The sequence below is a fragment of the Melanostigma gelatinosum genome (genome assembly GCF_949748355.1).
Source record: "Melanostigma gelatinosum genome assembly, chromosome: 13".
Lineage (NCBI taxonomy): Eukaryota > Metazoa > Chordata > Actinopteri > Perciformes > Zoarcidae > Melanostigma > Melanostigma gelatinosum.
This window is the reverse complement of record NC_136646.1, coordinates 1385946-1443000: the sequence shown is the minus strand read 5'-3', so window position 1 is coordinate 1443000 and position 57055 is coordinate 1385946. Positions and strand designations below refer to the sequence as shown.

The following is a 57055-nucleotide window of genomic DNA, read 5'->3' as shown; positions in this document are numbered from 1 at the left end:
GGCAACCGGAGGTCCCAAGGGAACGCCGCTTACCCACCTTAGACTAGAGAACATACTATATACTACATTTTTAGCGGCGCTCCTTCCGTCCGGAAGGGCGGGACAAAAAGTCAGGGTTTTTATCCCTACCCCCAATGCAACGTTGCTCCAAGTGTCCCGGGACCCCTAAGGCTGACTAGGCTGATAAGGATTCATGTCTAAACTAAATATTTGCTTTGGTAACATTGCGGGTCAAGCTGCAGGGTATCAAAGTTATGATGGTAAGCTAGCTAAGCTAACTGCACCTTATGTTGCTTGACAACAGGTTACAGTGTGTCGGCTTAACTTACTAAAGTTGCACAAATGTGAGTTCCCTTGAAATAATGACCCGTTCTTCCTATAGTATATATAGTGTTGTGCGCAACAGTTTTATCCTCAGATTCCATGCATTAGATCAGAAGGTCACCACGGGAATATTCAAAGTAAGAGTTAAAAAATGAGGCCTGTAGCCACCATATAGCTAGTTGTTACAAAACAACTTACAATGAGCTTTGCTAGCTACAAGGGGTGCCACCATAGAAATACATTATACGGTTTTCCGTGGTCTATTGAAGAGTTAGTTGTTATAATGACAACGCACGTCTGTGTGGCTAAGTGTTGTTGCAGCTTGCTTGGAAGAGAGCAGACTTAGCTCCAGAGACAGATGGCTAGCTACTGAGCTAGGTAGCTTATCTTTCTCCTGAGCAGGCAGGGAGTTATTCCATTATTTACATGTATCACAGGCTTTGTCTGACCTTTTGTTTCTTCTGGAAATGTTTGCCCTGTAAAATCATACTAAGCATACTTAAGCACGGTGCAAAAACACTGGCGCTGCACTGTTATGAATTGCCATCATGAGTCATCCAGAGAAACTGATATGAAGAGGCCAGAAAAGCATTATGAGCTCGCAGCTGCTTGTGAGAACTGCTGGTGCGAAAAATAAATCATGGTACACCAAAGAGTGAAATGTAGAAGGGCCAACTTTCAGCACCAGCCAGATGAGTAGCAACTTGGGTGGCTAATTTTCTGTAAATAGGGAAGCATTCAAGCATTGTTAAATTAGCAAGCTGGCTAGCAAACTAGACAACTGGCTAGTTAGCTAGCTTGCTAATTCCACTATGCTTAAATGCTTCACTAGTTACAGAAGATGGTCACAACAGCGGGCTGGTGGCCAGCAGCATCGCTGGGTCTAACAGTCCCTCGCCCTAACTCCCTATACAGAAAGTTTATCTCTTAGCTTTTGCAGCGTTATCTATGGTCGTAATAGTGGTCCAAAATGATGTCAAATTGCATACTTTAAGTCAAAAATCTTCAAATATCCTTGGAGGAGGACAACCAAACCCAAACTATCCTAGTATATTTTATTCAATGTAGAAATTCACGACTCTTTATCCTGCTGCGTAATATGTCCTGTCTGATATGCTGCTCCTAAAACCTGAATAAATAGCTCACACCCTGTTGATTTCAGGCTGAAGGCATCGTTCAGTAAAATATGTTTTAGAGTGATACTATAGGCTACAAATAACAGGAAAGCACTTTAAGTATTAACAATATGGGTAAATATACAAGCACACCACCGTAACCCTATACTGTTTCAGTTGGCGTATTATAGACCTACTATAGAAGATGCATAGCATTTGAATAGTATAATAATAGAACAATCAAATCAAAAACTGACACAGAATGCTATAACATGCTTAAAGATAGAATAAATAAATAATTCAATTCATTTTGTAGAGTCCAAAATCATAAAACATAAATAGGAATAAGGAGCAAGACATTGCTGACACCAGCCCACACACACGCCAACAAGTGAATGAATAATGGGAGTAATGGGACTTATTTTTCTCCGACTTCAAGAACGGCATCTGGCTATATCAATGTGCTTTCCCACGCTGTACAAGAGTGTGTGGATGAAGCATTAAGTTGTGACTCTCTATGCTTTGTGATGTTACTACTCCCCTTGTCTTTTCAGTCATTACTGCAAAACCTCTCCTCAGTGAGTGCCATATATAGTTTACACGGAGATTAGCCTAATATAACGATCGCAATAGTAAGTGTACACATGAAAATGGCCGCCCCTCAAACCATCCTGCTATATTGATTTAAATGAAAATGTCTTTTCTACTCCTATTTTATGTTTATGGATACAACTCTAAACCTGCATTTGTCTGTTATCATCAATATCGTTGTCATTGAACAGTGAGCACTGTTTAAAAGTTAGCTTTAAAAAAGCAGTGCAACAAAACGACCTTATTGATCTTACACCTCTGACATGGCAAAATAAATCAAATATAGACTATTATTATAATTGTTGTTATTGTCAATGATATCAATGATGAGATAATGAATTATGGTAAAATATCATTAAAATTGTATAGAAGAAACTTAAAACAGGCATTTTACATGACAAATATACAGACAATATACATTATGGTTATCGTTGTTTTCATGCAAATTTTTAAAAAACTATAGCAATATAAATAATATCAATATTAATATTAAGTATTTGTGTATTTATTTATACATATATTTATTTTTTATCAAATGTAGCATTTCATTCATGCTTATCTTTGGTCAAAAAGACACATTTAAAGTGTATTTCCAAACTTTAATACTACTTTTGACCAATAGGGGGCAATAGAGAGTGGACAAACAGCGATACACACTTCAAGAACAGCCTACCTCATGGGGACTGCAGTATACTGTGTATACACTAGGGGAGTATTCATACACACACACACACATTTTTGTCTTGAAAATGGTTTCCAGGGGACTTCAGAGAAAACTACATGGGGCGTGTCTAGACACTGTTCTGAAGCTCGTAGGAGGGGTTTGCCGGTGGGGACCTCAGTTTTTGTCCCCATGGGTCTGTGTGCAGTCAGGTCAAAGTCCCCACCGGGATACAAAAACAAACACACACACACACACTTAAACGAGAGGTGAAGGTTGAAATACGGCAGTTTCTACCACACACTACATGGATATAATACAGCTTGAGTTATAATTCTGCTTCAAAATAGGAAAGAGCACAGAACCAGAAAAAAAAAAAGTTGGAAAAATCTATTCACAATTTCACCATTCAAAAATGACCATTCAGCTGTGCCAAATAAACCTCTTTTGATCTTTTATATAAAGGCCGACAAGAATGCAAATCCAAAACACATAAAAACACAGTCTGGACAAAGTTAAGTTTTATCTGCACATGACGAATGTTATTTTTCATTTTCTCTCCCTTTCTCACCTTCATTTTTACAACCCTGGAGCTCATGCACATAAGGGCTGCAATAGCATGTTAGCTTTGTATACAGTATGAACTTCATATTCATCTAATAAATCAATGTTTTGTTGTAGTTCCACAGTTTGCCAGTTATTCAGTAGTTTCAACAAGCATTACTTCACAAGATCCCATTGATGAATTTAGGATTGCATTACAGAGGAAGCCTTTTATTTATGTAGAAACTGCATGTTTTGCTCCATTAACATTCACATATTCTTTACCACACGGAAGCCAGAGGCAGTGAGAGGAGTTCAGGCCCACTACCACATAGGTGAAAGTCTAGAGAGGAGACTGGGCCTGCAGAGGCCGAGTCTCAGAGACCTGAGTGTCAGTGGCCTGGGGGGACTCAAACCCATGAATCAATGAAAGCTTCTTTATCATCATACGTAATGCATCCATGGCAAAACACTCATTCAGCAATACACATGCTCCTATTTCTACAGCATGACTGAAGGACGTAGTGTCACAAAAGCTTGATAATGATTTTTTTAAGGCGGCATAGTAATGCAAACCTACAAGCATTTGTAATTTTAAGCATTTCATGTGTTTGTAAATAAATTACAAGTACAGAACAGACCATGTAAAGTAAAATATTGTTCAAATAAACGTGACAGCCTGGCTTGATTTGTTTCTTATGTACACAGCGGTGACTCTGTGCTTTAGGGCTGATGAGTCTCCACAACATCACCTTTTGATGGACTTTATTTTACGGCAAGTATGGAATAAAAAGAGTGATAGGCTCGTGATATATACTGTATGCCCCTGGTGTGATTTGAAAAATAATTATTATGAAGTGTCACTCGGGCTGCTTGGGAGTGTCCAAAATGCATCAGAGAATATTAGTCTACTCAACGTACCAGAATGTTAGACTTGTAACCTCCCACCTTCAGGTAAGACCCTTGCTTGTAAGATTTAGAGGGAGATTTCAATGCATAAACCTCCAGACAATCAAGTTCTAACACGTGACTGTGAAAGGGGTTTTCCTTAAACCTTAGGAAAGTAGGCTACATAAATGCATAACAGTGCCAAATGTAACAAGCTAATTTTCATGAAACAAAATTTCCCTGTGAGACTACAGAGCCGACAGATATACAAAAGCACTACATTTGAATGAACCTTTAGTCATAGTAATGTTTGGAGTTAGGAGAGGAGAGAGTCTCAGGTTTTACACGAATGCACTCACGAGTGCACGTGAATGCATTTGCACACTGAATTGGGTATAATTGTATATACGTGCAACTGTTTTGAGTGTGCTGGTGCAGCAGGATTTCATGTAGAATTTCAGCATACATTTTGGGACCGACTTGCAGTTTGGTAGTGGGTTTTTATAGAGTACTGGGTATAATGTTACCCGAGTAGATGAATCAAAGTGTTCCAGTCAAATTTACTGCTGTCTTTCTGGCACACAGAGATTTAAATCAAACAAAGAGCACACTTGTAACAGGAAGTGAGTCATTTTCTACAGTCTTGGCACCAGGTAATATGTGATGCACGCCGAGAGAAACAGCTCAATAACAAAACTAGAAGGGCGGGGCAGAGAAAAGAATAGGACCTGAAAACTTCATCAGCAACACCTTCTTAAGTTCCTCAGTGCCAGATGCATCATCCCGCCTCTTCACTCTTTTCCTTCATTCTTTCGTTATTTTCGTCTTTTTTTCTTTCTCCAACCCACATGCATGAAAGGAAATCTCTTCAGTTTGGCATTAGGTCACGGGAACAGAGGGGCAGGATTGGGTTAGCGCTGGGAGGAAGTAAAAACATTTGTAGAAGATTTAAGATGAACCTCAGCGGAGCGAGCGCATGATTGACAGTCATGGAGTAATGCTAGGAGCAACACAGCTAACTCAAAGAATAAGATCAGGAGCTGAGGTTATTTGGAGTTAAGTGTTTTGGGGCGAGTAGTTTCTTTCTCCAGCACTATTCCAGTACGTACGGTTAGAGAAGGGTGGAAAAGGTCGCAAAGGAAAATAAAAACATTGAGCAATATTTTTCTCTCCTTTTTATAATTCTTCAGTCGAATTTGCACCAATGCCAAAATCAGTAGTCCCCTGGCCAATGGTAACGAGGGAATTCCAGGCACAGTGTGCGTGAGTCAGTGCCAGCATTTGCCAAATTCACCCTGCCTGCCTCCCTTTAAATAGTCCAAGGAAATGTCCAAATGACCTTCTTACGACTCAGGCTTTCCTAAGTAGCACGCATCAACGCGTGACAGTGTGTTCAAAAATATACATAGCGACAAAACAGCAGGACTTTGGTGGTAGGGAAGCGTGCTTTTCATCTGTTTGGTTTTATTAGCGTAATGGTAAGGGAGCTGGATTCTGTCTGTGTCTGTGTTCCTCTATGTTGTGTCTTGGTTCTCAAAGCTTTGCCTGGCCTGGGCAGACCTTCAAAGGTTCACTGGACCTAAACGATTTGCCAGAGACGTACATCTGACCAGATCACTTCATCACACTTTAATAATCTATATCACAACACAATACAAATACAAACGGCAACTGCGGTTTCAGTAATACATTCTACATTACTAGAGTGCAGTCAAAGTACATACTGATGTTCCTACTCTGGGCAGTGATGGGCGCACACAAAAGCAGCCCGAGCAAACACCATGAAATAATAGTTTCTATTTTGAGGCACCGGATCTTTGGTCCACTTCAGTTCTGCCTAAATTTGTGCTTGAAACAATAACAATGAAGCGTGTTCAAACAAAAGCCTCATTCATACCAAGTGAAGCCCAGTTGAGCTGTCATTTAGTGAAATTTCAGCAGGATTCTAACTTTATCCTTTTACTGTGTATCTTCATTTTTGCACTGCGGGGGATACGAGGTGGTATGCATCTTGCTCAAAACCACTTTATGGTAATGATTTGTAAATAACCAAGACAATTAAATGAAGGGGAAAGTGATGGACTAGTTGGAGTGCCTCATAATCCTGCTCAGTGTTTAATTAAACAAAGTGTTTTATCAGTGGGCCACATTTGTGAGTGAGGCCCTTTTTTATGTGCAGCTCCAAAAATCTATAAATAGCGGGGGGGGGGGGGGGGGACCTTGGGCAGTTACTGAATCTGAAATCAGATATATCAGCAATTCACCTACATCAGTTCGGTCACCCGGGATATCCAAAAGTCCAAAAGAGGGAGGGAGGAGAGATATAAGGAAGTCAAGCAGAGAGGAGACAGATTCCAGCTCCTGGGGCTTTGAGTGCCGACTGCCAATCTACTTAAGATCAAGAATGCGTTAAAACAGCAGCTTTTCTGTGACAGACAGATGCAGTTCAACCTTCTGTACACCTGTAGATGTATCTTCCTTCTCTGATGTCACAATAATAACCACATTATCATTTTCATCATTCATTGCTTTGTAGTAGAGGATTTCATGGATTCATGTCAAATTCTGGCAGAGACCTCAGCAGCGCTCCTGAAAACATCTTTTCCCATCTGATTAGTGACAAGAGTAGCAGAAGCCCACTCCTTGCACTCCATCCCCTTTCTGCATTATTCCCATTATTTGTGTTCCCCCCTCTTCCTGTCCCCTGTCATATCTTTTCCTCTCATCTCTAGCCTCTCTCTGCCTACTGGTCCCATGTGGGTGTGGCCTGTGTCTTGCTGTGGCTGCAGCAGGAGGACTACCTGATGTGTCGCTGTGCAGAACAGGACCAAGGGGTCTGCCGTAGAAAAGGGGCTCTGTGCTGCATCTGCAGATCGCCTTACACAACCACTTCCTATTTCCGACCCACTCCTCACAGGCAGCCCTGTGTGCCAAGGACGAAAAAAGCGCAAACAGAGGGGTTCAGTCCACCAAGGGGCTGAGCACAGGACCCTCTTCATCCTCTCCCCAATGCTCCTCCTTGCTTCTCCCCTACCAGCTTCAGGATGGCTTTATTTTATAATTCACAAATATTCCCCTTTCTCAGGCATTGAGATCAACTGGATGCTCATTCCCTCTCTTCAATGGTGCTTGACGGACAAGCTGTGTCAGTGCTGCCCCCAGACTGGGAGGAGAAACGTGCTGGTGTTAATTATTTGTAATATGTCCGTCTGTCTGGCAGAGCCACGCCTCTGGCATCTGTCTTGTTACATAAGAAGGGAAAGAGATGAGCAAGGGTAATAGACAAAAGGACATCTTTGAGCTGAGCAAACAAGTTATAAAGATGCTTCATAGGTAAATGAGTCATGTAGTTTCCTGTGTAAAAACTGTTACTGCATGAGAACCCTCACAGTCACAGTTAAAGGTGCAGAGGTGAATGGGTAAACAAAACAAAAAACCCTGTCTGAGGGGGAGGGGAGCAGGTGGGTTTGGGGGTTGGAGTCGTGTTGCTATTCCTGGAATGCACACTTTGTCCCATCTAGACCTGGCAACAGTGGGTAGCACAGGAGCTTGGGGATAGTGGACTAGCCAAGTGTGGAAAAGCCAAGTGTGCGCTGCACCACTACCATGCTGATGAATTATGCACACAGTATAAACAGTTTACGTGGAGTTCATGAGGCCGTGGAGACTCGTATTTATAATTCCTGCGCGGTAGCGATAACACATCGAATCGTATCGCTAATGAGGATCTTCATCGTGCAGCTACGGCGCAAACTCATCATTCTTCACCTGATACGTGTGTAGTACGTAACTTGTTGATTCTGGCTGTATCACCTGACATAGAAACTCCACCCCCCCCACACACCACCCCTCCTACTGTCCCCTAAGCAACAGCCCATGAACAAGCTCATCAATTGTACAGGCCTGTTGGCTCTGCGGTTCCAGAACAAAGGGCAGGCGACAATGTGGCTTGTAACAATGTGGCTTGTAACAATGTGGCTTGTTACAATGTGGCTTGTTACAATGTGGCTTGTTACAATGTGGCTTGTAACAATGTGGCTTGTTACAATGTGGCTTGTTACAATGTGGCTTGTAACAATGTGGCTTGTAACAATGTGGCTTGTAACAATGTGGTTTGTAACAATGTGGCTTGTAACAATGTGGCTTGTTACAATGTGGCTTGTTACAATGTGGCTTGTAACAATGTGGCTTGTTACAATGTGGCTTGTTACAATGTGGCTTGTTACAATGTGGCTTGTAACAATGTGGCTTGTAACAATGTGGCTTGTTACAATGTGGCTTGTTACAATGTGGCTTGTTACAATGTGGCTTGTAACAATGTGGATTGTTACAATGTGGCTTGTGGCTTGTGTCCAGCAGATATTCCGGTCTGACATCATTATTGTTATGTAATTTATTAGGGTTTACATAAAGTGAGACACGATAGTTTCATTGAATGCATGCAGGCCTTTTTCATCGTCTGTCTCATCTGAATAAAAAAATAAAGTGAGTCACATTGACCTTGTTTTCATTATTTCACAGCAACTCCTTCAAAGAGATTTCAAGCGGATGACACTTCACAAAGTGTCTTCGATGAGGACGATCACGCAGTACGAGACTATGATGTGCGAGTAGTTAAAAATAACACATGTGCTTTCAAGTTGCAGCGAAAATAACATCGGCAGTGTCAGTTTGCGAAAAAGAAACAGGACACTGAATCCTGCCAGGAACCCAAGAACAGATTCAAGGCTAAAACAGCTAAAACATGTTGAAGTTTGTTGACTGTTTTCTTGAACAAATTGAAACAGCTGAGAATTCATTCTTTGTCTGACGATGGCAACACTGACAGTAAATAAAACAAAAGAAGTAGAATATCTGCTGTCTGACCCTCTTATTGGCTCGTGGGATGAGAATATGTTTACATCAACAGTATTCATAAAGTGCATAATAACTAAAGTGCATGACCACAGCATTCGGTTACAGTGTATGTGCTCTGGCTGTTGGTTGAGTCTATTCAGATTTTGCCCGGAGACTTTCTATTGACGATGAACAGCAAAATCTGAAGCGTAGTACAGCAAAGGCTTGGCGGCTATAGCTGTTCAATGAGACAGGTGAGTTCTGCTGTAGTGTGTTCTATTAAAGCGAAGCAAACAAACAGAGCTGTGGAGGCAAACTGGTGACAAATACCTTCATCAACATCTGAAAAAGACTCCTCATTGAGAATGTCTTGCCCGGACTGTGTGATTTGAGTACACATACAGTGAAACATGCGCATGTTAATGAAAAACGACATCACATAGCACAGTCACAAGTGTACGGAAATCATGCAGGGTATCGACATTGCTTTTTTGTAATCAAATCGTGAAGTCACAGCAATGGTTTGCACGTATTAATCAATGCAATTTTAGTACTAAATGTGTGAAACATCGTAGAATGAAGCAGTCATTTGAGCATTCTTCACATACCTACATCGTCGGACATGTTGAGGAACTCATTCATGGTCTCTGGGACATTGATTTTGTGTTTTTCTGATGCACTCTGTAAATGTGGAAAAAAGATGGACAACTGAAACATTCAGTTTTGCCAAAATAAATTATTTTTTTTTCAAACATATTACATTTTTCTGGATAAATCCCTGAAACTTTAAACCTGTTCCAGAAGGAAAATATGAGTTACAATGATGTAATCACCCTTGATCTTTAAGTTACTTCACTGTGCATAGAAACAGTTACGACTAATACACTTTGCTGCTGATTGTGCAGAATCCTCTCAGTGACCTCTTTGTCCGTCTCTTCACTCACCCCCCCACTCTCACTCCTGTCACCTCGCCGTCATCCTTCTGCCTCTCCCCCCCCCACCCCCCTTCTCCCAGACACGTGTGTGGGACAGATCGCTGTTAGTGACCTGAGCTATTTGAGGAGAAACTTTAAGCTCCAATCTAAGCCCTCTTTCTCTCTTAATCAGGACAACTTCCCACATGTGACACAGCGTGACTATTTGCAGGTTTCATTCGATCACTGCATTTACAGTTTGTTGCCAGCTCAGTTCACTACAGCTGCTCAATAAGGAGCACTATAATGGTTTTACATGTTTTAGTCCAACAGGGACAAATACTCCAGACCGTTTTCTAAAGCATATTCGAAGGTACTATTTATCACAGATCGTCCAAGTTTTAGTTTGTTTATTTTGCCGTCTAACTCCTGATTGCAATGCTTTTTGGTGGTTGCTGAGATTGATTTTCTAATAGTTTCAAGTTGATTTTAATACAGTTTAGAAATGAATAAAAATCCGTTGCTGTCGGAAAAGTATAGGAAATCAATTAAAAAAGTGAACAACTTTAATATGTTTGAATGAGTAAATGTATGCAAAGTATGAGATGCGTTAATGTAATGAAACACGCATAACTGAGGATGCTGAATCCTCACTTTTAGGATGTTTTTATATTCGGTCTGGCTTTGCCTGGGTTCTAAAAATGTCAGGATCCATGATCCCTGTCTGACCTGACGCCTCCCATGGCCACACCCTGGAGTGTCCTCAGCTGTGCACACTCAAGGGTGTGGCCATGGGAGGCGTCAGGTCAGACAGGGATCCTGGATCCTGACAGTACCCCCCCCTTAAGGTACGGATTCCAGACGTACAACCCGACACAAAAAAGGGCGGCCGGAGGGGGTCCGGAGGAGGGATGGCCCCCCAGCTAGAAGGCTGGCCAGGGTGGGCGGAGGGGGTCCGGAGGAGGGGTGACTGGTTCTGACCGGCCACGGGGCTGCAGAAGAGCCTCGGCCACAGGTGCTCCGGCGGACGGCCGGGTGGGCGGAAAGGCTCCGGACACGGGTGCTCCGGCGGACGGCCGGGCGGGCGGAAGGGCTCTGGAGAATAGGATGCTGGTGCAGCAGTGGCAGGTACTGGAGGTCTCTGCTGCCCCGCGACGGCAGCGGGCACGGGAGGTCTCTGCTGCCCCGCGACGGCAGCGGGAACGGGAGGTTGCTGCTGCTCAGAGACGGCAGCGGGCAGCCGGGACTGGAGGTCGCCACGGTGGCGGCGGCGGCCGGGACTGGAGGTCGCTGCTGCACTGCGACGGCAGCGGCCGGAACTGGAGGTCGCTGCTGCTCTGGGACGGCAGCGGCCGGGACTGGAGGTCGCTGCTGCTCTGGGATGGCAGTGGCCGGGACTGGAGGTCGCCGCAGTACGGAGACGGCGGAGGCCGGGACTGGAGGTCGCCGCGGTACGGAGACGGCGGCGGCCGGGACTGGAGGTCGCTGCTGCCCCGCGACGGCAGCGGGCACGGGAGGTCTCTGCTGCCCCGCGACGGCAGCGGGAACGGGAGGTCGCTGCTGCTCAGAGATGGCAGCGGGCACTGCGGCGGCAGGAACTGGAGCTGGCGCTGCGGCGGCAGGAACTGGAGCGGGCTGCGGCGCTGAGGCGGCAGGAACTGGAGCGGGCTGCGGCGCTGAGGCGGTAGGAACTGGAGCTGGCGCTGAGGCGGCAGGAACTGGAGCTGGCACTGCGGCGGCAGGAACTGGAGCTGGCGCTGCGGCGGCAGGAACTGGAGCGGGCTGCGGCGCTGAGGCGGCAGGAACTGGAGCGGGCTGCGGCGCTGAGGCGGCAGGAACTGGAGCTGGCGCTGAGGCGGCAGGAACTGGAGCTGGCGCTGAGGCGGCAGGAACTGGAGCTGGCGCTGCGGCGGCAGGAACTGGAGCTGGCTGCGGCGCTGAGGCGGCAGGAACTGGAGTGGGCTGCAGCGTAGAGGCGGCAGCGGCAGGAACTGGAGCTGGCGTAGAGGCGGCAGCGGCGGGACTGGGAGCGGCTCTGGCTCTGAGACCGCGAGGTCCGGGGATAGCTGCGGCTCCGAGATGACAGCTGGGACTGGAGGTCGTTGCTGCTCCGGGATGGCAGCGGCGGGACCTGGAGGTCGCTGCTGCTCCGGGACGGCAGCGGCGGGACCTGGAGGTCGCTGCTGCTCCGGGACGGCAGCGGCGGGACCTGGAGGTCGCTGCTGCTCCGGGACGGCAGCGGCCGGGACTGGAGGTCGCTGTTGCTCTGGGACGGCAGCGGCCGGGACTGGAGGTCGCTGCTGCTCTGGGACGGCAGCGGCCAGGACTGGAGGTCGCTGCTGCTCTGGGACGGCAGCTGCGGGAACTGGAGGTCGCTGCTGCTCTGGGACGGCAGCTGCGGGAACTGGAGGTCGCTGCTGCTCTGGGACGGCAGCGGCCGGGACGGGAGGTCGCCGCGGTACGGAGACGGCGGCCGGGACTGGAGGTCGCTGCTGCTCTGGGATGGCAGCGGCCGGGACTGGAGGTCACCGCGGTACGGAGACGGCGGCAGCCGGGACTGGAGGTCGCCACGGTGGCGGCGGCGGCCGGGACTGGAGGTCGCTGCTGCACTGCGACGGCAGCGGCCGGAACTGGAGGTCGCTGCTGCTCTGGGACGGCAGCGGCGGGACCTGGAGGTCGCTGCTGCTCCGGGACGGCAGCGGCCGGGACTGGAGGTCGCTGCTGCTCTGGGACGGCAGCGGCCGGGACTGGAGGTCGCTGCTGCTCTGGGACGGCAGCGGCCAGGACTGGAGGTCGCTGCTGCTCTGGGACGGCAGCTGCGGGAACTGGAGGTCGCTGCTGCTCTGGGACGGCAGCTGCGGGAACTGGAGGTCGCTGCTGCTCTGGGACGGCAGCGGCCGGGACGGGAGGTCGCCGCGGTACGGAGACGGCGGCCGGGACTGGAGGTCGCTGCTGCTCTGGGATGGCAGCGGCCGGGACTGGAGGTCACCGCGGTACGGAGACGGCGGCAGCCGGGACTGGAGGTCGCCACGGTGGCGGCGGCGGCCGGGACTGGAGGTCGCTGCTGCACTGCGACGGCAGCGGCCGGAACTGGAGGTCGCTGCTGCTCTGGGACGGCAGCGGCCGGGACTGGAGGTCGCTGCTGCTCTGGGATGGCAGTGGCCGGGACTGGAGGTCGCCGCAGTACGGAGACGGCGGAGGCCGGGACTGGAGGTCGCCGCGGTACGGAGACGGCGGCGGCTGGGACTGGAGGTCGCTGCTGCACTGCGACGGCAGCGGCCTGGACTGGAGGTCGCTGCTGCTCTGCGACGGCCGGGACTGGAGGTCGCTGCGGTACGGAGACGGCGGCGGCCGGGACTGGGGAAAGCTGTGCCGCAGAGGCGGTAGGAACCGGAGCTGGCTGCGGCGAAGAGGTGGCAGGAACAGGAGCTGGCTGCAATGCCGTCCGAATACGGGGAGCCGGAGTCGGCCGGGCCACCGAGTGTTCCGCTACACTTGCTTGGCTCCCTCTCCGGCTGAGAAGGTGCTTGGCCATATAATCCGAGTCCCCCAGAGGGTCAAAAACTCTCATCAGAGCCGCCACAAAGTCCACATAACCCACAGTATTCGGCCGATCAAAACTTAATGTTCTCGCAGCCCAGTCCAAAGCCCTTCCCCGCAGTAATCCAACCACGTAGGCGACCTTGGACCCGTCCGAGGCAAACGTCTGAGGCCGACGGTCAAACACTCGTCGGCAAAGCAACAGGAAGCCATGGCACTTCCCCAGTGTTCCATCATAGGGAATTGGAGCCGGCACAGGGGATTCCCAGACCGGCGGAGCAAGGACTGGAGGGAATAGTGCAGGTGCTGGAACTGGTGGAGACCTGACTGTCCGTGCTAGTTCCTGCACGAAACAGCCAATTTTCAGCAGTGACACTTCTCACCTCCTCCAGCAGGCTGTTAGGGCCGTACAGTGTAGGAGACTCATTAGTGGGCCCTGAGTCTGGTGTGTCAGGCAGCAGGAGGTGATCAGCTGGAGTGTCCTCAGCTGTGCACACTCAAGGGTGTGGCCATGGGAGGCGTCAGGTCAGACAGGGATCCTGGATCCTGACAGGTTTGTACTTCTCTTCACTGATTTAGCTTCACAGAATAAACACACGTAGCTGCATTACGGTTAAAAGCTTCACAATGAGCTGCTGATGCTCATGTCAGTACTTTTACATGTTTTAAGTAAAGTAACGGCAGAGAAGTGTTACAGCTGACCTACCACAGCAGGAGAGGTGACGAACTTGGCGCAGGCATACATGGCTGGGAGCTGGAGAGAAAAAGAGTTTGAAGTCAGAGTTCTCACGCACAGGCGGACACTTGCAGAGACTGGTTCGAGGCTGTTTCAGGAACGTGCAACTACCGCGCCACAAAAAGCTGTCAGCTGTCGGGAGAGACGAGTTGTATATACATCTTATGTGATGACATTGTTGGTCTGCAATTCTTGATAAGCGTCATCTTAATGAAAAGATGTGAGCAATAAATCCACCTACTTCATAGTTTCACAGTCTGAAAGCACTGGAACTCACTAGCAGGCTTCAGCTCGGTGCCAGTCTGTTCTTCACTGACCTGCAGCTCTGACAGCTTGGGAAGTTACCGTAGGTTCACAGCACACACTGCTACCAATGCATGCAAGTCTTCCACATCACTGGAGGAAATATCTGTGCAAAAGGTCAAGTCCAGCAACAACTGGATCGAGAACAGCAGTCCTGGCCTGTTGGCCTGGTCAGCTTTGTCAGAAAGGATAATCCAAACGCATCGACTACTGCAAAGGATCAGCTCTAGATAACCCGCTATATGTCCACACACACTGCACAACGGACGGCTTCAACGTTCCCCAACTGCGAGACGCCATAGCTGAAAGCTGGAGGACATTGCTCCTGGGGAAGTTGTGCTGCAACATGTGGGCGAACTGTAGCATTTCACAAAAAACGCAATCATGGTTCTATTCTCGCAAGTCCACGGTTAGCTCGCATGAACGAGGCACCTTTTCATACCAGTTAGGTCAACAGTCCTCGTAGAAGAAGGGGGGGGGGGGGGGTTAGCACAGCAGCTAAGCTAAGCTGCTAAGCTAACCAGTCTACAGACTTGAAGGTCAAAAAAGAGCCACAGACGGTCACACTGGGCCTATAACGCAGACACGGTGCACTCCCCCGTTACAATGAACCGTAACCGTGCTGTAGTGCAATGACCAGGGGCGCCATGACACCACGGGTCCCCCACGGGACGACGCGGTGGATTGGTTCAGAGCACGGTAGGCCCAGTGTCAGACATTTTACATCCAAGCGTCTAGTGAGCGGCGCGCTGATGGCGTGTGACCCGCTGCCTGCACCGGCAGTGACATGACAAGAACCGCGGCCGCCGGAACGAGCTGCTCATCACCTGTCGCAGAGACACACTGACGAACTGACTCAGAAGGCATTTAAAGGAACCAATTCAATGAATGGCCGACCTAGCTTGCTAGCTACCGAATGTTAGCAATGACAGCTAGCTTCGCAAGCACTTCCTGAGGACACACACGGTGAAGTTTAAAACGCGAGACGCAAATGCATCAACAACACGCACAACAGTGGGTGTGCATTCAGTGTCGGAGATATGAAAGGAAACATTACCGGTTTGTTTCGGCTTTCGGAGGGTCCGGATTACCAGCTTTCGCACACAGTAGCAGTCAGTGAATGTAGGACAAGACAAACTGTCACCTTGTGCTTTATAAGATCAGCGTCTACATCCTAAACGCCCATTGGTTAACGCCAACCCTCCTTCATTCATAATTGGCTTATCACCATGTGATATCCGTCACTCTAGCCTACTGAATAGAGCAGGGGTTCTTAACCTTTTTGACCTCGGGGCCCAACTTTTCAAGTACAAAGTGTCCCGGGGCCCACTCTGACTATATGCATCAAAAGTGTCAGACAACCTGTCGGTCATACAGAAACAGAGCAGTGGGCCTTTGGAGTCAGTAGAAATTTAAGATTTTTGTCCGCATAAAATAAAAAAGTATGGTTCAGTATAAATAACTACCGGTGGCTGTACCTGTACAGGTAAAGGACAGTATAGGGCTGTAACTACACTATCAGTGAACAACTGCCTCAAATTTTAAGAAGATTGGACAAAGTATGACCATTCTACAGTGTTTCTTCCATGAAGAGATCCAGGCGGAGCTCTAAAAGGACATTTGGAGACCCAAATGGACACATGGTAACCACATGATATTCTGACACACTAAAGGTGTTTCTCCCTTTATATTTTGATATTATATTATTTTCCTTTTATTTTTAGCCTTTGCAAATTGCAAAAACTATGTATATATGGTCGAAGACATGGTGTGTGAGTAGCGGACTTGCTGTGCGTAATGGCTGCGACCGCGCGCACGAACGAGAATGAGAATAGCTCAGTTACGCAAACGTTGGTTGACGGCTGGACGGATGGAAGAGGAGGATAAGGTTTGTACTATAAGTACTAGAGTTTTCTGAAGGCAGTAGCTCCATGGTAACATCCGCTAGCACGTTGTCGGGTCTGTAATGTGTCTTTTTCCGTCGAAATGCTGCAAGATACGACTTGCAGCGGTTATGGCGTGTGTGTGTGGGCTCCTTTTGTGGAGAAACTATAAGAAATGAAAGAGAATCGATGATTTCTTTGCAAAGATGAGGATTTTGGGCATGCTGGGATACCAAACACGGACATGTTTTGTGACGTATTTGCGCAAACAAGCCGTAGGAACGGAAGGGGAGGGGATCGAGGATGCCGGTGTTGAACAGGCAAAACCCTTGTTAAATAAATGAGATGATACAATGTGATGATCACAAAGACATTTATTATCATGTGTATGTAAACCTGCATACACAACAAGAAGCCCAACAGACTTTCCCACGAGCGTTGGATGTTTCGTCGCTTGGTGTCGCTTTATTTTTGAAGGCTCCAGTGCTTCGTTTGATAGCATTAGCCCACATTCCACACACTGAGCCCTCGGCTCTGCCTCGTTGCCTCCGTTCACAAAGCCGTACTTAAGAAAGTCAGGGTTGTACTTGCGCACACATTTAAACTTTTGGGGGGTATGGCACCACTGTCGTCTTCATTTTTTCTTTTTAATAACTTATCCATAACTTTCGCTACAGGCTAGCGGCTAGCTGAGTGTCTTCTTCTGCTTATTGCAGCTTGTTAAACAACTGACTGACGCATTCCCGCCACCAGGTGGTGGGAAGCTGTATTGTAACTGAGCGTCTCATGGACAACAGTAATATCTCTGGTGTCTTCAATTGATAACCTATGCGGTCCCGCGGCCCTCGCGGCCCACAGGTGCAAAACTGAAAGTTTTTCGCGGCCCTCTAGGTGGCGCTAGGTGGCCCTATGGTTAAGAATCACTGGAATAGAGCGCTGTTTAAGTACAATGTTTTTGATTGGTCATGAGGTTTATAAGGGCGGGACTAAAGGAAGAGAGCGCAGCAGAGAGCGCCAGAAGATAAGACGTCACATGGGCTGCTTTAAAGTTTAGTTTCCTGTCAAAGTAACCTACAGGAGCGAATCACAGGATATGATCGCTGCATGTGCAGCCTCTGAAGTGCAAGAAGTAGAAACTGTGTGACAAAACCTGAAAGCATGTACAGTGTAGCCAGCTCACCTATTAAAAGTGTGCTCATGGTGTTCTCTTTGATTCTGACTTATTACATTGATGCTGCGTTGCACCTTCAAGGATAAATCGGATTAGCTCTCATCAGGGTTTAGGTAAACTAAGTTTAAAGTGAATGAATTCAGAGTTAAGTTTAAGGCTCTGTTGCAAAAATCAAAACTCACGTCCATTTAATAAATCTATGTTTAAAACATAATCAAATGGGGTTTAATCAATATGGAGACGCTTGCTTACCCAAATTAATGGGAGCATGTACAGTGAAGCCAGCTTACACTATAAAACATTTTAAGCAGGTAAAACATAAAATTGTTAAATTCCCCTTCTGCCTTGAAAATGTAAAGTAAATGAGGTGAACCTGGACCTGCAGCTGGAGGCCCCTATGCACCAAAGCTGGTAGAAAGACAGCACGAGGCTGCTCCAGTGACCTTGCAGTAATGATTCTTTTCAGTGATGAAATTACAGAAAGTTATCACAGTAACCGGCAGATGGAGGGCGGCCACTGGTGAGCATTCATTCAGGGTTCGACCGCGTTGGATTTGGTGTGTGAACCCTGCGGGGAGATATGCTGACATGCTGATGTTTCTCTTGGAACATCATTTCATGAGTAAAGTGAAAACACAGCGTGTCATTCGAAGGCAAAAGATTCACATCAGAAGAACTCCTAAGTTCTCAAATCGACTGATGCCATGTGACAAACACATGACAAACAAAACGGACGTAGCTGTACACTCCTGTGAACAGCAGCAACAAAAACAAGTCTAATATGACCGACATCTTAACATTAAAAATCCAACCTGAGGAAAACATTGTCCCTCAACTTTGACTGTGTGAGCACCAAGCATGATGGTGTAAACACAGAGCCCACCTCCTCTCGTCCCACCGGAGTCCTGAGCTCTGTCCTGATGTCCACCTGAGTGCAGCTTGATCCGGGATGGACGATGGATCCAGGTCCCTGTGAAGATGTGGGCTCAACAGTCACTGATCTCCCGCTGCTTTCATCCATCTTATTGTTCTGCGACCGAACATCAGACAGCCAGCAGTAGGCTGGGTAGTGGAACGGCCTCTGGTCCTAGCTGGGTTAGCTTAGCTTCCATCTCGGCTCTCCTCCTGGGGCAGTTTTGTGGCGTTTGGTCTGATATAAGTTAATGTCAGTGAATTCCTGTATGGTGTTTCACAGTGTTAACGTATTTATCATAATGAGAAAAGCCGTACGTTAATACAAGAAAATGTTCTTGTTATTATGAAAATAACTTGATATTGGTGGCAGTAATATGCTGCTGTGTCCAGCTCATATGTGTGCGGTGCAGAGGAGCTCCCTCTTGTGTTCGCTGTCAGGTATTGCGATAACATTGTCAATTAAAGCTACACAATATCAGTTATTTCTTATCTTTTCCATTCCTTTCTTGTGGATTTCATGCTGAGACTGTTAAGTTGTTCACAGCCGATGTCGTCGAGAGCTGTGGATCTACAAGATGGCCGCCAGAGTGCATGTTACATCACCTGAGACGTGCACCTAGCACAGGATGCCCCTACCAGTGCGTTTCTACTGCGCAGCCATAATAAATGAGCAGGGAGTAGGGCGGGACACTGTTGAGGGATTAATAATGAATGAACCGAGACAGACAGAAAGACGGAAAAAGATCACTGGCATCTTTCTCACACACACACACACACACACACACACACAACCATATACAAGCCCAGTTTCCATAACCGATCGAAATGCAATTTAAACCTGCTACACACTGCTGCTTGAAACAAAGTACTGTCAGATACCCAGTCACACCCACATTAATGGATCATATGTCACACCTGCGTTGAAATGATTTGCTGCTCAGCATTTAACTTATATTATTTTATTGCGTGTCAGGTAAAGTACCTGTCAGAAGATGAAATACTATTCAGTTAGGTTTGAGTAACAGATCCACAAGTTTAAAGGCTTGTCGGATCATAAACACTGCACAGCAGTTTGTAATACACGGAGAAAGGATTTAATCCTCCATCAAAGCCATGTAGACCATTCACAGTAAAAACAGATCAAAATTCCTTTCAAGGATTTTCATTCAAAATGTATAAAACCTGATTTTGTGGACTCTTGTGAATGCTTGAATGCCCCTGCAGAGCATTTGTGCGGGGGGGGGGGAAGTATATTTGAACAGACTTTGATATCGGTGGATTGACCAGACGGTTCAGTATCTTGGGTCGCAGTTAGCCTGCTGACAAAATGGGGGAATATTTGATCAATTTGATTTCTCAAAAGCAAATATTAAACAACAAATACTGTAACGACTGCCTCGACAACCAAATAAAGGAAAATATATGGCTTGAGAGAGACCATACGTTATATGTCGGTCGCAGAACAGGGCTAGCCACAACAGCTAGCATTAGCATCAAATTTGGGGTGCGATTATTTGATGTTTTGTGTGGTTAATGTTAGCCCCTTAGACATGCTGTCTGGATAGGTTTGTTTAATTGTTTGTGGACACGGGGACTATGAAGGAGGAAACTCATAGGATGTAGTCATGAAACCTGCAAAGGTTTACAGCTAACAGTTAGTTAGCTTAGCCCAAAGAAACAGCCAGCCTGGCTCTGTATGAAGGTGATTAACCGTTCTACTTTCTACCAGTAAATGGAATAAAGCAATGCAGATTATTCGCACTGGAGCCGATGCGCATAGTTGTCATGCGTGAACTGTGCAGATTTGACTAAATTCCCGCACTGCATTTTGGGATTGCACTGGTGAAAAATGGCCTTAACTTCCTTGTTGGGGACCTTTGATCTCAGAAGAGCTACTGCGTCAATACATTCTCATTGAAACGCCTGAGTGATATCTTTGGTGTAAATGTATGAAAGGATGGTCTCACCTGTTACTATTGAGGAAATACATTCTCTAGGAGTCTCCAGGAGAAGATTTGATGTGAAGTAGGATGTTTTTCTCTATCTGACTATTGTCTGTTGCACTCATGTCCATTCTGATGTGCTCTGTAATACAATACTATCCCTTAACAGCATTGAACACGGAAAATCTGACTTTCTGTAAGCTCAACACCTCCATCCATCAATCAATCCCTCTTTTGCTCATCCCTTGTTACCGGCTAATTCATAAAACCACCCTTCCCTGCTAATTGTCTACCGGTTATAGGACCACAAGAGACACCGGGGAGCAAGACAGAGAGGGAGGGAGAGAGAGAGAGAGAGGTAAAAGCAGACGAACAATGGTGTTTTGTGAGAAATGTCTTTCCCAAGTTTATAACCTCTGTCTCCACAATGTCTGGAGTCTCCACCCATCCTATGTGTGCAAGGTTAGGACATACGCAGCCCACACACTTTCAATCAAGCTCTTAACCCTGCACACACACACACGCGCACACATACACACACACACACATACACACTTCTACGGCTATCATTATGTTGTAATCAGTGGTCTTAGTGACACAGGGATAATGATTATATTTATGGTTTTCTTTTGATATCTTGCCTCAGGAGGTCAATGCCGTGTCATCATCTGCGGGAAGATGCGTCATTGTTCACAATCCTCTGTTTTTGGGAAGAGTGAAATGACATAAAAGCCTTTTTTATCAACATGACGTTTTTGTTTTTGTTTTTTTTGGTGTTTATGTATTTATTTGTCAAAGAAATGAGCTGATTTTAGATGATGTACAATGATTAACCACAGTCTGTACGTTTCTATTTACACTATGGCTGTGGCCCTGTTGCAACACTGTCACACGTGCCTCGAGAGGAATTGTTTGGAAAATGACAGCCACTCATTTGGACATGAAATATGACTTCACGAACACAGCCCTTTAGAAAACCTGTTCAGATAAGGCTGTGTGTGGACTTTTGTCACAGGCAGGGTTAACACTATTTAGTTCTCTGTAATAATGAGTGCTTCTTAACACAGATGTCGAGATACTCTGCAGACTGCGTGTAGTCGTTTTCCAGTCAGGTGCCATGTGTGTGGTGTGTGTGTGTGTGTGTGTGTGTGTGTGTGTGTCTGTGTGTGTGTGTGTGTGTGTGTGTCTGTGGATATGTTATGGCTGGACTTTTCACCTGATTACACACCAGCATTATGAGAACTTAGTTGGTATATGCGGACCATGCTGAGGTCCTCATAAAACAAAGAGTGTAAACATCGTTATAAGTGTCTAAATAACATACAATCTCTTTTTCGTGGAAAGTCCTTTTTTACCAGCAGCCCTGATTTCTGATCCTCATAAAACAAAGAGTGTAAACGCCTTATAAGTGTCTAAATAACATACATTCTCTTAAGTCCACCTTTACCAGTTGACCTGATTTCTGTGTATCCCTGTGTATAGAACAGCGCCTGCTATCGGCTTGACCATGCTGGTGCAGTTTCATACACATTTTGATACACAAGTTAAATTTTCGCGAGCTGGTTTTACGTCGAGGTACGTCGGAGTGACGTAGGGACGTCACGTCCTGGTTTTCCCGCGAGGGAGGGACGTCGGAGCGATGTAACGTTACGGACATCAAGTCCAAGGAGCCCTTTAATCACAGACAGGCATGGAAGAGACGCATGGACTCATGGAGGATTAGACACCACCACCAGGTAAGCATTTGTATTTGTATGTATAAAACGGAGCTCGCAACAGGTGATTCGGTTAAGACTGGAGGAGATGAGACAGTGTGAGGTGAGATATGATGGCATGCTTTGTGATTTTTAAGGGCAGTTGAGCCATGTGGTGTGCTAGCTAGCATTAGCGAACAAGCTAACATTAGCTGACAGACGATGTAGCGAACAAGCTAACATTAGCTGACACACGATGTGGCTCAACACTGACCTTAACAATGACAACTCACGAGCTAGCGAACGAGCGCAAACTAGCGTGTTAGCGAGCTAGCGAGCGAGTGTTTTATTATAAAGTCTAATGGCAGAGGGCAGGAATGTTTTTCTGAATCTGTCCTTGTGACAGCGGAGCTGGATCAGTCTGTTGGAGAAAGTGCTCCGCTGTCTCTGCAGGAGCTGATGGAGAGGGTGGTCCGGGTTATCCACTATGGATAATAGTGCGATAGTGCGTTTACTCTGAGCCTGCAGAGAGGACAGTTCATCTTAGATGGTCTAATGATATTCTTAAAAAGTGAAGCAGTGTCAATTCAAAATATGAATGGAGCAGTTATGCGTTTTCTTCATATTTTATAAGATAAGATAGATAAGATAATCCTTTATTCGTCCCTCAGTGGGGAAATTACAGGATTACAGCAGCATTGCTCACAAGTAAATAAAATAAAAGATAAAAATCAATTAATATAATAAACTAAACAGTAAAACAGTAATAAAATAAGACAGTAAAGAAGAGTATTAAATATACCAGCATATACAGAATATACAGACGGATCAGGTAAATACTTAAACGTATTGGATATTGCACGGATTAGATAAGATATTGCACCAGGTGAATGAATTAAAGTGTTCAGAGTGTTCAGAGTGTTCAAAGTGTTTGTGTTCAGTGTGTTAGTGGTCCACCGAGAGCAGTTTGTTGTGCAGCCTGACCGCAGCAGGGAGAAAGGACTTGCGGTACCTCTCCCTCAGACACCGGGGGTGAATCAGCCGGTGACTGAAGGAGCTGTGCAGAGTGTCCTGCATGGGGTGGGAGGCGTGGCTCATCAGGGATGAGAGCTTCTCCCACCACCTCCACAGTATCCAGTGGACACCCCACCATGCTGCTGGCCTTCCTCACCTTTATCCCAGTATATTACTGGTTTAAATGGCTATACAATGTTTTCTGAACATGCATGTTCTACAAATAAAGATGATAATCCTGACAACCATCTTCTTTGATAATTTCAGCAAAAAATATGCAACGGCGAAGACTCATAAATCCAAAGGATGATGCAAAATTACACTGACACTGGAGCGGACAAAGTGGGACTTGATGTCAAATACATCAATGCCTTCAAAGGTAAGTTGAATGTTCTGATTTTGTAATCATGATTTAAGTATGAATAAACTTAACGGATATTTTTCTGTGTATGAAATAGGTCGCGGCATCTTCACCTGTACTCCATTTGAAAAGGGAGAATTTCTCTTAGAATATAGAGGTGAACTGATAAGCAAGCAAGAATGTGAGCGGAGACAGATAATCTACCACGACAGCCTTAAGGTTTTCATGTTTGAGTTCCATTTTAATGTAAAACTATAAGGTTTTCATGTTTGAGTATATATATATATATATATATATATATATATATATATATATATATATATATATATATATATATATATATATATATATATATATATCTCTCTCTATATATATATATATATATCTATCTCTATCTATCTCTATCTATCTCTCTCTATCTATCTCTATCTATCTCTCTCTATCTATCTCTATATATATATCTATCTATCTATCTATCTATCCATCCCTTAATTCATTGAAGATAGGATTGAAGATTGTGCTCAATATAACAAATACCAGATCTGTTAAAAAATGTAGCATTATTTATAAACTAAAACATAACATGACCGTAGTGAATTTCATTCTACCCCTTTCAGGCACACATGAATGAGTCTACTACACTCATTGGACCCATTTAAATGTTTCACCCTGATTTTCACTGTGACCAGAGACTCCTGGTCTGGTAAGAAAATTGCAGGCTTGACTAATCCTATTTAAAATATGTTGTAGTCCATACATATTTATACAGTAACCGACTGACTCACTTTTTATTGTTTTGTCTCTGAAATAACTGAAAGAATCTGATCTCTCACTCTCTGTGCATTGTGTATATGTATCCTGTTGCATGTAAGTATCCATCAGGTATAGAGCACATGGCAGACTACACAAGCCAGCTTCATTTTAGATTGCCTTGAGCCTCTCAAACCAAGCAGTACTCCTGGAATGAACCAGACCCAGTGAGGATCGCTGCATGCCGGTTAGTTTGTGGTCATTACGTCACATATATAGTAGGAAATATGAACCATGCAAGCTATTATCTTCAGTTGAAGCTAATGTTGAGCTGAGTGAAATGCTGCGTTTATGTTGTGCTTTTACCTATCGAGGGCTTTACTCACAAACACACAGAGAAGCAGCAAGGCGCCATGCACGGCGCTGGTCTTACCCATCATGGGGTTCAGTGTTTTGCTGAAGGACACTTCGATGTGTGGGCAGGAGGAGCCAAAGATCGAACTACCGACCTTGCGATTAATGGACAAACCTGCTGGGCCTCCTCCGGCCCCCCCAAATGTCCCTGGTCCAGATGGAGCTCAGGGTGAATCTCCAGTGTTTGTCCTCACAGCAACTCCCTCATAGCAGCTCTCTATGGAGGACTTAAAAGGTACAGTCCCCTATTGAGAACCGCTATACTTCAAATCAGCAGCCACGATGAGGCTCTGATCTGATATTTGATTTCAAACGTCTAACGTTTTCTAACCGTAGCGTCTTGGAATTAAACCCTCCTCGATTTCTGGTATCTTTTTTTACTTTTTGATAGTATGTCAGCTGTTCTGGTATCACTTCAATCTCTGATAACAACATGTTCTATTCTGAGAATATTCGGAATGGTTGACTTTGGAGGGAGCTGCATATGTGTGTGTGTGTGTGTGTGTGTGTCTATCCGGGCTCCCCGTAGTCCTTCTATTGGTCTTCTGAGTGGGTGGTCTGTTCCAAGAGAGGAGCACTGGAAACATTATACCTACATACACACACACACACACACTCCCTGGAACACATCTCAAGACATCCATCCAACAGTTGTTTGTTATTTCAGTCTGAATCAAACTGCCATCCCTCGAGCCATACTGCTGGCTAATAAAAGCCAGTGCCCACATCTACAGAACAGAAGTCTCAGTGACATGGACTGAACCTGCAGGCCTCTGGATGAGAGGCCAGAGACTGATCAGGTTGTACTTTACAGAGACTGATCAGGTTGTACTTTACAGTCTTCCTTACAAAGTCCACTATATCAGTGTTGTTGTTAAATGCTCTTTGAACTGAAATAACCTGGAGTCCTCCTCTTCCTTCCTGTCACTTCCCCTACATTCCCTGTGCTAAGAATAAGCTCTATCAAGTTCATGTGTGACTTGGCTTAACATAATTATACCATGACACCGCTACCTCTCTCTCTCTCTCCCTCCCTCTCTGTCTTGCTCCCCGGTGTCTCTTGTGGTCCTATAACCGGTAGACAATTAGCAGGGAAGGGTGGTTTTATGAATTAGCCGGTAACAAGGGATGAGCAAAAGAGGGATTGATTGATGGATGGAGGTGTTGAGCTTACAGAAAGTCAGATTTTCCGTGTTCAATGCTGTTAAGGGATAGTATTGTATTACAGAGCACATCAGAATGGACATGAGTGCAACAGACAATAGTCAGATAGAGAAAAACATCCTACTTCACATCAAATCTTCTCCTGGAGACTCCTAGAGAATGTATTTCCTCAATAGTAACAGGTGAGACCATCCTTTCATACATTTACACCAAAGATATCACTCAGGCGTTTCAATGAGAATGTATTGACGCAGTAGCTCTTCTGAGATCAAAGGTCCCCAACAAGGAAGTTAAGGCCATTTTTCACCAGTGCAATCCCAAAATGCAGTGCGGGAATTTAGTCAAATCTGCACAGTTCACGCATGACAACTATGCGCATCGGCTCCAGTGCGAATAATCTGCATTGCTTTATTCCATTTACTGGTAGAAAGTAGAACGGTTAATCACCTTCATACAGAGCCAGGCTGGCTGTTTCTTTGGGCTAAGCTAACTAACTGTTAGCTGTAAACCTTTGCAGGTTTCATGACTACATCCTATGAGTTTCCTCCTTCATAGTCCCCGTGTCCACAAACAATTAAACAAACCTATCCAGACAGCATGTCTAAGGGGCTAACATTAACCACACAAAACATCAAATAATCGCACCCCAAATTTGATGCTAATGCTAGCTGTTGTGGCTAGCCCTGTTCTGCGACCGACATATAACGTATGGTCTCTCTCAAGCCATATATTTTCCTTTATTTGGTTGTCGAGGCAGTCGTTACAGTATTTGTTGTTTAATATTTGCTTTTGAGAAATCAAATTGATCAAATATTCCCCCATTTTGTCAGCAGGCTAACTGCGACCCAAGATACTGAACCGTCTGGTCAATCCACCGATATCAAAGTCTGTTCAAATATACTCCCCCCCCCCCCCCCCCCGCACAAATGCTCTGCAGGGGCATTCAAGCATTCACAAGAGTCCACAAAATCAGGTTTTATACATTTTGAATGAAAATCCTTGAAAGGAATTTTGATCTGTTTTTACTGTGAATGGTCTACATGGCTTTGATGGAGGATTAAATCCTTTCTCTGTGTATTACAAACTGCTGTGCAGTGTTTATGATCCGACAAGCCTTTAAACTTGTGGATCTGTTACTCAAACCTAACTGAATAGTATTTCATCTTCTGACAGGTACTTTACCTGACACGCAATAAAATAATATAAGTTAAATGCTGAGCAGCAAATCATTTCAACGCAGGTGTGACATATGATCCATTAATGTGGGTGTGACTGGGTATCTGACAGTACTTTGTTTCAAGCAGCAGTGTGTAGCAGGTTTAAATTGCATTTCGATCGGTTATGGAAACTGGGCTTGTATATGGTTGTGTGTGTGTGTGTGTGTGTGTGTGTGTGAGAAAGATGCCAGTGATCTTTTTCCGTCTTTCTGTCTGTCTCGGTTCATTCATTATTAATCCCTCAACAGTGTCCCGCCCTACTCCCTGCTCATTTATCATCCCGGATCAAGCTGCACTCAGGTGGACATCAGGACAGAGCTCAGGACTCTGGTGGGACGAGAGGAGGTGGGCTCTGTGTTTACACCATCATGCTTGGTGCTCACACAGTCAAAGTTGAGGGACAATGTTTTCCTCAGGTTGGATTTTTAATGTTAAGATGTCGGTCATATTAGACTTGTTTTTGTTGCTGCTGTTCACAGGAATGTACAGCTACGTCCGTTTTGTTTGTCATGTGTTTGTCACATGGCATCAGTCGATTTGAGAACTTAGGAGTTCTTCTGATGTGAATCTTTTGCCTTCGAATGACACGCTGTGTTTTCACTTTACTCATGAAATGATGTTCCAAGAGAAACATCAGCATGTCAGCATATCTCCCCGCAGGGTTCACACACCAAATCCAACGCGGTCGAACCCTGAATGAATGCTCACCAGTGGCCGCCCTCCATCTGCCGGTTACTGTGATAACTTTCTGTAATTTCATCACTGAAAAGAATCATTACTGCAAGGTCACTGGAGCAGCCTCGTGCTGTCTTTCTACCAGCTTTGGTGCATAGGGGCCTCCAGCTGCAGGTCCAGGTTCACCTCATTTACTTTACATTTTCAAGGCAGAAGGGGAATTTAACAATTTTATGTTTTACCTTCTTAAAATGTTTTATAGTGTGATAACATACTCATTTCTTTTTTTTATATATTTCTCATTATTTCAACACATCACTTAATACAAGCACTACTTATTAATACAATTAAAAGAAGTTCCAGTCAATGCTTTAACATGTAGTCTGCCATGGCCTGATAGATGGACAATGACCTGGATGTGTTGGTTCAACACCTGGATGTGTTGGTTCAACACCTGGATGTGTTGGTTCAACAGCTGGATGTGTTGGTTCCTGTTCCTATATGGAGCCTGTTAGAGCGGCAGTTTATAAAAAATAACTTTTTGTCATCATTGCTCAAACTGTCACTCTATCCTGGCAGTAGAGACAGATAATCTGTGGAACAATCTGCTTCCTCTGCCTCTTTTCAGTGCCACTAATGACATAACAAGATCCCGACGTTGGTTGGTTAGTTTTGGCTCCACTGTTTCCAGCAGGGCGGCCGGGTCACAGACGTTCTCACTGCCTGAAGTTTAAATATAATCCAGTATCTCCTCAATCCCTGTTTGACTCTGCAGCATGTGTGAGACTGATGGAGAGCCGAGGATATGCTGCTGGGTTATTTTATGTACTGCCAAAATAAATAAATAAATAAAAGAAGGAAGAAATGTCGTCATTATGCAAATAAGTTGTGTTCTGGGTTGGTGGGCTTGGGTTTGAGTTTGTGGTGAGCAGGCTGACACAAGGGGAAGTGGGCCTGAGGCCATTCAGACACACAGCATTGAATTATGGATGATTCTGTCGAAGAGAAATGCGTGTTTACTCTGTTAGTATTATAATTATGTATTGTGCTTACATGTAGCTTAGCAAAGGGCCCCCCTTGGTTACTGTTGCTATGCCTATCAAACGTTAGGTTTGGACAGTTGGCTCGCTCCGCGCATATCGCTCAGAGGTTCACTTTCTATGTGTGTTTGTTGTAATTAGAAACGCATCATATGAGTCGTGTTTAATCAGTTTTAATACAGTTTTTAAAGGAGCCTTTATCCGACAGTGAAGGAAAGGAGGCGGAGTTTCTGAGGGACGAAGAATTCACTTCAGTTAACTTTAGAAGTGTTTCTAGTTGGTTGCCATGGCGTGTGAAGGGAGCGGAATGTCAGGTAAGCTCAACGCACACTTAAAGACGTCCATTCGAGTTAAAGTGCATATTCCTATTTATCATGGCTGTATTTGTGTACATCGCCTGGCTGTATCCCGCACAGTGACACCATTGTGAACATGTAGGTGGAGGCAGGGCCGGACTGGCGGAAAAAAGTGGCCCGGGAGTTACTGTCAGACCGGCCCACTCAATACACCCACTCAATGCATCGCACGTATCGACCAGTCAGTGGCCTACTTGGAAAAATAACATACACTTAACATTATTTTGGATGATTACAAAGAAATTACATCATACATGTTTTTTTTAATAACATTTGGATCCACCAATTTGCCCGGATTATTATTATATATATATTATATTATTATTAATTATATATATAATTAATATATATATATATAATAATTTATATAATATATATAATAGATAATATATATATATAATAATATATATATATATAATAATTTAATATATATATATATATATTATATATATATATATAATATTATTATATATATATAATATTATATTATTATTAATTATAATATTATATAATATAATATATTATATATAATTATATAATATATATAATATATATATAGTATATATAATATATATATATACTATACTACTATACTATACACATTGTACTATACACTGTACTACACATTCTGTACATTCTGTACTAGCTGTACACCAGACAGGTTTGGCTAGCTGGATGACGTCATGTTAATAACGTATTTAGCTTTTTAAAACAACGGGGACGGATCCAGCACGGACAGTTACGGGAGTGAGGGATGAGGAGGTAAGGAAACATGAGAACACCAGGGTAGGGAGTGAGGGATGAGGAGGTAAGGAAACATGAGAACACCAGGACACACATGGAGAACTCTGTCAAGCTACATGTTAGACAAAGTGAACATCTTTTCTTCTACATAGCTGTCCTCAGTCTCATCTGCTTAACTTGGTCATGGAGGCATCAACATGTAATAGAGATGTTAAATTAACAGTGAAAACTCATCATAGCTTAATTTAACATCAGTATTCATAATAACACTTCATGTTTACTTCTCCTGATCTTTACCTCCTATAACAAGGTCCATAGGGGCATCTCAATGAATGAACATGTTATATTATATTATATAAGTGTTATTTACTGATTGTTTTCGTGTTGGAATACATGTTAAATATTTAACTGCCAAGTAATAATGCGTGTTTGATACTTAGATTTTTTTTGCATTAAATCATACTGGGATGTTTGCTGAAATTGATAGGATGGCCCAACCTAGAACATGTTCCAACAGCCGCCACTGCAGGAAACGATACAATCTAACGATATTCAGGTTACCTTTAATTACACAAGTTGGAAAAATGAAATGAAAGAAAACCCCTCGTTGCTGGCAGGATGTCGCCTGAAGCGTGGAAGTCCAAACTCTTAGTCTGCTTCACTCAAGAGAGCAATAAGATAAAAGTGTGGTACCTTAGTTAATGCTGCTGAATCGGTATTACATTACTTATCCCCTCCCCCCAAAATAAAGGTGCCACACCAGAATGCCGGCTCCGGCGCTGAATATATTTGAGGATGCTGATTGGCTAAATTGTATTTCACTCATTTATATCTTTAATCAGCATTAAAGCATCATTGGCTAAACTGCTTCATAGACCCGCCTCTTTGGGGCAGATTGCATGCTGGGTGTGTGTAGGGGTGCTGCCGGCTCACAGATGGAAACCACGAGTGTGAATACAGATCGCGAGGAGTAGTATAAATATCAGTCAGCGATTATGATCTTTAAGTATTAGAGTAAATTTAACGTGTTCTGTGAAGCATAGAATACAGTCGGGGTCGGCGATCTCAGAGCGAGGGCCGGTTGATGATGGAGGTGGTCCGGTATTGGACCGGCCCAAACCCCGTCGGCCTACCGGGGATACCGGGGGATCCCCGATGGCCAGTCCGCCCCTGCATGGAGGTTGTAACGCTGCCTTGTGTCATTTAACGCGAGTAACCCACTGATGCTGTTCTGTTCCTCCACAGACGCGAGGATCGGAGAGGCCCTGATCAAAGGGTGAGTCTCCTTTCTGTCAGTTGGCTGAAGTACGTTCTTCAGCTGCTTTACCTCACGTCAGTCCTTTGTGGAACTAAAGTCGTTATATCGCTCTCTTTAAAGCCACAACAATAGTATTGTTGTCATAGTGGAGCTCTACGCTGCTGTAAAAATCACATAAAGTCAAATAAAAGGAGGCATCACTTTGTCTGGAGCTTAATTTGATTTGTGTCGCATACACTCATCAATGCAGTTAAGAAGTTACCTTCCACAGCTTCAAACGGAGCCTCTGCACAGTATCGGGTTTGTGAAAGTGTTTCATCGTCCTGTTGTCCTGCAGGCTCATAGAGGAGGAGCTGAGGGACATGTCCTCGGAGGACGTCCCAGCGCTCACTCTGCTGGCTGTGGAGCATACTGAGCAGGAGCAGAAGATGGTGACCCAGCTGATCAACCGTATCCACAGCATCTGCGACACTATCCGAGCCGACGAGGAGTTACAAGAGTGAGTCTCTCGCCCGCTGTGTCTCAGCGCTTGTGATGCAATACGGAAAATAGAACCGGGGTAGATGTGTAATACGCGCTCCGTAGTTTCTTAACATTGTGAAGTTTTAGCCTGCTTCACAAAGAGGAGGCCGGAAGCACGTGTGTCCAGCTGCTTCCTACAGTTCACACGCTGCAATAATAAATCTACCAAAACTGGTTTACAATTAAAAGGATTTTAATCCCACCGATGCAAGTATGATTACAGTTAAACAATGGAGTACATACTCCTATGAAATATTACAATATTACCCCACTTTGGAAAAAACTCGTCCCTGGTCCCATGACACACAGCCGTCCCGTGGCACCACACGCTAAAGAGAACGAGAAAAATGCTTTTCTATTCCCGCCCTCATATCCGTTCGCAACTCCTCCCCTTCCGTTTATCCCAATTCCTATTGGCTAACTTCCAGGAGTGTATTCGCCTGTCTGGCTTTCTGTCCCTGCGTTTACTAACACATTCAATGTCGGTCAGTTATTGCTTAATCCCTTCTATGATAAACATTCCATATAATAGATAAGGCTTTGCAACTTTGGCATAAGCTTCATGTCTCAAATTCTACTGTTAGCTACTAATCCTAAAACACTTTATGCTTATCTTAATTATGCATTTCCAAAACACTTATGATGACTAATTATGAATTCTTAAATATGAATTATTAAACACTTTTATTATATCTACTAAACACACAGTTCTACGCTCAAATTTCTTACAACATCTACTTAAACTGCATCCTGTCTCTCTTTCAGAGCGATTGACGGAGTGGCTTGTTCCTCCAGCTCGAAGTGGGACCACTTTAAGCAAGTGGGGGCCAGAGTGATTGAGGAGGGGATCACCTGGGAGAGGATCGCTCTGTTCTTTTACGTTGCCGCCAAGCTAGCCGTCAAGGTGGGTTAGCTTCTTTTCTTCTCAGAGCTTGCCTGTCCATCAGAAGGTCTGGCAGTGCTGTGACCTGCCTCGATGAGGAGGGTTGTGTTCCAGCTGGAGAGGCGATCAGCGCTGATGCTCACTACCAGAATGATTCTTGTTCCTTGGAATGCATCTGTCTTTGCATGACCTACTGCAGCTGCTAGTGATTTATCAGGCGTCCATCGGATCGCTCAGCCAACTTTTGGCGCGTTTCACTTTGTATTTTCCATTCAAAGCTTTACTCATCACCTCAAAAGTGTATTGTTTTAATTTGAAATGTCTTCATTTGGGGGCTTTTCCAAACAAATATTGATAAAAAGTGATTGTTTGCGCTTCTGTGTGTATGTCACATATACATACATATATATATATATATATATATATACATACATATATATATATATATATATGAATATATATATATATATATATATGAATATATATATATGAATATATATATCTATATATGAATATATATAGATATATCTATATATGAATATATATATATGAACATATATATCTCATATCAGACAACAGTCTGATGTTCACTGATCCAGCCATGTTATTTAATTTGGCAGCATCGTCTCTTTGTGTATGGACCTCTTTGTGTTTCTGCTGTCCATCAGATGGTGGAGGCTCGCCTCCCTCAGTTAGTGACGGACATCCTGAAGTGGACCGTGGAGTTTTTCACGAACAATCTGCTGGGCTGGATTGTGGATCATGGAGGATGGGTATGTTGGGCCTTCATTTCTTCCATGTGCTTACTCTCAGAGCACTTTCCTCTCTACCATGTTGGTTCTGTGGTTCTGCGGAACGCAGCGACTCTGCGACCTTTGTTCAGTTAGCCTCTCTGTATGAGATGATACAGCTGTATAGATGAAGCTCTCTGCGTTTCCTTCTTGGTGGGACTGCAACAAGGCGGGGCCAGCCCTATAAATGCCAACGTCTGGCCCTGATGTACGGAGTATAGTTTTGGAGTTTCCCCGTTGACCGTTGCTCTTTTAAAATAAATAGGGGGGGACCCTCCTCCATAGAGTGCCGCAGGGATGACGTCATTTTGTAGAGCAAAGTTAGCTTAGCAGTGGTTCTCTTGACCAAAGACAGCCTACATGATTTTCCCATCCACGTTTAGTCTCATTTACCCACATGTTAGCAACCGGCTTAAGACACCTAAAAGCCTCAAAATTCACGAGAAGGGTATCTGCTGATGTATTTTATATTGTAGAACAAAGCGTAAACTATCATAAGCTTGTGTTAACCACAGACCTTATTTCAGGCATCCTACCAAAAACACATCAAAACAACCATTGACTTTGAGACGACTGAACAGGAAGTGCAAAAATGCTGAATCATTTCTGTGTTTTAGTCCCGCCCGTTTGCTCAGTGCTCCAATCAATTTCCCCATTTCCTGTTGTACTTCGATATGCTACGGTTGCTCAAAGGTAGCATTACTATGGAACTGAAGTTTTATTATACGCGCTCACTGTGTATGTAGACACATCTTAAGTTGGCTAATGTTAGCGAAATGCTAGCTAACTAGCTAATGTAGGGCTAAAGCTAAGTTGATCTGTTAATGTGAGATTCAGACATGTTAGCTTCCTCTGATCTCTGTGGTAACGTGAGAGATTATTAAGATGAATTATCGTTAGCCAGAAAAGATCACGCTAACGTTCCTTTGCTAATATTATCTCTACCTGCCGTGCCAACGTAACTTTAGTATTTGTCATTTATTTGGATATACACAAAGTCTGACACCCCAGCAGAAGTTACCTGTGTGTGTGTGTGTGTGTGTGTGTGTCCCTCCATCACATACTGTAGTCCTAACTGTTGTCTTATTGATGCTACATTCTGATACACAGAAATTGAATGCACCCGGCTAAACGACATTGACTAGCATCACCAGGCACAATTGAAAATGTAAATTAGTTCCACGTGTAGCTAGTACGTTGTACTGGAAGGTGGATTTACAACACTGCAGACCAGCCAATGAGAGAGAACCTTCACCACCTCGACACGGCACTTCCTGCACAAACCTGCTGTTTTTAAATAGCCAAGCATCAACAGCGACCGCAATATGTTTTGTATTCACTGGACCCAGATCTTGGGGGTGGGTGCGCAGTGGAAAACGAATAGAGAAGAGCTGAGAACAGAGCTGTACCGTGGAGACGCGGCATTAGTCTGATACGGGATTGACAAACGATGGTAGTGTTCACACATGAGACAACACACTGGCTGCGCAGTACGTTAGGGGTTAAGTTCCGGTGGTGGAAAAGTTTTCAAAGGAGTTTGAGGGGCTGAACATCACTGACCCAGCTGCTGCTTCAGCTTGTGAAGCTTTATTCACAGTTCTGCTCACCGTGAAGTGCACAGCAGCATAGCAAGGCGGATGGATATTTCTCATGTTTGTTGTCACTTCCTGCACCGACAATAAAACATTCCGGAGCCACATGGACGACAGATAGTCAATCACATTTGTAAAAAAGTAATCGGCATTTAGTGGCATGAATGTTTTCCAGATGCATGTTTTCCACACCAGGTGATCGGAGCTGTCTCTCCACAGATCAACAGTTTTTCGGAGCTGGAGGTGGCGTCCGTGCAGAGTGGGTCATCGCTGAGCTCCCACAGCTACGGCCTCATCGTCATCTTTATCACCGGCCTGGCTCTAGGGAGCTTCATCACCTGGAGACTGACCAGATGGCACTGAGGCTCGCATTTCATTCACACACAAAAGCAGCCCTGCCCAAACAACGGAGCCTGTGGCTTGTTACAATTGCTTTTTTGTAATAAAATCGTGAAGTCACAGCAATGGTTTGCACGTATTAATCAATGCAATTTTAGTGCTAAATGTGTGAAACATCGTAGAATGAAGCAGTCATTTGAGCATTCTTCACATACCTTCATCGTCGGACATGTCGAGGAACTCATTCATGGTCTCTGGGACATTGATTTTGTGTTTTTCTGATGCACTCTGTAAATGTGGAAAAAAGATGGACAACTGAAACTTGAATGTGCCTCATTGGGGCCTGTCTACAACATATTAAAAAAACAGGGCTCTGACATCTTCAGAAGTAAAAGATGGTCTGATCTCATCAAGAGTACGACAGGGACATGTACCCCATGCTGAAGTCTGAGTTTGATACAGGCAAAAATCAGTTCTAGATAATCTAGAGGGATTTTTCCAGGTGGTCCTATTGTAGGCCTTGTCCACAATGTGTGTGCACAATCTGGGGGTTCTAGGACCCATATTTGAGAAATTATGGCCATTCTTGCATATGCCAAAATATAAGTGACTAAGGCCCCAATTAAGCCCAATTAAACCCTTTGTGGCTGTTTTTGGGGACCTTACCTTGCAGCTATGAGGCCCAGATTATAGGTGTGTAATGGTGACGAGCCCCTCTTTGAGGCAGAAAAGGATTTAAAACCCTACCCCTTTTTAAAGTATAAACAGTTTGAGAAAAGACTGGTAAAATCTGGATTTTGACCACTTTTTAATATTGATCAATTTTAAAACACTTGTCAATGGCCTTCTTTGATGAAATTCACATATGATAGCCAAAACAGGACCCTCTTCAAGGTTCAATTGGATTCAAGTCATTAGCATGCTGCTACCGGAAGTTAGCTTTCCCAAGGTTCTACAGATATCTCGCTTTAGATCCTGCATCACCTTATCACAGGTGACTGATTTATGCAAAAATCAGGCAGTTCCAACCTTTCACTACGATTTAATGGCCCGTTTCTCACTTGCCAAAACAGGCCGAAAGATGAGGTCATATGCCTCAATTTTGACCTTTGGGGCTGTTTTTGGGGACCTTAACTTGCAGCTACGAGGCCCAGATTATAGGTGTGTAATGGTGACGAGCCCCTCTTTGAAGGAGAAAATTAATCAAATCTCTACTTTAAATTAAAGTGGACATTTTGAGAGAAAAGACTGTTGAAGGCCATGTCGGAACATAAGTGTCATCTGGGTAGAGACATCCATAGTTCACTATGGGAAAAGTGTTTGGAATGTCCCATTGAGTTTCATACCATTTAACGATGGGGCAAAGATGGAATGACTGTGAAAATTTCACGGTCCTAGCCCATTGTTTTATGGGGTAATTAGGCCAAATAACTTTAAAATGAAGAAAAATGCCATATATTACTACGGGAAAAGTGTACCGAATTTCCTATTGATTTTCATACCACGTGGTTTGTGGCCAAGGGCCGACTGACTGTGAAAATTTCAGCATGCTAGCCCATTGCTTTCTAGGGATATTAACTGAACGTCTATTTAAGCCAAATAAATGCTAAATGCCATGAATCACTATGGGAAAACTGTACAGAATTTCCCGTTGATATTCAGACCATTTCATCTTGGGGCAGAGGTTGACTTAATGTGACAATTTCAGCCTCCTAGCCCATTGTTTTCTAGGTGTCTTTAGGCAGAATTGAGTCAAAAGGCCGTAATTTCTACGTGTACGGAGTTTACCATAGCAGAAAGTGTACCATCGCAGAAAGTGTATGGAATTTCCCCTTGATTTTCATACCACATGGTCTTTGGCCAAAGGTCGACTGACTGTTAAACTTTCAGGGTCCTAGCCCATTGCTTTCTATGGGAATTCTGGCCGAGTTCGGTGAGAAATCCATAATTCACTATGGGAAAAGTGTTTGGAATTTCCCCTTGATTTTCATACCACATGGTCATTGGCCAAAGGTCGACTGACCGTTCAATTTTCAGGGTCCTAGCCCATTGCTTTCTATGGGAATGTGGGCCGAGTTCGGTGAGAAATCCATAATTCACTATGGGAAAAGTCTTTGGAATTTCCCCTTGAGTTTCATACCACATGGTCATCGGTCAAAGGTCGACTGACTGAGCAGGAGCAGAAGATGGTGACCCAGCTGATCAACCGTATCCACAGCATCTGCGACACTATCCGAGCCGACGAGGAGTTACAAGAGTGAGTCTATCGCCCGCTGTGTCTCAGCGCTTGTGATGCAATACGGAAAATAGAACCGGGGTAGATGTGTAATACGCGCTCCGTAGTTTCTTAACATTGTGAAGTTTTAGCCTGCTTCACAAAGAGGAGGCCGGAAGCACGTGTGTCCAGCTGCTTCCTACAGTTCACACGCTGCAATAATAAATCTACCAAAACTGGTTTACAATTAAAAGGATTTTAATCCCACCGATGCAAGTATGATTACAGTTAAACAATGGAGTACATACTCCTATGAAATATTACAATATTACCCCACTTTGGAAAAAACTCGTCCCTGGTCCCATGAGACACAGCCGTCCCGTGGCACCACACGCTAAAGAGAACGAGAAAAATGCTTTTCTATTCCCGCCCTCATATCCGTTCGCAACTCCTCCCCTTCCGTTTATCCCAATTCCTATTGGCTAACTTCCAGGAGTGTATTCGCCTGTCTGGCTTTCTGTCCCTGCGTTTACTAACACATTCAATGTCGGTCAGTTATTGCTTAATCCCTTCTATGATATCCCTTCTTTTCTTCTCAGAGCTTGCCTGTCCATCAGAAGGTCTGGCAGTGCTGTGACCTGCCTCGATGAGGAGGGTTGTGTTCCAGCTGGAGAGGCGATCAGCGCTGATGCTCACTACCAGAATGATTCTTGTTCCTTGGAATACATCTGTCTTTGCATGACCTACTGCAGCTGCTAGTGATTTATCAGGCGTCCATCGGATCGCTCAGCCAACTTTTGGCGCGTTTCACTTTGTATTTTCCATTCAAAGCTTTACTCATCACCTCAAAAGTGTATTGTTTTAATTTGAAATGTCTTCATTTGGGGGCTTTTCCAAACAAATATTGATAAAAAGTGATTGTTTGCGCTTCTGTGTGTATGTCACATATACATACATATATATATATATATATATATACATACATATATATATATATATATATATATATATGAATATATATATATATATATATATATATATGAATATATATATATGAATATATATATCTATATATGAATATATATAGATATATCTATATATGAATATATATATGAACATATATATCTCATATCAGACAACAGTCTGATGTTCACTGATCCAGCCATGTTATTGAATTTGGCAGCATCGTCTCTTTGTGTATGGACCTCTTTGTGTTTCTGCTGTCCATCAGATGGTGGAGGCTCGCCTCCCTCAGTTAGTGACGGACATCCTGAAGTGGACCGTGGAGTTTTTCACGAACAATCTGCTGGGCTGGATTGTGGATCATGGAGGATGGGTATGTTGGGCCTTCATTTCTTCCATGTGCTTACTCTCAGAGCACTTTCCTCTCTACCATGTTGGTTCTGTGGTTCTGCGGAACGCAGCGACTCTGCGACCTTTGTTCAGTTAGCCTCTCTGTATGAGATGATACAGCTGTATAGATGAAGCTCTCTGCGTTTCCTTCTTGGTGGGACTGCAACAAGGCGGGGCCAGCCCTATAAATGCCAACGTCTGGCCCTGATGTACGGAGTATAGTTTTGGAGTTTCCCCGTTGGCCGTTGCTCTTTTAAAATAAATAGGGGGGGACCCTCCTCCATAGAGTGCCGCAGGGATGACGTCATTTTGTAGAGCAAAGTTAGCTTAGCAGTGGTTCTCTTGACCAAAGACAGCCTACATGATTTTCCCATCCACGTTTAGTCTCATTTACCCACATGTTAGCAACCGGCTTAAGACACCTAAAAGCCTCAAAATTCACGAGAAGGGTATCTGCTGATGTATTTTATATTGTAGAACAAAGCGTAAACTATCATAAGCTTGTGTTAACCACAGACCTTATTTCAGGCATCCTACCAAAAACACATCAAAACAACCATTGACTTTGAGACGACTGAACAGGAAGTGCAAAAATGCTGAATCATTTCTGTGTTTTAGTCCCGCCCGTTTGCTCAGTGCTCCAATCAATTTCCCCATTTCCTGTTGTACTTCGATATGCTACGGTTGCTCAAAGGTAGCATTACTATGGAACTGAAGTTTTATTATACGCGCTCACTGTGTATGTAGACACATCTTAAGTTGGCTAATGTTAGCGAAATGCTAGCTAACTAGCTAATGTAGGGCTAAAGCTAAGTTGATCTGTTAATGTGAGATTCAGACATGTTAGCTTCCTCTGATCTCTGTGGTAACGTGAGAGATTATTAAGATGAATTATCGTTAGCCAGAAAAGATCACGCTAACGTTCCTTTGCTAATATTATCTCTACCTGCCGTGCCAACGTAACTTTAGTATTTGTCATTTATTTGGATATACACAAAGTCTGACACCCCAGCAGAAGTTACCTGTGTGTGTGTGTGTGTGTGTGTGTGTGTGTGTGTCCCTCCATCACATACTGTAGTCCTAACTGTTGTCTTATTGATGCTACATTCTGATACACAGAAATTGAATGCACCCGGCTAAACGACATTGACTAGCATCACCAGGCACAATTGAAAATGTAAATTAGTTCCACGTGTAGCTAGTACGTTGTACTGGAAGGTGGATTTACAACACTGCAGACCAGCCAATGAGAGAGAACCTTCACCACCTCGACACGGCACTTCCTGCACAAACCTGCTGTTTTTAAATAGCCAAGCATCAACAGCGACCGCAATATGTTTTGTATTCACTGGACCCAGATCTTGGGGGTGGGTGCACAGTGGAAAACGAATAGAGAAGAGCTGAGAACAGAGCTGTACCGTGGAGACGCGGCATTAGTCTGATACGGGATTGACAAACGATGGTAGTGTTCACACATGAGACAACACACTGGCTGCGCAGTACGTTAGGGGTTAAGTTCCGGTGGTGGAAAAGTTTTCAAAGGAGTTTGAGGGGCTGAACATCGCTGACCCAGCTGCTGCTTCAGCTTGTGAAGCTTTATTCACAGTTCTGCTCACCGTGAAGTGCACAGCAGCATAGCAAGGCGGATGGATATTTCTCATGTTTGTTGTCACTTCCTGCACCGACAATAAAACATTCCGGAGCCACATGGACGACAGATAGTCAATCACATTTGTAAAAAAGTAATCGGCATTTAGTGGCATGAATGTTTTCCAGATGCATGTTTTCCACACCAGGTGATCGGAGTTGTCTCTCCACAGATCAACAGTTTTTCGGAGCTGGAGGTGGCGTCCGTGCAGAGTGTGTCATCGCTGAGCTCCCACAGCTACGGCCTCATCGTCATCTTTATCACCGGCCTGGCTCTAGGGAGCTTCATCACCTGGAGACTGACCAGATGGCACTGAGGCTCGCATTTCATTCACACACAAAAGCAGCCCTGCCCAAACAACGGAGCCTGTGGCTTGTTACAATTGCTTTTTTGTAATAAAATCGTGAAGTCACAGCAATGGTTTGCACGTATTAATCAATGCAATTTTAGTGCTAAATGTGTGAAACATCGTAGAATGAAGCAGTCATTTGAGCATTCTTCACATACCTTCATCGTCGGACATGTCGAGGAACTCATTCATGGTCTCTGGGACATTGATTTTGTGTTTTTCTGATGCACTCTGTAAATGTGGAAAAAAGATGGACAACTGAAACTTGAATGTGCCTCATTGGGGCCTGTCTACAACATATTAAAAAAACAGGGCTCTGACATCTTCAGAAGTAAAAGATGGTCTGATCTCATCAAGAGTACGACAGGGACATGTACCCCATGCTGAAGTCTGAGTTTGATACAGGCAAAAATCAGTTCTAGATAATCTAGAGGGATTTTTCCAGGTGGTCCTATTGTAGGCCTTGTCCACAATGTGTGTGCACAATCTGGGGGTTCTAGGACCCATATTTGAGAAATTATGGCCATTCTTGCATATGCCAAAATATAAGTGACTAAGGCCCCAATTAAGCCCAATTAAACCCTTTGTGGCTGTTTTTGGGGACCTTACCTTGCAGCTATGAGGCCCAGATTATAGGTGTGTAATGGTGACGAGCCCCTCTTTGAGGCAGAAAAGGATTTAAAACCCTACCCCTTTTTAAAGTATAAACAGTTTGAGAAAAGACTGGTAAAATCTGGATTTTGACCACTTTTTAATATTGATCAATTTTAAAACACTTGTCAATGGCCTTCTTTGATGAAATTCACATATGATGGCCAAAACAGGACCCTCTTCAAGGTTCAATTGGATTCAAGTCATTAGCATGCTGCTACCGGAAGTTAGCTTTCCCAAGGTTCTACAGATATCTCGCTTTAGATCCTGCATCACCTTATCACAGGTGACTGATTTATGCAAAAATCAGGCAGTTCCAACCTTTCACTACGATTTAATGGCCCGTTTCTCACTTGCCAAAACAGGCCGAAAGATGAGGTCATATGCCTCAATTTTGACCTTTGGGGCTGTTTTTGGGGACCTTAACTTGCAGCTACGAGGCCCAGATTATAGGTGTGTAATGGTGACGAGCCCCTCTTTGAAGGAGAAAATTAATCAAATCTCTACTTTAAATTAAAGTGGACATTTTGAGAGAAAAGACTGTTGAAGGCCATGTCGGAACATAAGTGTCATCTGGGTAGAGACATCCATAGTTCACTATGGGAAAAGTGTTTGGAATGTCCCATTGAGTTTCATACCATTTAACGATGGGGCAAAGATGGAATGACTGTGAAAATTTCACGGTCCTAGCCCATTGTTTTATGGGGTAATTAGGCCAAATAACTTTAAAATGAAGAAAAATGCCATATATTACTACGGGAAAAGTGTACCGAATTTCCTATTGATTTTCATACCACGTGGTTTGTGGCCAAGGGCCGACTGACTGTGAAAATTTCAGCATGCTAGCCCATTGCTTTCTAGGGATATTAACTGAACGTCTATTTAAGCCAAATAAATGCTAAATGCCATGAATCACTATGGGAAAACTGTACAGAATTTCCCGTTGATATTCAGACCATTTCATCTTGGGGCAGAGGTTGACTTAATGTGACAATTTCAGCCTCCTAGCCCATTGTTTTCTAGGTGTCTTTAGGCAGAATTGAGTCAAAAGGCCGTAATTTCTACGTGTACGGAGTTTACCATAGCAGAAAGTGTACCATCGCAGAAAGTGTATGGAATTTCCCCTTGATTTTCATACCACATGGTCTTTGGCCAAAGGTCGACTGACTGTTAAACTTTCAGGGTCCTAGCCCATTGCTTTCTATGGGAATTCTGGCCGAGTTCGGTGAGAAATCCATAATTCACTATGGGAAAAGTGTTTGGAATTTCCCCTTGATTTTCATACCACATGGTCATTGGCCAAAGGTCGACTGACCGTTCAATTTTCAGGGTCCTAGCCCATTGCTTTCTATGGGAATGTGGGCCGAGTTCGGTGAGAAATCCATAATTCACTATGGGAAAAGTCTTTGGAATTTCCCCTTGAGTTTCATACCACATGGTCATCGGTCAAAGGTCGACTGACTGAGCAGGAGCAGAAGATGGTGACCCAGCTGATCAACCGTATCCACAGCATCTGCGACACTATCCGAGCCGACGAGGAGTTACAAGAGTGAGTCTATCGCCCGCTGTGTCTCAGCGCTTGTGATGCAATACGGAAAATAGAACCGGGGTAGATGTGTAATACGCGCTCCGTAGTTTCTTAACATTGTGAAGTTTTAGCCTGCTTCACAAAGAGGAGGCCGGAAGCACGTGTGTCCAGCTGCTTCCTACAGTTCACACGCTGCAATAATAAATCTACCAAAACTGGTTTACAATTAAAAGGATTTTAATCCCACCGATGCAAGTATGATTACAGTTAAACAATGGAGTACATACTCCTATGAAATATTACAATATTACCCCACTTTGGAAAAAACTCGTCCCTGGTCCCATGAGACACAGCCGTCCCGTGGCACCACACGCTAAAGAGAACGAGAAAAATGCTTTTCTATTCCCGCCCTCATATCCGTTCGCAACTCCTCCCCTTCCGTTTATCCCAATTCCTATTGGCTAACTTCCAGGAGTGTATTCGCCTGTCTGGCTTTCTGTCCCTGCGTTTACTAACACATTCAATGTCGGTCAGTTATTGCTTAATCCCTTCTATGATAAACATTCCATATAATAGATAAGGCTTTGCAACTTTGGCATAAGCTTCATGTCTCAAATTCTACTGTTAGCTACTAATCCTAAAACACTTTATGCTTATCTTAATTATGCATTTCCAAAACACTTATGATGACTAATTATGAATTCTTAAATATGAATTATTAAACACTTTTATTATATCTACTAAACACACAGTTCTACGCTCAAATTTCTTACAACATCTACTTAAACTGCATCCTGTCTCTCTTTCAGAGCGATTGACGGAGTGGCTTGTTCCTCCAGCTCGAAGTGGGACCACTTTAAGCAAGTGGCGGCCAGAGTGATTGAGGAGGGGATCACCTGGGAGAGGATCGCTCTGTTCTTTTACGTTGCCGCCAAGCTAGCCGTCAAGGTGGGTTAGCTTCTTTTCTTCTCAGAGCTTGCCTGTCCATCAGAAGGTCTGGCAGTGCTGTGACCTGCCTCGATGAGGAGGGTTGTGTTCCAGCTGGAGAGGCGATCAGCGCTGATGCTCACTACCAGAATGATTCTTGTTCCTTGGAATGCATCTGTCTTTGCATGACCTACTGCAGCTGCTAGTGATTTATCAGGCGTCCATCGGATCGCTCAGCCAACTTTTGGCGCGTTTCACTTTGTATTTTCCATTCAAAGCTTTACTCATCACCTCAAAAGTGTATTGTTTTAATTTGAAATGTCTTCATTTGGGGGCTTTTCCAAACAAATATTGATAAAAAGTGATTGTTTGCGCTTCTGTGTGTATGTCACATATACATACATATATATATATATATATATATATATATATATATATATACATACATATATATATATATATATATATATATATATATATATATATATATATATATATATATGAATATATATATGAATATATATATATGAATATATATATATATGAATATATATATATATATGAATATATATATATATATATGAATATATATATATGAATATATATATCTATATATGAATATATATATCTATATATGAATATATATAGATATATATATATATATGAATATATATATGAACATATATATCTCATATCAGACAACAGTCTGATGTTCACTGATCCAGCCATGTTATTTAATTTGGCAGCATCGTCTCTTTGTGTATGGACCTCTTTGTGTTTCTGCTGTCCATCAGATGGTGGAGGCTCGCCTCCCTCAGTTAGTGACGGACATCCTGAAGTGGACCGTGGAGTTTTTCACGAACAATCTGCTGGGCTGGATTGTGGATCATGGAGGATGGGTATGTTGGGCCTTCATTTCTTCCATGTGCTTACTCTCAGAGCACTTTCCTCTCTACCATGTTGGTTCTGTGGTTCTGCGGAACGCAGCGACTCTGCGACCTTTGTTCAGTTAGCCTCTCTGTATGAGATGATACAGCTGTATAGATGAAGCTCTCTGCGTTTCCTTCTTGGTGGGACTGCAACAAGGCGGGGCCAGCCCTATAAATGCCAACGTCTGGCCCTGATGTACGGAGTATAGTTTTGGAGTTTCCCCGTTGGCCGTTGCTCTTTTAAAATAAATAGGGGGGGACCCTCCTCCATAGAGTGCCGCAGGGATGACGTCATTTTGTAGAGCAAAGTTAGCTTAGCAGTGGTTCTCTTGACCAAAGACAGCCTACATGATTTTCCCATCCACGTTTAGTCTCATTTACCCACATGTTAGCAACCGGCTTAAGACACCTAAAAGCCTCAAAATTCACGAGAAGGGTATCTGCTGATGTATTTTATATTGTAGAACAAAGCGTAAACTATCATAAGCTTGTGTTAACCACAGACCTTATTTCAGGCATCCTACCAAAAACACATCAAAACAACCATTGACTTTGAGACGACTGAACAGGAAGTGCAAAAATGCTGAATCATTTCTGTGTTTTAGTCCCGCCCGTTTGCTCAGTGCTCCAATCAATTTCCCCATTTCCTGTTGTACTTCGATATGCTACGTCTGCTCAAAGGTAGCATTACTATGGAACTGAAGTTTTATTATACGCGCTCACTGTGTATGTAGACACATCTTAAGTTGGCTAATGTTAGCGAAATGCTAGCTAACTAGCTAATGTAGGGCTAAAGCTAAGTTGATCTGTTAATGTGAGATTCAGACATGTTAGCTTCCTCTGATCTCTGTGGTAACGTGAGAGATTATTAAGATGAATTATCGTTAGCCAGAAAAGATCACGCTAACGTTCCTTTGCTAATATTATCTCTACCTGCCGTGCCAACGTAACTTTAGTATTTGTCATTTATTTGGATATACACAAAGTCTGACACCCCAGCAGAAGTTACCTGTGTGTGTGTGTGTGTGTGTGTGTGTGTGTGTCCCTCCATCACATACTGTAGTCCTAACCAATGTTCCCTCTAATTTTTCATGTGTCTGGGCATACACACAAGCTCCCTGAGCACACTGAGGACCACTGTGAGCAACATCAGATGTGCACGCTGTGGCCACACACCAGTATCACACCTGTTCAAAACCTTGGATCATAGCAAGTTACATGGCTTATTAAAATAATCAAATTACAGCAGCAATTTTCACTAGTTTACTTTTAATATAAGTGATTTGACAAACTTTAAAGGAAAAAGACAAAAATCTTGTTGTTCATGAGATGTGTAGTATGTTTTATGTGAGAGTCCTGCTTGGCCATGGGAAGAGTCTTGCTTTGGCCTGTGTGAGGGTCCTGTTCTGGAAGAAATGATACATATACACCTTTCAGACATAACATTTTGTTCACATTAAAACATTCACATTTTGCACAATGACGTGTGCTGTAGCTTGTGATACAGTGTAAATTCCTGTAACTCTGTCTGTAAAATATGTAATTACTCAGTTTTTTATTATCATTTCTACTACCCATAAATTATCTAATAGTAACATAATTTAATGATTAATATCCATAAGTAAAAAATCTTAATAAATGTCACTAGAATATGCACAAATCTGACTTAAATGTTACCTTATTTTTCACGTCTGTCCTTCTCACTTCTCCAATGGTTGTACACTTTGTCCAGGTTGATGGCTTCGTCTGCTTCTTGCTTTGACTTTATGCGCATCAGCTGGTCCAAATGTGCCACTTCAAGACGATTTCTGGATGCTGTTTTGATTTAATTTTTTGTTTTTTCTGCTGAATGTGACGCTTGAGGTAGTCCAACTTCCATTCAGTCCACATTTTTCCCTCGGAAAACTCATTTGCTACTTTAGCTTCGCTGCATGTTTTGCAGAGTAGACCCTTCTCACTCGAAAAAGAAAACATCTCACCCAGTTTCACCGCTTGTTCTTCTATTTGAACATACTCCGACAGCCATTCCATCTTAAAAGAACCACATTTCTTTTTTCCAATGGCTTGGTGAGTGGATGTGTCGCTGCCCGTTCGTTTCGCCATGATAAGGGGTTAGCATTTGCGTCTCGTAACTCCGCCGCACTGTTGTTAGCTAGCTAACCTGCACGGCGCGAATGGGCAGGGCAATAGTGTCAATGCTATGATTGGCTGCGTAGCGTAAGTGAACCGAATCGTATCATTGGCTGGACACCTGTCACTCACTGAGTTACGTTGCAAAATAGTACAGAAAACAAAATTATTATTATTATTATTGGTTTAATTGATTAGATAAGATTAGGACTAATATTAGATATTAATTAATACGTTTATGTTGAATTTTATTTTATGCGCTGCATAGATTTTCTTGTGCGCTGAGACTGTGCGAGCAGTGCGCGATTGCTCAAGCGCGCAGCTTAGAGGGAACATTGGTCCTAACTGTTGTCTTATTGATGCTACATTCTGATACACAGAAATTGAATGCACCCGGCTAAACGACATTGACTAGCATCACCAGGCACAATTGAAAATGTAAATTAGTTCCACGTGTAGCTAGTACGTTGTACTGGAAGGTGGATTTACAACACTGCAGACCAGCCAATGAGAGAGAACCTTCACCACCTCGACACGGCACTTCCTGCACAAACCTGCTGTTTTTAAATAGCCAAGCATCAACAGCGACCGCAATATGTTTTGTATTCACTGGACCCAGATCTTGGGGGTGGGTGCACAGTGGAAAACGAATAGAGAAGAGCTGAGAACAGAGCTGTACCGTGGAGACGCGGCATTAGTCTGATACGGGATTGACAAACGATGGTAGTGTTCACACATGAGACAACACACTGGCTGCGCAGTACGTTAGGGGTTAAGTTCCGGTGGTGGAAAAGTTTTCAAAGGAGTTTGAGGGGCTGAACATCGCTGACCCAGCTGCTGCTTCAGCTTGTGAAGCTTTATTCACAGTTCTGCTCAGTTACTGTACATTACCAGGATCCTCTATTTCTGAAGTCAGTGAATTGAGTCTGACTTGCTGCCAGTCAGACATGTCCTTCACACCAGTCCTGGGCTTGTACCATGTGGAAACATGTGGAATCCTCTGGAATCCTCCCCCTTTACAAACTCAGATTGTGTGGGACACAGAGAAACAGACAGCAGCAGTACTTTTTTGTCCAACAAACTCTTATTATACCATTATATCATTTCCACTTCTCTAAATCATACTTCCTCTAACCTTGCATCTCGTTCACGTAACCCATGTGCTGTGCAGTGAAGTGAATCAGCCTGCATGTGACAGTCTAAACTTTCTTTTTTTTTTTTTTTCTTAACAGTTAACGTGACTTGCTGTATCTTTCTAAATTCTTCAATCTCATTCGAATACATATGTGGGTGTGAGTGGTGTTTGTCTAGTTTCTAATGTGTGTATTAAATGTACACGTTTGTCATCTAAAGAATCTAAAGTTAACTCACCCTCTGTGTTGTATTTGTGTGCGGGTCGTTGGTCCAGCTCTGGTCTCACTCCGGTCCCTGCTGCACCCCCCCTGATGGCTGATTGTCGAGCCCTCCCACCACTCCTTGTTCATGGAGCGTGAGCATCTGTTCCTCAATGTTCAAGCTGCCACATGTATGGCACACAAAGTCTTCAGTTGGTGTGTCTTTCAGCTTCCTCTCATGCCCTGATACATTATCAGTTGGGCATGCTTGCATCTGTGCTGACGAAACTTCTCTGTTGTCCGTTGGAGAACTGATCCTCATGTTCAGCATGCTGCATGTCACACAACTCTCTTGTGTGATGTTCTCCAGGCTTATGGATGGCGGAAAGCCTTCTTACAAAGTTCAGTCAGGGCTGTCACCGCATGTTTATACGCTACGGCCAGTTTTCACCATTGTCGTATGCACTCACTGCAGGTTTGAATGCCGCAGATATTTTCTGTAGTTGTGAGCATTGACATGGTACCTGTAGATTTTGACGAGTCTCGTTCGTCTTCTTCATCCTCGACGTGTTGAGTGGTGGGTGTCGTTCAAGTTGTTTGTGGCTGGGGAGCATACAGCAGGAAGCGGAATCCCCAGATCAAGACCAAGGACTAAAAATTAACAAAACAAACAAAACAAAACAGCTGCCGAAAGTTCAGCAGCAAATGTTAGACAACGTTGTCTCATGTAGAGATACAATTCTTAGATCTCTGTGTTTCTGTGTGTGCGTGCCTCTGTGGGTGTGTGGGTGTGTGTGTGACCCCTCTTTCAGCTGCTGCGAGCGAGTATGGTGTCTGTGTGTGTGTGTGTGTGTGTGTGTGTGTGGGTGTGTCTCACCCCTGCATTCCTCTTGGACATCAACTTATTTGTATCTGCTTCACCTTTTTCTCTGCTCCAAGCACGTTTTGAGTTAATCAAATTTTAATCGTAGGCTAAAACTGCCTCTTTCAGGGAATCCAAATTTTGTTCATTCTTCCAATTATTTGGCAGTCTGATTGTCCTTGTCCCACATTCATTTATTATCGGAGGTAAGACCTTGGCATCGGGCTGCTCAGACTCATTCTATGACTTTTATCATTCCCAAATGTTTCACTTTTATTTCTAAGTCTTTGACTCGGTCTTTCTTCGTACATTTAATCTGTTTCAATTTACCTTCTAAATCCCCTCTTAACATTTTGAGCTTAGCGGCGCTCAATGAGCCGTTTTCAGGAAAACCAAACTCCTTTGACCAGTACGTGAGGTATTCTAAACACCCGTTTCCATATTTCTGTTGCATCATATCAATTATTGGGCCCGAGGGCTCTGCGCTTTTGCTACTTTTTCCACCCATCTTTCAGGCGTGGATACGTTAACGTTACCTTTACAATACAGTCGTCACCATACAGCGTATGTTTATTCTATCGAAGGAAAACATTTTGCAAAAAACCTCGTTTGAAACTCACGCTATGTTGAAAAATCACGAATACCTTATTTCAAATTTATTTGAAACTCACGCTATGTTGGAAAATCACGAATACCTTATTTCAAATGTTATTTGAAGTTCACGTTAGTTATTTATCACGATTTTTATTCTATCAGTATAGAATTCACGTATTTGATCATTTTAACCACGGTCTTACAACAAACCAATTGTAGTCAAGCGATCTGTGTCTACGATCACCGTATAACACAATCCTGTCTTCTACTGAAAAGCGTGCAAATAGTGATATGCCAGAAAATGAAAAAGGGAGTTTACATGAACCACATTCGTAAAACGAAACCACGAACGTCAAAAATAATTGTTACCCAAATAATAAAAACAATGTATAAAATGACTACTTGACCATTCATCTGTGTCTATTAAATCATATGACCTTAGTATAATTTTACCATTACTTTTACAATTGGAATTTTAACATTCTTACCCGTTTGTAGAAATGAATTATTTTTCGTTGGATTCGCGTGCCGTCAATCAGAAACTCCCTCGGGTCTGCCGGTTCTTTCTCTCTCTTGTCTAATGAGGTATAAGACAGGAAACTTCAGTTCTGGATTCCTGGGAGAGGCCTTCTCCTCCGATCAGTCCCTCTGGAGCTCTGATAGACAGTCAGCGAATCCTGCCGACAACGCCAAATTGTTGTGGAATATTTCTATGAATAGTCGGGAGAAGAGTGTCAAAGTGTTATCAAATCAATGTCAAATGAAACAGAGTCTGGATGAACGATCAAAGTTGTAATAGTCAATTTATTTGCTTGCAAGCAAAGAGAACACAGTCTCACAGATACATCACCGTCATCTGCAAGAGGTGCTCTGACGACACATTCAAATGCATGGACATTTATACTCAGCTAGAATGCTGTTATCTTGGTTCGCAAACAAGAATAAACAGAAGAAGGAAACCAGTCAAGGCAGATGTTTTTCTTTGAAGCATAGTGTCCTGTCTACGATACCCTGAAGGCACTTTATGGCCTGTTTACAAATCCCTGTGTTATCAGTTTGCCCCACAATAAACCATGGATACACCCAGTCAGATGCGTCCTTTGATGTCACTGTGACCTGGTCAAAGAGTTAAGTCACAGTATTGCAGAGACGGAATAAACCTGTGAACCATCACACATCATATATGCCTGCAGAGGGTCATGCCCTTCAGCTGATGCCCATCAAGGGAAATACCGCAATCATGACCCCTGTGTGTGTCCCCGTCTTTAAAGACAGAAACAATGCACAGGAACAAACAGATAACAAGATAAACAAGGTTTAGTGCCTGAACTTCTAAAACTTACATTCTTTAACCCTAAAGCAGTAGACTGACATATTTTCCCATAACAGTTTCCTTCTTGGTGGGACTGCAACAAGGCGGGGCCAGCCCTATAAATGCCAAAGTCTGGCCCTGATGTACGGAGTATAGTTTTGGAGTTTCCCCATTGGCCGTTGCTCTTTTAAAATAAATAGGGGGGGACCCTCCTCCATAGAGTGCCGCAGGGATGACGCCATTTTGTAGAGCAATCCCACAAGTTAGCTTAGCAGTGGTTCTCTTGACCAAAGACAGCCTACATGATTTTCCCATCCACGTTTAGTCTTATTTACCCACATGTTAGCAACCGGCTTAAGACACCTAAAAGCCTCAAAATTCACGAGAAGGGTATCTGCTGATGTATTTTATATTGTAGAACAAAGCGTAAACTATCATAAGCTTGTGTTAACCACAGACCTTATTTCAGGCATCCTACCAAAAACACATCAAAACAACCATTGACTTTGAGACGACTGAACAGGAAGTGCAAAAATGCTGAATCATTTCTGTGTTTTAGTCCCGCCCGTTTGCTCAGTGCTCCAATCAATTTCCCCATTTCCTGTTGTACTTCGATATGCTACGTCTGCTCAAAGGTAGCATTACTATGGAACTGAAGTTTTATTATACGCGCTCACTGTGTATGTAGACACATCTTAAGTTGGCTAATGTTAGCGAAATGCTAGCTAACTAGCTAATGTAGGGCTAAAGCTAAGTTGATCTGTTAATGTGAGATTCAGACATGTTAGCTTCCTCTGATCTCTGTGGTAACGTGAGAGAGATTATTAAGATGAATTATCGTTAGCCAGAAAAGCTCACGCTAACGTTCCTTTGCTAATATTATCTCTACCTGCCGTGCCAACGTAACTTTAGTATTTGTCATTTACTTGGATATACACAAAGTCTGACACCCCAGCAGAAGTTACCTGTGTGTGTGTGTGTGTGTGTGTGTGTGTGTCCCTCCATAACATACTGTAGTCCTAACTGTTGTCTTATTGATGCTACATTCTGATACACAGAAATTGAATGCACCCGGCTAAACGACATTGACTAGCATCACCAGGCACAATTGAAAATGTAAATTAGTTCCACGTGTAGCTAGTACCGTACGTTGTACTGGAAGGTGGATTTACAACACTGCAGACCAGCCAATGAGAGAGAACCTTCACCACCTCGACACGGCACTTCCTGCACAAACCTGCTGTTTTTAAATTGCCAAGCATCAACAGCGACCGCAATATGTTTTGTATTCACTGGACCCAGATCTTGGGGGTGGGTGCGCAGTGGAAAACGAATAGAGAAGAGCTGAGAACAGAGCTGTACCGTGGAGACGCGGCATTAGTCTGATACGGGATTGACAAACGATGGTAGTGTTCACACATCAGACAACACAGTGGCTGCGCAGTACGTTAGGGGTTAAGTTCCGGTGGTGGAAAAGTTTTCAAAGGAGTTTGAGGGGCTGAACATCGCTGACCCAGCTGCTGCTTCAGCTTGTGAAGCTTTATTCACAGTTCTGCTCACCGTCAAGTGCACAGCAGCATAGCAAGGCGGATGGATATTTCTCATGTTTGTTGTCACTTCCTGCACCGACAATAAAACATTCCGGAGCCACATGGACGACAGATAGTCAATCACATTTGTAAAAAAGTAATCGGCATTTAGTGGCATGAATGTTTTCCAGATGCATGTTTTCCACACCAGGTGATCGGAGCTGTCTCTCCACAGATCAACAGTTTTTCGGAGCTGGAGGTGGCGTCCGTGCAGAGTGTGTCGTCGCTGAGCTCCCACAGCTACGGCCTCATCGTCATCTTTATCACCGGCCTGGCTCTAGGGAGCTTCATCACCTGGAGACTGACCAGATGGCACTGAGGCTCGCATTCTCTCTCACACACACTCTCACACTCCTCTTTTGATCTTTCATATAAAGGCCGACAAGAATGCAAATGGTATTTCATCTTCTGACAGGTACTTTACCTGACACGCAATAAAATAATATAAGTTAAATGCTGAGCAGCAAATCATTTCAACGCAGGTGTGACATATGATCCATTAATGTGGGTGTGACTGGGTATCTGACAGTACTTTGTTTCAAGCAGCAGTGTGTAGCAGGTTTAAATTGCATTTCGATCGGTTATGGAAACTGGGCTTGTATATGGTTGTGTGTGTGTGTATGTGTGTGTGTGTGTGTGTGTGTGTGCGAAAGATTCCAGTGATCTTTTTCCGTCTTTCTGTCTGTCTCTGTTCATTCATTATTAATCCCTCAACAGTGTCCCGCCCTACTCCCTGCTCATTTATTATGGCTGCGCAGTAGAAACGCACTGGTAGGGGCATCCTGTGCTAGGTGCACGTCTCAGGTGATGTAACATGCACTCTGGCGGCCATCTTGTAGATCCACAGCTCTCGACGACATCGGCTGTGAACAACTTAACAGTCTCAGCATGAAATCCACAAGAAAGGAATGGAAAAGATAAGAAATAACTGATATTGTGTAGCTTTAATTGACAATGTTACCGCAATACCTGACAGCGAACACAAGAGGGAGCTCCTCTGCACCGCACACATATGAGCTGGACACAGCAGCATATTACTGCCACCAATATCAAGTTATTTTCATAATAACAAGAATATTTTCTTGTATTAACGTACGCCTTTTCTCATTATGATAAATACGTTAACACTGTGAAACACCATACAGGAATTCACTGACATTAACTTATATCAGACCAAACGCCACAAAACTGCCCCAGGAGGAGAGCCGAGATGGAAGCTAAGCTAACCCAGCTAGGACCAGAGGCCGTTCCACTACCCAGCCTACTGCTGGCTGTCTGGTGTTCGGTCGCAGAACAATAAGATGGATGAAAGCAGCGGGAGATCAGTGACTGTTGAGCCCACATCTTCACAGGGACCTGGATCCATCGTCCATCCCGGATCAAGCTGCACTCAGGTGGACATCAGGACAGAGCTCAGGACTCTGGTGGGACGAGAGGAGGTGGGCTCTGTGTTTACACCATCATGCTTGGTGCTCACACAGTCAAAGTTGAGGGACAATGTTTTCCTCAGGTTGGATTTTTAATGTTAAGATGTCGGTCATATTAGACTTGTTTTTGTTGCTGCTGTTCACAGGAATGTACAGCTACGTCCGTTTTGTTTGTCATGTGTTTGTCACATGGCATCAGTCGATTTGAGAACTTAGGAGTTCTTCTGATGTGAATCTTTTGCCTTCGAATGACATGCTGAGTTTTCACTTTACTCATGAAATGATGTTCCAAGAGAAACATCAGCATGTCAGCATATCTCCCCGCAGGGTTCACACACCAAATCCAACGCGGTCGAACCCTGAATGAATGCTCACCAGTGGCCGCCCTCCATCTGCCGGTTACTGTGATAACTTACTGTAATTTCATCACTGAAAAGAATCATTACTGCAAGGTCACTGGAGCAGCCTCGTGCTGTCTTTCTACCAGCGTTGGTGCATAGGGGCCTCCAGCTGCAGGTCCAGGTTCACCTCATTTACTTTACATTTTCAAGGCAGAAGGGGAATTTAACAATTTTATGTTTTACCTTCTTAAAATGTTTTATAGTGTGATAACATACTCATTTCTTTTTTTTAAAATATATTTCTCATTATTTCAACACATCACTTAATACAAGCACTACTTATTAATACAATTAAAAGAAGTTCCAGTCAATGCTTTAACATGTAGCCTGCCATGGCCTGATAGATGGACAATGACCTGGATGTGTTGGTTCAACACCTGGATGTGTTGGTTCAACAGCTGGATGTGTTGGTTCCTGTTCCTATATGGAGCCTGTTAGAGCGGCAGTTTATAAAAAATAACTTTTTGTCATCATTGCTCAAACTGTCACTCTATCCTGGCAGTAGAGACAGATAACCTGTGGAACAATCTGCTTCCTCTGCCTCTTTTCAGTGCCACTAATGACATAACAAGATCCCGACGTTGGTTGGTTAGTTTTGGCTCCACTGTTTCCAGCAGGGCGGCCGGGTCACAGACGTTCTCACTGCCTGAAGTTTAAATATAATCCAGTATCTCCTCAATCCCTGTTTGACTCTGCAGCATGTGTGAGACTGATGGAGAGCCGAGGATATGCTGCTGGGTTATTTTATGTACTGCCAAAATAAATAAATAAATAAAAGAAGGAAGAAATGTCATTATGCAAATAAGTTGTGTTCTGGGTTGGTGGGCTTGGGTTTGAGTTTGTGGTGAGCAGGCTGACACAAGGGGAAGTGGGCCTGAGGCCATTCAGACACACAGCATTGAATTATGGATGATTCTGTCGAAGAGAAATGCGTGTTTACTCTGTTAGTATTATAATTATGTATTGTGCTTACATGTAGCTTAGCAAAGGGCCCCCCTTGGTTACTGTTGCTATGCCTATCAAATGTTAGGTTTGGACAGTTGGCTCGCTCCGCGCATAGCGCTCAGAGGTTTACTTCGACAGAACATCACTTTCTATGTGTGTTTGTTGTAATTACACACGCATCATATGAGTCGTGTTTAATCACCGGATACAGTTTTTAAAGGAGCGTTTATCCGACAGTGAAGGAAAGGAGGCGGAGTTTCTGAGGGAAGAAGAGTTCACTTAACGTTAACTTTAGTATACTACTCTCGTTTGATCGGTGCCCAGCAAAGCAACCCTCGATCACTGTTCTCCACCATCAACCGCCTACTCCGCCCCATTGACACCCCCATCCCTCTGGTGCTCCCGATCTCTGCTCCAAATTCCTCGACTTCTTCCAGGCGAAAGTCGACTCCATCCACCAGCAGCTCCTGACACCAGCCCCTCCCCCTCCACCCGCACTTCAGCCACCTGGCAACGCCCCCTCAGCGCCGCACCTCTCCCTTTGTGACCTCTCCTCCTTCTCCCCTGTGGATGCTCCCCAAGTGGCCAAGTTGGTCAGCTCGGCCAAGATGTCCACCTGCTCCCTGGACCCCATGCCTACAGCCCTGGTCAAGGACTGCCTACCCACCCTCTGCCCCTACATGGTGGACATCATCAATGCTTCTTTGGCATCTGGTATTGTCCCTACCAGCTTCAAAACTGCCTCAGTCACCCCCATCCTCAAAAAGCCTGGCCTGGACATTGATGACCTCCACAACCACCGGCCGATCTCCAACCTTCCCTTCCTCAGTAAGACTCTGGAAAGAGTAGTCGCCGGCCAACTCCATCTCCACATGTCCAAACATGAGCTCTATGAGCCCCTCCAATCCGGCTTCAGACTCCAACACAGCACGGAGACCGCCCTCATTAAGATCATCAACGATCTCCTCATTGCTGCTGACTCTGGCCGCCTCAGCATCCTCATCCTCCTGGACCTCTCTGCAGCATTTGACACTGTCTCCCATACCATCCTCCTCAACCGCCTATCTGACCTTCTAGGGGTCACTGGCACCGCCCTCTCCTGGTTTACATCCTACCTCCATAACAGGGAACAGTTTGTTTCCATCAACGGCTCTATTTCCCCCCTAGCCCCAGTCAATCATGGCGTGCCCCAAGGCTCTGTGCTTGGCCCCCTCCTCTTCACCATCTACATGCTCCCCCTCGGCAAGATCATCCGCCATCACGGACTGAACTTCCACTGCTATGCTGATGATACTCAAATCTATCTCAGTACTACTCCATCCTCCCAGCTCCCCCCTCAGTCCCTTGTCAACTGCCTGTATGAAATAAAAACCTGGATGTCATCAAATCTCCTCAAACTCAACACCAAGAAGACAGAGCTCATGGTTGTGGCACCCAAGGCGCTGCTCCGGAAGGTTGGTGACTTCATCCTCGAGGTTGACGGCTGCTCCATCTCCCCATCTCCTGAAGTCCGCAACCTGGGTGTCATCCTGGACTCCACCCTTTCCTTCAAGTCCCACATCAAGTCCGTCACCAAAACTGCCTTTTTCCATCTCAGGAACATTGCCAGACTCCGACCGTCACTCTCGGAGTCTGTTGCTGAAACCCTGGTCCATGCGTTTGTCACCTCCCGCTTGGACTACTG

The 57055-nt window shown here is 44.1% G+C and overlaps 1 protein-coding gene across 1 annotated transcript; it reads left to right on the top strand.

The window, feature by feature from the left end:
• Positions 1-28978: 28978 nt before the first annotated feature.
• Positions 28979-52917, top strand: LOC306787315 (apoptosis regulator BAX-like; the record flags this gene model as incomplete). The annotated part of the gene is made up of 6 exons (XM_079282433.1): positions 28979-29006; positions 31038-31068; positions 31388-31465; positions 43731-43869; positions 44643-44747; positions 52774-52917. The coding sequence occupies 6 exons, from the start codon at positions 28979-28981 to the stop codon at positions 52915-52917; spliced, it is 525 nt and encodes a 174-aa protein (XP_079138559.1).
• Positions 52918-57055: the final 4138 nt, after the last annotated feature.